Here is a 72,089-nt window from a genome sequence, read left to right as displayed (position 1 = left end):
AGGGATCAATACTGATGTCGTCTTGGATTTGTCTATGAACTTCGAGACAAATTAGAGCTGTAGTGATGTGGTAATATAAACTGTTAAAAAATGATTCTTGCATGAGTATGATTAACCCTCTCCTTGTTTCTCTATCTTTGTTTATTCACATCGAAATCATCATTAGTAATTTACATTATTTTACATTACCGTTAATTTAATTAAACCAACTAAAAAACCTAAAATCCTACTCACTAAAAGTTGTAATTCCACTTGTGAACCTTGACGAGCCTTAAGGTTTGGACGATCTCTTACTCGACCTATCCTACCAAACCCACGTGAGTAAGGTAACTTGACTAAATGAATGACTATACGGACTTTGGACTTTGGACTTCGGACTGTGGACTACGGACTTAAGTAACTAAAACCAATAAACGTACATTTAGTGTTTTATCATTTAGCAATGCCTCTAATCATATCCATGAATTTTTGTCTAATTATTATTATGCGCTTGATAATGATTGAATTATGTGAGAATGTTGCTAAATTGGTGTTGCTAGAATTAGCAAGTGTTGTTTGGTGCAACCTCAATGAGTCATAATTAGATGATTGCTATTTTAATTCCAGCTAAAAAGCTATTGGTTTGGTTTTGGAGCATGCCTCTTATTTAGTTATATTTTGGATTTAGAAATGTCTTTTTCCATCATATTGCCTTAACTAGTTGGGAAACTTGTGGAAATTAGAAACTAGTTCTTTATAAATCCTTGGTGCACTCTCAACTTCATATCACACCTCTCACTTTGCATCTCTCACTTTGCCTTTGATTTTCACTTTGTAGTACTCGTCATACTCAGAGCGCGCACGCCCTCTACTCTGCCTAAAGTCAGAGCACGCCTGCCCCCAAATCACTGGACATTGAGTTAGGCACGAGCGCGCCCGCGCCCTCCCATATGCAAAGTTGAGCGTGCCCGCGTCCTTCACCTCTAAAGCCACTTCCAGTTCTGATTTTTTGTAGGTTCTTCCGAGGTTGTTTCCAGCAGTTCTAGAGTGTGTTGTGTGATATGAAGTCTCCTCAGATCATACCAGAGATGCCATTCAAAGATTTGTTCGTGAGTGACAAATATGGATCTTGGTTCCATGACGTGATTATACAGGCAGGATGGAAGCCTCTAATGGTAAGCCCTGATGAACTATATTCTCTTGCACTTACAACTTATTTTTATGAGCATTGTACGTTCTTTGAAAGACCGGATGGAGAGTATGTGTTCTCTGATAATAGTAAAATGATAGTTTTACTACTAAATAAAGAGATGAAACTTTAAATGTAAGTAAAACTAAAAACTAAACTTGTACTAGACTTATCAAAGATTTCTACTCTCGATACTATTGAAGTAGAGTTGGAATAGAAGATTCGTTCCACTCCTAGTTCTTTAGCATTCAAGTTTCCTACGACTATCAATCCTACCAAAGCCAATGAGAAAATTACAAATTATACTACGAAATGTTACGAAATACGAAGGTTAAATCTAGAATAAGAATTAGAGGGGAATTGAATCTACCTTGAATCCAATTTAAGAAACTAGCATAGATTGTTGTAATCCAATTCTTACATTCTTACGGTAAGAATTGGTTGTTCTAATCCCTAATTATACATGGTATCTCTACCAATTCATAACTAGCATGTGAGAAACGTTCACCCATTCTCATGGCGAATCAATGACCTTCTAGAGTGGAATAGACTCTTACAACGATTCTAAGATAACAAAATCAAGTTTTTCATCGAGGCTTCATCAAACCTACCTCTAATGGAGGTTTAGCCTGGATTCCTCAAACTATTATTTCCAAATAAAATTGAATAAGACATAATATAAAAATTCTAACTTTATTAAATTTAACTAAACAATAATTGAAATCTAAATTAACAACTAAGAAATCATTAAATAACAATAATCAAAATTAATCTAAACAATCATTAAATAACAAGATCGAATTTAACAAGAACTAACTATTTTATTTATCTAATGAATGATATTCAATGATTCAAATAACTAATCTAAAACAAGGAATGAAACTAATTAATTAAATCCAAAAAGCTAGATCTAGAACTAAGCTTTTTAATGGCTACTCTAATGGCTACCTTCTAACCTAAACTAATTGATTCTTAAGAGCTAAGTCTTGTGTGTGGAAATGGAGGAGACCAGATCCACATTTTCGTGCATGGGATGAGGGTCTATGTATTGGGCGGAAAATCGAGCCCAAAGCCCAATTTCTTCAAGTCCACTTTGGGGCCCTTTTTTCAGTTGGCTTTGACTTCAATAGGCTTTTTGTCCACTTCTCCTCCTCTGATTAGGTCAAGGTTTGGACCATTGGAAATCTCTTTCCGAGCTGGTCGTTTTGACATAACGTACGCCCAATTACGAGGCTTGAGTCCAAAGATACGAACTTCGGAAGTTCTTCCGATTTTTTGTGCTATTTTTGCCCTGTCTTGGCCTTTAATCTTTAACTTCTTAGCAACCAACCCTTTGCTCCTTTCTATCGCCAAAGTGGCATATTTCTGCACATAATTGACTTCAATGCCTAAAATACATAAAAACACGTAATGAGCATTAACTCTTATTTATTACTTGCATAATTAGTCTAAAAGTATTATTGTTAAGGGGTTAAAACTACAGTTTTGAGCTCTTATCAAACCACCCCCAAACAACATTTTGCTTGTCCTCAAGCAAATATGAGAAATTAGCATAAGTGACCAAAAATGGAGTTCTAACTAATCTCGTTTCGCCGAGTGCGATTGCATTGACCATATACAACAAGGCCTTAAACCACTAGGAATTTTCTAGTGGACGAGTTATAGCCTCGTGAGAGTTTTGCAATAAAGGTACTCACAAACTTCATCTATACTACAACGACTCAAAAGATAAATTTTTGTTTCCTTATCTATGTCTCAATTATCTATACATCTCACTAGCAATGAATCTGAGAATAATAATCAAGTCGAAACCTAAGCTAATATATGCATAATAATCAATCATCTACGAATAAACATATATACAATGAGTAATACTATGAGATGAACTAGCAGGTCCATTTCTAAAAACTCAGAATAGCGTCCTTAAGTAGGTCCTCACATAAATGTCAAGACAAAAACCACTCTAATTTTTCCTCAAGTTTCAGCTACTCCATTAATGCGATTGGGCACACTTTACCTTACCATCTCAATGACACACAATGAAGCAGAGTCGATCAAACACATCTGCCACTTTACTATCACACTAACTTATTCCTAATTGAGCTAGAGGTCTTTATTAGGTGTTGCGGGGATTAGGAGATGGTTTAAGAAGGAAGGAAATATATATTCAAAGAAGACAAGTCTGAGATAATAGAGTTTTCATATTATGTAACTAGAGAAAACCTTATTCTTTACTTTTGCTTCTACATTTTGTTTCCATCCTTAGCCATATTTTTTTTTCTTTGACTTTTGACTCATTGATTCTATTTTTGGAGTTCTAACTCTTTATTTCCTTTTATTTTTTTTATTCTTTTTTTTTTTTTTTATTTGGATGGAAACTACTTTTTTTCTTTCTTGCGACTAACGAATTCTTGATTTCAAAGGTTCTTCTCTTTTCTATTCTTCATCTCTAGTCTCAGACTTATTCAAAGAATTGGGTAGGTTGATTTTTTATTTTGTTTTATTTTGTAACAGGGTAAAGGATTTGTGGTTTGTGAAAGGCTCAAGAACGGCTTAGAGGGGCGACTAGCGGAAAATAATTCATAGGGTTGAATTTTTGGCTATATCGATCCAAATAGGGCCTAAATTCTCGCTTAGGATATGGTATAGTAATCAAGCAAGTGGATGTGTGATTTCTCTATCCGGATTTTACTTCTCCCTTATGTCATTTCTCCAATGTTCACTCATATAAGGCTTTAGGCTATATTCTCACAGGATTTGTAGAATAAGTACTCGTAGCCTAGATTACAAAAACTTACTACCAACAATCATAGATACTCATGTAACATATTTATAGATAGATGCAAGGATTATTACCTACATATTAGCCTAAGTTTCTAAAAACTATTCTAATGCAAAAGCTACATGAAACTTCTAGATTTTTGAGAGCATAGAGAAAGAAAAGAATACCAATATTCCTAAGTGTATAATGATAAGAGCCCAAAACTGTAGTTTTAACCCCTTAATAATCATACTGTTAGACCAATTATGTGAATAATAAGTAAGAGTTAATACTGATTACGTGTTTTTATGCATTTTAGGTTTCAAAGTCCATTATGTGCAAAAATGTGCCACTTTAGCGAAATAAAGGAGCAAAAGTCAGCGGAACTTCCGAATGCCATATCTTTGGACTCAGACCTCGGAATGAGGCCTACCTTATGTCAAAACGACCGGCGCGGAAAGAGCTTTGCAATGGTCCAAGCCTTGACCCAATCAGAGGAGCAGAAGTGGACGAAAAGTCTGTGGAAGTCAACTGCAGCTGAAGAGGCCTTTTTGGACTGAAAGAATTGGGTTTTGGGCCTGATTCTCTGGCCCAAAACATGGCTCCAAGCCCATGCACGTTTTTTGGATCTGAATGTATAAAACAAAAGCTTAGCTCTTCATTAATGGTAGCCAGTAGTTAGAAAATAATAGTTAGCTTAGAATAGAAAGTAGCCATTAAAATAGCTTCTAGATCTAGTTTTATTTAATTGTTTTTGATTAAGTATAGTTTCAATATCTAATTCATTTCATTAGATTAAACCTTGAATCTTGTTCTTCATTTGATTAGATCAATAAAGTAGTATTCTTTATCCATTTCGATTTTGTCAATTCCAATTCTAGATCTAATTTCAATTCATGTCCTTAGTTCAATTTAGTCATTAAATTAGATTTCATTATTGTTTAATTAAATAAATTTCAATGCTTTATATTATGTTTAGTTTTAATATAAATGGAAATGATTTGGAATGATTCAAGGCTAAACCTCCATTAGAGGGGTTGTGAAGCCTTGATGAAAGCTTGATTCGATTATCGTAGAGTCGTATTATTTTCTATTCCACTCTAGAAATGATTAGTTCACCATGAGAATGGGTTTAATTGTTCACATGCTAGTTATGAATTGGTAGAAATGCCATGTATAATTAGGGATTAGGAATAACCAAATTGTTCTCCGGCGATTCAATTCGATTTCTGACGATTCGTCGTTAGTGGATTAAGTTGAGTTATGGTGGAATCAATCCCCTCTAACTCCTTATCATAGAATCAACGTAGCATTCCCTTAGTATTCGATAACCCGACTAGTTGCATCTTGTGGGTAGTTGCATCGTAGTATAATTCCCTTCGTAAAACTCTCATAGACTTAAAAACGACTAGTTAGATTAGAAAACATCCATGCTAGAGCACTAGGAGTGGAACGAACTTATCTACTCCACTATATCTCATAGGATTGAGAGTAGAATTCTTTGATAAACAAGATAGCATCAAAATAGTTATAGTTTACTTACGTTGAGAATTCATCGTTCATTTCGTAGGTAAATTATTCATTTTACATTTATCATATAACATACTTTTTATTTATATTTTTTAAAGTTTTTGAATTTTTTAACTAGAAAACAATTGCATATTATACATATCTATATCCTCACAGATGCCTTAATTAAATGTGTTTCTATCCCCCCCCCAAACAAGAAGCATGCTTTGTCCTCAAAGTATTTAAATAACTAGGGTAGAGAAATACCATTGAAACGCGTGAAATTCTGGAGCATCTGCAAAATAAGGTTAAACATACTAATATAGAAAAGAAAAACTGACGCAACTCTATGAGAAATAGATTGCTTGGGACATAAGCAAACACTAACTGAAATAAAAACTAACCTTAACTCCCGTTTAAGCATTTTCCTTGTTTCACTCTCTAAAGAGAGGAGGTTCCTTCGCATCCTACCATGCCATGATAACTTGCTAAGCCCGCCGCCGTGTGTCGTCAACTTGTGCTAACCTGTCTAGTGTTACTATGTCTGTTGGGGTGTAAGGAGCAACCAAATGAGGTTGCACCTGCCATCCCGGCCAAGTCATTACTCGAAATGAGCGAACCACCCAATTGGTGGGTCTCATAACTTCAACCCTTTTCCTATCCGTGAACTGGGTACAGAATTCAGGTAGACAACTAAGCATGTTGTAGCAAACTAAAACAAGCATAAGAAGATACTTATGTCACATGCTTTGGGATCTCTTAAGACTAGCCACTAATACTCGGGGAATGTCATATCGACGACGTCCCTCAGCTAAAGCAAGGAAAACGTCACTAGCGGTACTATTTGCAGAGCAAAATTGCCAATCCCCTAAAATATTCATCAGGATGAATAACATAGTGGTGCCTACATTTAGGGACAGGCTACCAAGGGCTATGTTGTAAAGCCCTTGGTCCATTATACAAAATACCCCTCCCCCATAATACTAATGAAAATATGTATAATCATAGAGGTATGCATTGTCAGTCATATGTCCCCACGTGTGAATAGGATCAGGTATTGGTATTCCCAAAACTAATGCTACTATATACTTATTGAATTCTAGTGGTGTGTCATTGACCGTGACAGAGAATTCTTGTTCTCCATCTTGGTTACAATAGAACTTAACATTATTGTAAAAAAATTCAGTAAGCTTAGGTGAATACGAGTCGTCTTCACTTACCAGAAGATGCCTCTATCCGAACTGCATGATCCTTTTGCGGAACTAATGTCCATAAGTCTCGCTCCCTAACAAGTGTTCGAAAGACTGCTCCGGTATTACTATAGGAGAAGTCATCACAAAACTACTGTTTAGAACAACTGTAACAATCCTGGAACAACCCACAGAATATTGGAATTTTTCTTGCCCACCGGGTTCTGGGCGCGGGGTGTGCTCCACCTATGCCTGGATAGGGCACGAGGTGCGCCTTGGTGATTTTTGAGTTCCAGGCACTTGGGCGTAGGGCGCGCTCACTTTGTGCCTAGGATGGGCGCGGGGCACGCTCTGGATGAAAACTGGAATTACAGTGTTGTAGGCGCAGGTCGCGCTCAGCTCAGGGCTTGGTAGGGCGCGGATCGCGCTCTGATGAAATTATGTCTGAGAGTGTTTAGGGCGCAGGTCGCGCTCCACTGGAGCGCAAGCATTCTCCGAGCTCCTGATAGTGCTAAAATGGATAAGAAGATGGGAATCGTGGGAGTGAAAGGTGAGAGATGAAAGTGAGGTGTAGTGTGGGTTGTGAGTATAGAATGAATGAAGTTTTTATAGGTTTTAAGTTGCTAAACTGAATCGGGAAGTTACCAAAAAGTTTTAAGGCAATTGCCAAAAACAAAAAATTTCCAAACCCGAAAATGGAAACAACCCATATTCTCTATTCCAAAACAAACCTAATATCTTTTAGGTTGAATTTGGGATAGATACTGCCTAATTCATCGAGATTTCATCCTATCACAATATCTATTCATAGTGATGCCCATATCGACAATATTCTCAACCCTCACTCCAACACAAATTCTAAACCGGAGGATCATATTAAAAATCATGCTAGAATACATAATACCACCCTCAAACAATTCGGGAAGGTGGGATTAATGATGAAAACAATGAACAATTTAAAAAGAACCGGATTATATTAAAATGGAATTCAAATACAATTAACTACCAAATTTAAATTTAACTACTAAATTTAAATAACTTAATATCTGAACTAAGGAAAACAATATAAACAACTAAATAACCTTGAAACCACATATTTTTAGAAAACCTAGCCACGTGATGAAGATGGACCCTGAGATGGAGATTGGGCCTAGGATGAAGAAGGGCCTGAGCCATCCGTCCTTTGATGACGACGCTCATGCCTCTCAGATTCATCTGAAACAGAAACCTCTAGGGGTGGCATGCGTCGTAGAATCTCTACTCGGAACAGGTGCTGTGCTTCCATTTCTACCTTCATCTCTGTATAATGCTAACCCAGGTGTAGAATTTATCTCCATGTTATAATGGAGATCCGACTGGCTCTTGTCGAGCATTTCAAAATTCGTCTGAAGGGTATTTTGTTTCGTTCGAATTTTAATCTGCCTATCTCGTATATCTTCACAAATAGCATAAATGCAACGCACGCCAGTATGCAACACTAACATGTGTTCTGAATCATACGTACACCTCTCCAAGGAATCTTCATCCAAACATGTCATGTCTTCCCTTTCCTCATCCGAATCAACCATCCTGTCCTCCGGCAATATCCAAGTCTTTTGGATACACTCCGTATAAATAATTTCGTTTGAATGCAATTTCAACATAGTCCTTTCAGTTTTGGTTTCCCCCCCCCGCCCCCCAAGACAACATTATCTTCGTAATTAAAGCAGCGAATGGTGTAATACTCTTCCCAACTCCTCTAATCATATCTATCAAGAACTCGAGGATACAAAATTCATACCTCTTCTCTTGCAATTCCAGATAACGTGCAGACATGTCAAACCGATGTCGCTCACTTTCTCTTTCCCAATGACGTTCTTACCAATCCACTAAGCTACAACCAGTTGGTTGGTTCGCAGAGATGACTGTCGAGCACAATGAGAATTCGTATTGTATTGACCTTCTATGAGAGTGTCGTTCATTAATGCAGGAACTCCAGTATACTGGGATTCTTGCACGGTGGCATCGAGGTGGCATTCAGGCGTAATGCCTAGAATCTCAGCCAACTTCTCTCTCGATAATTCTCTCCTAACCCCAGTCATCTTCAAGAAAACTTTCCGACCATCCAACTCTCTCTTCTTATCGAATTGTTCGACCAAATTGGAGTGGTAGAAATTATTTGTCAAGTACCACAACCTATTCCAATTCCTCCTAATCATCTCGTCATGAGAAAACGGCGCAAAGCGGTCGGCCGTAAAAGCTTGTTCCGGCAGGATTCTTCATCTTAGTGCCATTAAAAGTTTTGAACTGATTTGGGGGTTTGTATGTGGTGTAGGAAACGATATGAAACAACCCTACTTAAAAAAAAAAAATGATGGTGGAAGGACAGCTGTGGCGCGACAGTTCAAATATTTTTCGGTTTTTCTGTAATTGCCGGTGTTGGGGATGGTGGTGGGAGTGTTTTGGTTAATGTTTTGAATTTGGGCGTGGTTGTATTTAGGTTTCTCTTTTTTATTTTTTTTTGTTTTTTTAATTTTAGGTTATGGTTTTGAATTTGGTAATGGCGGTTTTGGAAGAGGAACGTGACTGTTGTGTTGAGGATGGCGACGCACGTGTGCACGAGATTGGGCCCAAGCCCAATTTGATTTTTTAAATTTTTTATTTTTTCGTGCAAGTTCAAACTAAATTTGCCGCTTCGTTACTAGTCCGATTTTTGCGAATGATATATAAAAATGATCAGGAGAGAAATTCTAATCCAATGATCCATAAAACACTCTATTCCGACCATGGATGGCATATTAGAAAATGGAAAATACCTAGAAGTGCGTGCGTGACGTAAGTTATACGAACGAATGAACTCTAATTTCATAGATAAAGTCTACCCGAATTGAAATACAATTAACCAGCCTAAGCAACACAAATGGAAAGTTGAACAATCCAGTACAGAAACGAACACCCACCCCCAAACAAATTTTGGGCAACTAAGTTTCGAAAATTTGTTTTAAAAGCGGGTCTTTTAAAGTCAGATTCCCGAGACTTCCAAAATTACTATTTTTATGATTTTAACAATTTTTATTTTTATGAATAAGGTTTAATATAAGAAAAACAATAAAGCAATAAATGAATAATTCACACCATAGAAGAACATGACTCAAAATCCGAGAAAACATGCAATAGTGGAAAATGTGAATTATGTTTAACGTGGACTTATGATTCGGCACTTACAGCCACACACTCCATAAGGAGGGCCCAGTTACCTGAATGGTGCACTTACCAATATATGGAAATGAAAGGAAGTACACCAAACAACAAAATGAGCCGTTTATAGTCAGATACTCGAGACTTGAACAAATAACTGGATATATATATATACCCTTCAGTTTTTCATATATCAATAGTCTAAAGAGTTGGGGGTCTTTCCATAAATAAATAACATGGAATGCACCCCCAAACAGAATCAAGCCCCAAGATTCTCTACAACGTAACTTATTGAAATGAAAACGAAGTATGATGGATCTAGAATGTAATCGCGCATGCACCTTCTTTTTTCGCCTTTGAATGAGAGGGTGTCCAAGTGAATGATCATGAGAAAATGGATGTTTGTGGAAGATATGGTGGATATGGATGAATTTTAGACGTAAGGAATGGAAGAAATGAGAATGTAGGTTTGGCACAAAATTCATTTATGGTGTAGGTGGGAATTGTTTCAATTCTGAAAATGAAGGTGTCAAGTGACTTTCCCTTGGGAATTATTTCTGTATGAAGAGGATTTAGAAAATCATTAAGTACAGAAGAAACAAAAGAGTCAAGTGCAAACTACATGTTCCTTTGAAAGGGTGGAAGGTGGGGAATATTGGTGAGGGAAGATGAATGAGTGTCAGCTAGAGCTCTCAGGTCTAGATCATTAGAAGCCTTGAGATATGCCAGACATTCCTCAATAGGTAGGTCAAAAGAATCACTGGGATAGAGGGTGAGTATCCCCTAGGGTGCATTGTATAGTAGGATGACCAGGGTCCTTGTACTTAACGATTCCATTGTGTTCCGTTAAAGTTGAAAATTGTTCTGTTAAAAAGGCGTCTTTAGGAATCTTTGTCTTACGCCTAGTAGTGCACAACTCTTTAAGAAACTTAGCATGGTGAGGTAACTTTTTAATTGCTTTAAGGAAAGATAAGTTTATCGTTAGATTTTTAAAAACTTCTTTAATCTCATCAAAATTTGTATCCTTGTTTAACATAGCTAATTTATGAGGAAACGATGGTTTCTCTCTATATTTAGCGTATGAATCAACTGGATGTCTAACCTTTGCTTTCTGTTTCTTAGGTTGTGGTTTAACTGGTACCTCTATAGGGGTAGGATCTTCAGTTTCTGTTTTGGTATTTAGTATAATATCTAGTGTAGGGACTACTAGTGGGGTAACTATAGACATAGTTACTTTGTTATCCACCACTCTGCCTGAACGGAGAGTGGTGATGGAATTTATCTCCCCTACGTTTGCATTTTTGTTAATAGTATTACCGTTTACCTCAGAGGCTGTGTTTGGTGTTTTAGGATTACGTATCGTTTGTCCTGGAAACACACCTTTGGGTTGCACTTTTTTTTTAGCTAACTGCTGTAAGGAAAGTTGGATGGCTTGTAAAATCTGTTGTTGAGATTGTATAAAGGAATCAAAATGATCCGATTGTGGAGTAGTATTTGCTACTGGTTGTGTGACAGGAACTATGTCACGTTGATTATTAATGGGTGGATTTTGGTAGTTATTATTTATCGGAACGATACCTCTATTAGTATTATAATTATTATTGTTATAATTATTATAATTACCCTGACCTTGTCCTTGTCGTGTTTGAGCTTGGTTGTTATAATTATAATTACCCTAACCTTGTCCTTGCCTTGGTGGACCTTGGTTGATATTGTTTGTTGGCCTAACATTTGGGTTAAACAACCTTGGAGTTTATTGATTATTTCGCCAACCGAAGTTGGGATTTTGTCACCAAGCTGAGTTAGGTTCGCAATTAATGGAACAAATATTATCTTGTTGTGATTGTTGTTGTTTATATGTGAAAGGACAATAAGAGTCGGGATGCTCTGGACTCAAACAAAAATTATATGGATTGGAGTTGACATTCATGACGGGGATATGCATTTGTTGAACATAAATAGTATCTACCTTTTTAGTTAGATATTCGATGAAAATTTTAAGTTCCGGATCGGGTTTCATCTCAAACATACCGGAGGCCCTTACTGTTGTAGAAGAACTAGCGTTGCGGGAGACGTCGTCACTACCCCCCAGTTATTATTACGCTTAGTTTGATCTTCTAAAAATTTATAAGCCTCTGAGGCTCCCTTACTTAGGAAACTACCCCCATTCATTATGTCAAGCACCTCCTTGTGGTGGTGTAACAGTCCCTTGAAAAAGGCACGAACTAGCGTGTCTTTTGCGAGGTTATGGTGTGGACATTCTATAAGTAGGTCGGTGAAACGATTCCAAGCCTCTGAAAATGATTCATGAGGATTCTGTCGAAAGAAATGAATCTTGGAAAGTATTTCATCGGTCTTCAGTGGTGGATAAAAATGTTCCATAAATAGTTGAACAAGTTTAGCCCACGAGTCCATAGAATTTGGCGCTTGGGCAGTTAACCAAGACGCCGCCTTATCGGCTAAAGTGAAGGGAAATACCCTTAGTTTAATTTGTTCAGCACCAACAGTAGGATGGTGGAATGTAGTAAAGACTTGGTCAATCCTACGCATGTGCTGATAAGGCTTTTCATGGTCTAACCTATGAAAAATGGGTAACAAATTAAATATATTTGGGGGGATTCGGAAATCCCCCACTGGGTTTGATAGAACGATGCAAGATTTAGGGCTATCGTTCAAGGCTTTGTAAAAGTCAGAGAGAGGAGACTCTCTTTCTTCAGCCATTACTTCAGGTGGTGTGTGTGGTATATTAGTTAGAGGTGTAGTGAGTGGTATACTAGAAAGGCGTGTTTGTTGACGTTGCTGGTTGATTACGTTAGGCATTTTTCTTCGGCCTGACCTTAATCTCATGCAAGGCTAAGCCAATCTTAATGAACACAACAACACTCCAAACAATCCTGATATGCTAGTATAAACCTCTAACAGGAGATGCGAGGTGTGGAAGAAAAGAGTACCTGAATGCCTCCTTGCTTCACTTTTAAATAGCGTCTTGTTTACGCGTGCTCAGTGTGTATAACAAGTTAAAACACTGAAAACTATGAAGAAATGGAAATTTGAAACAAACCTGTGGAAATCGGGCAGTTTCACTAGAAGGCGCAGGTAGCGCTCAGAATAGGCCTAAGTAGGGCGCAGGTAGCGCTCAGGTTCAAGCTGGAGTTCCAAGCTCTTGGACGCAGGTAGCTTTCCAATTTAGCCTTGATGGGGCGCAGGTAGTGCTTAGGGAAAACCTCGAGGTCCAGGCGCTTCAGCGCTGGGGGCGCTCGTGTTTTGCCTTGGCAAGGCGCGGGTCGCGCTCAGCTAAAGAGTGGAGTTCCAAGCGCTTGGGCGTGGGGTGCGCTCCAATTATGCCTACCCAGGGCATGGGTTGCGCTCCGTGTAATTTTTTGAGGAAAATTTTTAGTGCTGAAATGGACAACCACAGTGAGAATCAAACAAGGGTGGGTGGGTTTTAGGACTTTGGAAAATTAACAATTCTAAAGAAAACAATGCTGAAGGCAACTAAGATGGCAGCGGCGCCATTTGATAATAGTAAAATGATAGTTTTATTACTGAATAAAAAGATGAAACTCTAAACGCAAGTAAAACTAAAAATTGAACTTGTACTAGACTTATCAAAGATTTCTACTCTCGATACTATTAAAGTAGAGTTAGAATAGAAGATTCGTTCCACTCCTAGTTCTTTAGCATTCAAGTTTCCTACGACTATCAATCCTACCAAGGTCAATGAGAGAATTGCGAATTATACTACGAAATGCTACGGAATACGAAGGTTGAATCTAAAATAAGAATTAGGGGGGAAATGAATCCACCTTGAATCCAACTTAAGAAACTAGCATAGATTGTTGTAATCCAATTCTTACGTTCTTACAGTAAGAATTGGTCGTTCTAATCCCTAATTATACATAGTATCTCTACCAATTCATAACTAGCATGTGATGACGTCCACCCATTCTCATGGCGAATCAACGACCTTCTAGAGTGGAATAGACTCTTACAACGATTCTAAGCTAACAAAATTAAGTTTTCATCAATGCTTCATCAAACCCCTCTAATGGAGGTTTAGCCTCGATTCATCAAACTATCATTTCCAAATGAAATTGAATAAGACATAATATAAAAATTCTAACTTTATTAAATTTAACTAAACAATAATTGAAATCTAAATTAACAACTAAGAAATCATTAAATAACAATAATCGAAATTAATCTAAACAATCATTAAATAACAAGATCGAATTTAACAAGAACTGGCTATTTTATTTATCTAATGAATGATATTCAATGATTCAAATAACTAATCTAAAACAAGGAATGAAACTAATTAATGGAATGGAAACTAATTAATTAAATTCAAAAACTAGATCTAGAACTAAGCTTTTTAATGGCTACTCTAATGGCTACCTTCTAACCTAAACTAATTGATTCTTAAGAGCTAAGTCTTGTGTGTGGAAATGGAGGAGACCAGATCCACATTTTCATGCATGGGCTGAGGGTCCATGTTTTAGGCCGGAAAATCGAGCCCAAATCCCAATTTCTTCAATCCACATGGCCCTTTTCAGCTGGCTTTGACTTCAATAGGCTCTTTGTCCACTTTTTCTCCTCTGATTGGGTCAAGATTTAGACCATTGGAAAGCTCTTTCCGATCTGGTCATTTTGACATAAGGTACGTCCAATTCTGAGGCTTTAGTCTAAAGATACGATCTTCGGAAGTTCTTCTGACTTTTGTGTGTTGTTTCTGCCCGTCTTGGCCTTTGCTTCTTTCTATCGCCAAAGTGGCACATTTCTTAGCAACCAACCCTTTGCTTCTTAGCAACCAACCCTTTGCTTCTTTCTATCGCCAAAGTGGCACATTTCTGCACATAATTGACTTCAATGCCTGAAATACATAAAATCACATAATTAGCATTAACTCTTATTTATTACTCGCATAATTGGTCTAAAAGTATTATTGTTAAGTGGTTAAAACTATAGTTTTGGGCTCTTATCATTCTCGGTCACCATTGAGGATGAAACAATGGGTATAACCAAGTTCTCATTGGCGTTTGCTATTGGGCTTTCTATGCCTGCTGAAATTCAAGACCCATGGGGTTACTGGGTAGATAATATGTATGTCTACACTTATGAGTTTTTGCATGAGGCTTATGGGGTAGGAATTTTCCGTGTAGAAGACCAAGGGCAATATATCGTAGCCCTTGGTATCTTGTCCCTTAATGTGGGCATGGTGATGTTTTTTATCATGCTAAACATATTAGGAGAATGCCATTTTTCTTCTGTGAATGACGCCACTTGCAACGTCTTCATTGCTTTAGCTACAGGACGTATGCTCTATGACCTTCCCTGGACCTTAGTTTCTAGTTTAGCACGAGCCCACAGTATGAGGCATAAGTATCTTCTTATGCCTGTCTTAATTTGTTGAATAGTGCTATGTTTCTTTCCGGATTTTTGTGCCCGTTTCACAGATTGGGTTGGGGTTGACATTGTGCGACCCACCAACTGAATTATACGCTCATTTCGTTCAATGACTTGGCCGGGGTGGAGGCTACAACCTAATTGGGTTGCCCCTTACAGCCCATCCGATCAAGTGGCGCTTAACCGGTTAGCAATTATAGATGATAAATGGCGTGAGGCCTGGCAAATTATCATGGCGTGGCAGGATGCCAAGGAACCTCAATTCTTTATTGTGGAGGAGGAAAACGAGTAAATATGGGATATGAGGTAAGTTTTTATTTTTGTTCGTGTCTGTTTATTTCCCAAGCAATTTACTTCTTGTTAACCCCATAACGGGTGGAACTCATATAGAGTTGCTTCAATTTTTATTTATCTGTATTAGTATATTTTAAAATTGTTTTGCAGGTGTTCTTCAATTTTCTCGCGTTTCCATGGTATTTCATACCCTTCTTATTTTAATACTTTGAGGACAAAGCATGTTCTTGTTTGGGGGTGGCATAGAAACATGCATAAATTAAGGCACCTATTAGGATAATGTATGTATAATATGTACTTGTTTTATAGTAAAAAATTTTAAAAAAAAATCATAAATATAAATAAAAAGTTTATGCTATACACTTAGGAATATTGGTATTGTTTATTTCTCCATGATGATATTAGTCTAGATATTCACATTAGCTCTTATATTAGAATAGTTTTTAGAAACTTAGTTTAATATGTTGGTAATAATCATTGCATCTTTCTATAAATATATTGCATGAGTATCTATGATTGTTTGGCAGTAAGTTTCTGAAATCTAGGCTAGAGTACTTATTCTACAAATATAGTGAGAATATAGCATAAAGCTTTATATGAGTGAAATATTTGAGAAATGACACAAGGGAGAAGTAAATTCATAATAGAGAAATCACACGTCCACTTGCTTGATCACTATACCATATCCTAAGCGAGAATTTAGGCCCTCTTTGGATCGATATAGCCAGAAATTCAAACCTTATGAAATAATTTTCCGCTAGTCTCCCCTTTGAGCCTTTCTTTAGCCTTTTATAAACCGCAAATCCTTTACCCTTTTATACAAAACAAAATAAAAATAAAAATTAGCCTACCCATCTTTGAATGAGTCTGAGAATAGAGATGAAAAGAAGAATAGGAAAGAGGAAGATCTGTGAAACCAAGAATTTGTTATTTGCTTCAAATAAGAAAAGAAAGTTCCATCCAAAGAAAAGAAAAATAAAAGAAAATAAAAAGTTAGAACTCCAAAAATATAATCAAATGAGTCAAAAGCCAAAAGAAAAAGGGGGGAAATGGCTAAAGATGGAAACAAAGTGTAGAAGCAAAGTAAAGAACAATGCTTTCTCTAGTTACATAATATGAAGACTCTATCATCTCAGACTTGTCCTTTTTGAATATCCATTTTCTTCTTTCTTAAACCATCACCTAATCCTCGCAACACCTAATAAAGACCTCTAGTTCAATCAGGAATAGGTTAGCGTGATAGTAAGTGGTAGATGTGTTTGATCGACTTCGACTTCCTTGTGTGTCATTGAGATTGTAAGGTAAAGTGTGCCTACTGCACACTAGAGTGAGCGAAACTTGAGTGGAAAAATCAAAGTGGTTTTTGTCTTGACATATATGTGAGGACCTACTTAAGGACGCTATTCCAAAGTTTCAGAAACGAACCTATTATTGCATTTCATAGCATAGTTCATTATATATATGCTTATTCATAGATGATTGATTATTATACACGTATTAGCTTAGATTTCGACTTGATTATTTTTTATTCATTGCTAATGAGATGTATAGATATTTGAGAATAAAGTAGGAAACAATAATTTTATTTCTTAGTCATTGTAGTATAGATGAAGTTTGTGAGTACCTCCTCTGGAAAACTCTCACGAGGCTATAACTCATCCACTAGGGAATTCTTAGTGGTTTAAGGCCTTATTGCATATGGTCAATGCAATCGCACTCGGCGAAAAGAGATTAGTTAGAACTCCATTTTTGGCCACTTATATTAATTTGTCATATTTACTTAAGGACAAGCAAAATGCTGTTTGGGGGTGGTCAAATCATTACATTTAGATAAATTATGTGTATAATAAATATGAGTTAGTACTGTTTACGTGCGTTTATGTATTTCAGGCATTGGAGTCAAATATGTGAAGAAACATGTCACTTTTACGAGATAAAGGAGCAAAGGTTGGTTGCTAAGAAGTTCTATGATTAAAGGCCAAGATTCAAGGAGAAAAAGCCTTTTTAAAGGTCGGTTAAAGCTGAAAAGTCAAAGTCAACGCGGGCAGAAATAGAGTAGAAAAGTCAATAGAACTTCCGCAGGCCGTATCTTTGGATTCAGACTTCAGAATTAGGCCTATTATATGTCAAAATGACCGGATCGGAAAGGGCTTTCTAACGGTCCAGAACTTGGCCCAAGCAGAGGAGCAAAAGTAGACAAAATGATTATTGTAGTAATTTCCAACAGAGAAACCCTTTTTGGACATATGTAATTAGGTTTTGGGCTTGATTTAAGTGGCCAAAACATGGCTCCAAAGCCCATGCACGAAATTGTAAACCTAGCTCTCTCTTATATAAAGAGGACTAAGACATAACTCTCATATACTTAGACTTAGATAGAATACTTAATTAGAGATAAATAGTTAGAACTTAGTTATTAGTTTAAACTTAAGTTTTAATTCATTAGATTCTTCATTACTGTTGAGTTAGTTATTTTTTCTTCATTATTCGATTAGATTAATAAAATCCAAGTTTGTTCTTCATTATGTCTTCTTCTTATTTATATAGTAATGATAGTCTAATGACTTCTAGCTAAACCTCCATTAGAGGGGTTTGATGAAGCTTGATGAAGACTTGATGTGTTAGTTAGGATTATTACATTTTAGAGTTTCCTCTAGTAGGTTAGTTGATTCGCCATGAGAATGGGTTGGACTTCCTCACATGCTAATTATTAGTTGGTAGAGATTGCCATGAGTAATTAGGGATCAAACACTTAATTTTATTTGATTAGGATTGCAATAATCTACACTAGCATATTTTGAGTACATCAAGTGGATTCAAATCCCCCTAATCCCTTCTCTATATTCACATTTTAATATTCAATTATCATAGTATAAGTTAAACATCTTATTTAAGTTCAATCGCCATATTAGTATAATTTCAATTCATTACTCTCATTCGTTTTGTTAGAATCGATTAAACTAGTGGAAACTTACGTTTAAACAACTAGGAGTGGAACTAATTCTCTACTCCACATATTTCTCGATAATCGAGAGTAGATAACTTTGATATATAGCAAACCATAAGCATTTAGTTTTACTTATTCACACCATAAATAGTTAAGAGTAGGTAAAACTAGTGTTTTACGATTATCAATCAGCGATACTTGCAAAGAAACCAATTATCTGTGATCCAATGGCTAGCTCATAATGTGCTCGGCACATCTAAGACTTCCAAAATAACAAAACCCCTCCTCCATCTACTCTTGGTACTGTAGACTAAATGCAATGATTTTTGCATAATTCAATTTCTCTGGACCGCAATCGCACATGCTAGGAAAAAGTCAGCTCCTTTACCAACCATTGTGACACTTATCATGGTGCGTTGGGGTTTTCCTATTACTTCTCCTACTACGTACCTCAGAATAGCTAATATTCTCACCATTCACTCTGTCTGCATGAACGGTTTTTGGACTCCCAACGTTGCAAAGAAACATGCCGGTGCAGAAACTGGGGAAGCTTGTTCCGCTGTCAACATATTCACTGAAAATGCAATACACAACATATTTAATCCTATGGAAGGCCTTTGTTTAATTCACCAAGGACTAATGACATTATACACACGTCAGAACATCATCATCACGAGTCTTCTTGAATTTCATAACCTGGGGACAACACAAGACGAGGAACAAGCACAATTCTTGCACAACCACAACCAGTTCTTGGCAAATCACACTCTCATAATGGAGAACCAAGCCGAGATTTACTAGACACGGAGCGCCCTGTTGCAACGGGCTATTACACAAATTGACTTTATCGAGAATCTTATAAATGGATTTCTCTCACCTAAGGATCCTCGCCGTTACCCGGGCCATGACCCAAATTAAATTTTGCAAATTTATGTTCTTTGTCATTTTCTTTTTAGTTTTTAGTATAGTGCAATTTTCCGATGGTAATAAATGTCATTTGTTTTTACTTAGTCATTTCCATCGTATTCTAATTTTTGGTTTATCTTTGTCTACAGGTGGTATCTTTCATCACACGTCTTCTACAATGACATCTCCAAAGATTATTCCTGAACAATCTTTCCATGCTTTGCTGAATTCTCCTACATATGGACATCTGTTCAGAGACTTCATCACCCAAATTGGTTGGACCTCCTTCATTCTGCACCCTGAGTAGACATACTCTCCAGGTTTGGCAACTTACTTTTATGATCATATGGAGGATACACCTGCTGCACGTGGTTTCGTTTTGAACGGATTTGCAATCCGTATAGGTAACGGCGATGGCCTCGCCCAAGTCATTGAACGTGAGGAACCTGGCCGATGGCCAGACTACACAATTACCCTAGCCAGTATGACAATGAATGTTGGGACTGCCATGTTGTTTATCCTTTAGAACATCATGGGGGATTGACACTTTTCCACTACCTCTGAATCAGCTTGCAAGACTTTCCATGCTCTGGCTCAACAACATACCTCCTTCGACATCACGAACCTAGTAATTGAGAACTTGAAAAGGGCTCGTCTTTTTCGACAACATTATATCACTTTGCAAGTTATCGCATGCCAAATAATGAGGACATTCTTCCTATAGTTTGCGACTGCTTTTCATGACTGGGTACAAGTAGATTCTATGTGTCTGACGAACAGGATAATTCGTTCTTTGAGATTTTGGATTAGGCGTCGGCACTCTTCAAGGTACCTGAGGAACGTTCGTTGCTTCCCTAATGACGTAGACATGATAGCTCATCTGGACACTTCTAGAAAGAGGAAATGGAGCGAAGTCTGGCAGACTATGATAAACTGTCGTGACGCAAAGGAATGTCATTTCGATAAAGATGAAGCTAGAATGGACATACCCCTAATTCATGATTAGGGCAGTGTAAGTTAATGTGAAAAATATTTGTTGTTTTATTTTTTGATGTGAAAAATAAATAACCTAACAGTGTCCTTTCCTTTTTGTGTTGTATACTATATGTGGTGTTAACATAATTTTCTGTTAAAGATATCAGCTTTATTTTTGCTCAAGCCTCTCAAGTATATGCTTTCTTCCTCTTGACACTTTGAGGACACAGCGTCCTACTATTTGGGGGTGGTGAGAACCTTTCGCAAAAATTAAACATTCATAGTTGTATATAGTTTTATTTTATGTCTAAATAAGTGTATTTAGTGACAAAGTTTCGTTTCCTTTTCTGTGATGAAAGATATTTAGAAATCTCACCCTAGCATTATAATTAGGACTTGTTCTTAGAAACTTAAGCTAATACGTATGCAATAGTTTTTACATATTTTCATGAGCATTCTTGCACTGACTATCATTAAATGTACATAGTAGTAAGTTTCTGGGACCCACGGTTAGACAACTTAATTTCCATATCTTGTGAGAATCTAACTAAATAGTCTCAAAATGTGTGATATGTGAGTAATGCCTCAGAGGAGTAGTTTTTCCGAATAGAGAAGTTCACACATCTACTTACTTGATCACTACCCGAATCCTAGGTGAGAATTTAGGCATTCTTTGGATCGATATAGCCAAAAATTCACATCTGTAAAAAAAATTTACCGTTAGTTGCCCAACTGAACCTTTCATTAACCCTTTCTATTTCACCAAAAATTCATTACCCATCTATTAACCACAAATAAATAAGCCCACCTAGATGATGAGTATGAGAAATAGGATGAAGTGCAGAAAAATGAAGAGAAAAACTTGCCACAAATCAAAATCAATTACCTGCTTCAGAAGAAAAGAAAAAGAAAAATAGAAATATGTTTCCAAAAAATTCAAAAGAAAATTCAAAGTTAGAAATTCCCTCAAAATCAAATCAAAAGGGAATACAAAAGCTTAAAAAAGCCAAGTATGGAAACTCATGTTAGAAGCAGGAAAGAAAATAAGGATTTCTCTAGTATAAATATCTCAAATATCTTATTCTCTCCTACTTATCATTTTTGAATTTTCCATTCCATTTTCTTCTACACTACCACCTAAGCCCCATAATATCTAATAAAGACTTCTAGCTCAATTAAATGTAGGGTGGTGTGATAATAAGTAGTAGATGTGAATTCTCAATCTCGGCTCCTCTGACTGTCATTGAGTATGTGAGGAAAATGTGTGCCTACTGCACACTGGAGTTAGGAATACTTGAGTGGAAAAATAAGAGAGAAATTGTGTTTCGACACATACCAGTGAGAACCTACTTAAGGAAGCTATCTAGAGGATCCAGAAACAGCCCTGCTCGTACATTTCATTATAAAGAACACTGCATGCATGATCATATGTAGATGTTTTGATTATTGTATGTATATTAACTTGAATTTCGAAAGAATTAATCCTTGTTTCCCCCACTAGTGAGATGTATAGATATCTGAGATTAATTCAGGGAATAAAACCTTTGTTACTGAGTCGTTGTAGTATAGATGAAGTTTGTGAGTATCTTCTTTGGAAAACTCTCACGAGGCTATAACTCGTCCACTAGGGAATTGCTAGTGGTTTAAGGCCTTGTTGTATACGGTCAATACAACCTCACTCTGCGAAATGAGACTTAGTTTAGGACATCACATTTTTGACCACTTATCATTTTAATGTCGCTTCTTTACTTGAGGACAAACAAACTGCTGTTCGGGGGTGGTGTGACAAACACCCAAAACTGTAATACTAAACCCCGAGAGACATAGCATTTTGGTTAATTATATGTTTAATAATCATGAAATAATTATATTTTCGTACTTTTGCAGGTTTTCGCAGTTAACGTGAATATGATAATAAAATATGTATCAAAGTAAGGGAATACTATGTATACTTGAAATCTTCCCACTCAGCCCCAGTGAAGCCCAACAGAGCCTAACTAGAGCCGAAGTTTCCAAAGGGACGAAACCAGTGCAAAACAGCTCCACGTGTAAAGAAGCAACAAACTTCCGAAGCTCACATCTTTCAAACCTAGACGCCGATTTCGGCAATTGAACTACCAGAGCAACCATGGCGACGAGCTCTATGCAAAGACATAAAGTTGTAAAAACGCCAAAATTTGAGCCGCCACTCGACGCAGCACGTAGACCCAATCTGTAGGTCCACAAGACATGATGAGTCATTATGCATCGATAAGTGGCAAGACACTTGTGTGCCACCTTGCAAATTGGAAAAAGACAAAACAAAAATCAATGCATGATTTGATGTTGCAAAGGAAGAAAAAAACAAAACAAATTAAAACAAGAAAAGACAAACTTTGTAATACAAAGTTTAGATTGTTGCAAATTGGATAAAAGACAAAACAAATAAAGAAGGGGCTTCACGTGGGAGGGGATATATATTTGAGATATGAGAAAGGGACTTTAGTTTTTAGATTTTAGTTTTAGCTTTACATTCCTGCTTTCATTTCCAATACGTGTTTTTGTATTTCCCTTCCAGTAGCTTTTCATTCCAGCATCTAGTACTGTAAGTCTTTTACTTTAATAAAATTCATTTCTTTTCAAGTTAAATTCCTATTCTTCTTTTAATTATTTATTGTATACAGCAATATCAATTAATCATCCAATGACCATGAGCTAAAATCCTCCCAAGGGGGAGGGTTAATGATGCTCATGTGAGGATTCAGATTGACACTTTGATGTTCCAGAATCACTACTTAGGAATTAGGTGTAGATTATGCATCTAGTCCCAAAATGATTGAGATTGTCCAAGTTTGGAGTGCTGATACTCCAGAATAGTCTCGCGAGAGACCCAAAATGTCTCGCGTGATACCCTATGGTAGCCGTTAGCTCTCTGGTTTGTCCAGTTGATGTCGAATCGAACCAGGAGCTGAAATGATATTCTAGAGATGGAATATTAGTTCAACTCCTTATGCTAGTGAGATTAGCTCAGAGATGCGTGCATCTCACTAGGGATCGATACTTAATGCCGTCTCGGGTTTGTCTATGAACTCGAGACGGATTAGAGCTGTAGTGATATGGTACTCTAACAATTGAAACTGATTCTTGCATGAGTATGGTTAACCCTTTTTCATGTATCTCTATCCTTGTTTATTTTACGTAGAAGTCAATCGTTATTATTTTACATTACTTGCATTACTATTAATTTATCTAAACTTGAGAAATAACCTAAAATCCTACTCACTAAAAGCTGTAAATCCAATTGTGAACCTTGCCGAGCCCTAAGGTATGGAGGATCCCTTACTCGACCTATCCTATTAACCCACGTGAGTAAGGTAACTTGACTAATTGGATGTTTACGGACTTTGGACTTTGGACTTAAAATAATCAAACCCTGAAAATACCGTTTATTAGAAATCCACGAGGGAGAATGCGGAAACCACACAGGAGGTCACTCTCTGGCCCACAAAGCGATCTCACAAGGATACTTCTGGCCACGAATGTAGATCGATGCCAAGAAATATGTACTCAAATGCATTAAGTGCCAAACATTTGGCCACAACATCATTCAGCTAGCTCGTGAACTGGTAAACATTGCCAGCCCTTGGCCATTTCACATGTGGGGCTTGGACATCATGGGTCCATTCATTCCACATAAAAGCACAGGTTTTCGGTTCGTCCCAGCTACAACAGACTACTTCACCAAATGGATAGAAGCGATTCCCTTGGCTCATGTCAAAGAGTCTAATGTCAGAAACTTCAGTTGGACTAACATCATTACCATATTTGGCCTTCCCCACACATTGGTGATGGACAATTACTCTCAGTTAAAGGGAAAAATAGTCAATGAATTTTTGGCCAAGATTAAGATTGTTCACGCATTCTAACGGTCAAGCAGAAGCTAGTAACAAAGCAATTTTGGAAAACTTGAAAAAGAAGATCGAAAAGAACAAAAGCTAGTGACCAATGTAGCTAGAAAACATCCTATGGGATTAGAGAACGACAGCTCGTTCTAGTACAGGTGAGTCACCATTCTCACTACTCTACGGTATTGAGGCCATCATCCCTACCGAGATGACAATTACAATGACTCGATCTGAGATCATCGAATATGGACAGAACGACTCCATTCTTGCTCGTGTGGTCGACTTACTTGAAGAACGACACGACCTAGCAGCCATTCGAGTGGCATCCTACCAACAAACTCTGAGGAAGACATACAATAAGCAAGTTAACCCTCACAGTTTCCAACCAGGTGACCTAGTCTTGAAAAAGAATAAGGATGACTCGGAACTGGCACCAACATGGGAAGGCCTTTACATAGTGGAACGAGTCGTTGGCAATGGAGCATATTGGATCAAAACCTAAGATAGACAGCCACTTCCATGTCCTTGGAATACTTTCTTGTTAAAAATATATTATCAATAAAAATTCCATTTGTATGAGTCTTACTCTTAGCATTTATACACATTATTGTCATTTTGCATCAAGCACTACCATCTCTTAATGTTACCAAGTCAACATAGAACTCGCTCTCTAAGAAAAGAACGCTCACTCGAACTAAAACGCTCTACAAGGCTTAAACGTTCTCCACATTAAAACGTTCACTCGAGCTCAGGGCTACATAGCTCACAGGCTACTTAGCCTTAACACTTCTCGCTAGTTGGAGACCTATACTTTTAGGGTCAACTAAGTGCAGAATGCTCTCTAAGAGCAAAACATTCAAACGAACTTAAACGCTCCCCAGAGCTCAAATGTTATGGACGATCAAACGCTCACTCGAGCCAAGGGCTACATAGCTCATACATCTCTCACTAGTTCAAAACCTACATTTTTAGGGTTAACTAAGTGTAGAATGCTCTCTAAGAGCAACACGCTTACTTAAGCTACAACGCTCGCTCGAGCTCAAAGGCTTCACAGCTCCAACACTTCTCACTAATTGAATATATTATACCTCTAGGGTCAACTAAGTGTAGATAGTTCTCTAGAATAGTCAAAAAGCTCTCCGGGGCAGTACGCTCAATCAAACTCAAGCGCTACAGAACATCATACATTTTCCTAGACAATGGGATATCTTTCTAGGTCAAATTCCTACAAAAATGTCAAAACAATATGCAACAAGCATTCAGACAAAAGTAGGCTATTACTTTAAAGCAAACATGCATTCCATAGTGCAAATATGAACTGCCTGAACATACTCAGGAAACCAGTTCTTCAAAATAGCCGAACGGCCACTTATGTGTACACCTGTTCGCTATGTTATCAATAACACGAACTGCCTAGGTTTCCCTAGGGTATCATCTCTTAACGTATATGGGCCACGCCCCAACCATTTTAAAAGCAAACTGCCCAGGCAAGCCCAGGAAACCAGTTATATTGTTTTACAACCACTTACAAATCTTAAATTAGAGAGAAGTATTCAAAACCTCACAACTTATACAAAGGAAGAAGAAATCCATAAGCAATGGTCAGGCACCAGGAGTATCATGCTTATCATCAGCAGGCACGTCAGCTCGCTCAGTAGGAATAGTACTAGCATCTCCAAGTACGACAGCTCGCTCAGTTACTGCACCCAGTCTTTCCTGCAAGTCACGCATCAAACTATCCATCGATGACCTCCCAGATACAGCGTCCTGATGCATTTTCCTCAAATCCCCCAATTCCTTCTTGTCAGCCTCTCCAGCGAGTTGCAAGCTCAACAGTTCATTCTTTATCTTGCCCACATTGCTTTCCTTAAATTCCATAAACTGGGCCGTTTTCTTCAATTTCTGATACCCAGCAAGGAACTACAAAAGAAACATCAATGTTACTCTTGCCAATAAGACATAAACGAACCAGAGAAGATTAAAAGCTTACCAAACCGCAAGCCATATCCATGGTCTCCAAAGTCTTGTCCAAATCTTGGCCTTCCAACTCTTCTTTATCACCATCCAAGACAATCCCTTCCAAAAGACAATTATCTATGGGTGCGGACCCGAAGTTGTAGTCAGATTGTTTCTTTGCACGTTTCTTCCCCGTCTTCCCAATACAGATGAAGTCGCTTCCCAGGTCGCCACCCCGCCTCCCCAAGGTACCAATTTTAGAACTTTCTCCAGTAGCAGCTTTTCCCTTGCTCGCCACACCACGGTTGTGAGCGCTCAGGTCGACCCCACTCTTAGAACTCAGGCACTTGAACACCACACCTCCAGTTCGCTTGCGCAAACCAGAACTAGAGCGACCCACAGTTTTTTTCCGCTTAGTGGTCTTCGAGTCAGAAGCGATAGCCTTCTACTTACCCAGATCAGCCCTACGACGCGACAAAAAATTAATCTCATCCAAAACAAGAGGAGTGCACTCCCTCACCCGATCCATTGGAGAAACCAAAATTCCATCGTCATCACCAGTTAGCCTAGCCATCCTACACTCCACTGACAACGCAACTTTCAACAAAAGAAGTTAAAAGGAAAAGAAGTTGAAAACTAACCTGAAGCGCTCTAGAACTTTGGCAAGAAATTGGGAAAATAGCTTTAGGGAGATAACGAACCAGTACCCCTAAACCTCTCACGAAAAGTTTTTAGGGTAAACCATTTCACTTCCCAAGACATACCATTAATACAACAAAACCTTAACCAACGTGCTGCATGACCCGCCATCTTTTCAAATTCCACAACACAAGGCAGTTACTATTTTCTGCTACCAAACATTTCACCTCCTAACACGTGCAAAACATGTGCTAATATCCTCTCTCAGTAGAACGCTCTAACATGGAAAACGCTCTGTATGAGCCAGACGCTCACTCGAGCTCACATGCTACATAGCCTTAACACTACTCACTAGTTGAAACCTACAACGCTAGGACGCGACTCAGTGAAGAACGCTCTACAAGAGCAAGACACTCACTCGAGTTCAAATGCAACATAGCCTGGACACTTCTTACCAGTGGGAACCTACAACGCTAGACAAGTGCAACAATATTAGGCAAATTGCATTCAAGACATCAAGAAAAATAGCAAGGAGAATAAACATGTAGTTCATAAATGTAAAAGTACGAACTGCCTGAACATGTTCAGGAAACCAGTTCGTCTACTAACCGAGCGGCTGGGACATCCCAAAAAACCAACTCGGTTAGTAAGCATTCGTCATATAACGAACTGCCCAGAACAATCTGGGAAACCAGTTCGTCCTATTCTTACACAATACCCATTATAGAAGCGAACTGCCCAGATTTACCCAGGTAACCAGCTCTAATGTTTCAGGCTCAAGGCCAATCACAGGAAGGTTACTCATACAAAGTTTTTAAAGAATATGCTGAAAAGATTCAACCTGAAGAGGATCCAGCTCAATAGCGGAAAAAGGTTCGGTTTAGGTCGCCGCAGGCGTGACTACAAAATTTGTTCCCAAGACGTCATCAACAGGAAGGTCAGCAACAGAAGGAGCGATAACAACAGGCACCATGTCAAGAGCAGCACTGACATCTATAGGCGAGGGAGCCTCCTTCCCACTGGCAACCAGATGAGCATGCTCCTCTTCGAGCCGCTCATACTTCTGCTCCAACTCCTCCAGTTTGCTACACATCAAAACATACGCCTCCTTGGCATGTAAGGTCATAGCTTTGCACTTCTCAGCGAAGCATTAACTGTGGCCATCTACCCCTTCAGATCACTCAGCTCGTTAACCGCGGCTGTTCTCTCCAAGGTCATAGAAACGAGCTGAGCTTTCAGATCAGCCAACTCCTTCTGCTCGGACAGCTACACCACCCAAACAGTTTCCAACTCGTCTTTCAGTCTTGCGAGCTTGCCTTTCTCCATCTCTATGATTTGAGCCGTAGTCTTCAATTTTTGGTAGCCAGCTATAAGCTGCATCCAATCACACAAGGTTACAAACCCAACACACAGCACGTACAGGTAACAAAATCATTCAAGCAGCGGAAAAACTTGGTACTTACCAAATAGTAGGCCAGGTCCATCATCCTCAGATTCTCCTCCAGGTCCTTTGAGTCTAGGTCCCTCCTATCCCCATCCAGAGTCATCCATTCCAGCAGGCAGGCAGCTATGGGTGCAGACTTGTAACTACAGTCCGAACTCTTAACAAGTCGCTCCTTCCCTGTGCCCTCATCTACGTACACCAAGTTGTTTTCTAGGTCGTCTTTCCCCTTAACATAATGACCCTTACCAGCAGTCAATTTCTCCTTCCTCTTACCACCAGCAGAACCTCCCACTGCGGCAGATAGCCCAGTCTCAGTGCCACCATAACCCAGGACAAATTGACCTGGGCCCTTGACCTCGGGACACGAGCTACCTTCCCTCCAGTCTACTCAACACTACCAGCACCCGAGCTGCTCCCAACAGCGTGCCCAACCCCTTTAGCAACTTTCACAGCTCGCCCGTCAGACTCCTCAGCCTTCCTCTTCAGAGTATTTTTCTGCTCAAGAAGACTGGCGGCAATGTCATCTAGGTCGAAAGGGGTGTCCTCCTGCCTTCTCCCCCTTGCAGCGACCCCAGACCTTTCACTATCAGGTTGCCTCAACGACCTATGACCACCATCCCCACCGCCAGGTCGCTCCTGAGTAGCCCGACTCTTCTTCCTAGCCTCCCGACTCACAATCCCACTATTTTCACGCTCCATACTCGAACCACTAGATGACCTGATAACATCCTGACCTCTAGACCTATTTTTCTATTGCTTCCTCTTTGCCCTAATCATGCGCCCTCTTCTTTCAACAAAGTAGTTGGCCACTTCAGGCAATTTCTCTCGCTTCTCAGCACGAGTCAGACGAGCAAACTTCTCTATCATATTACGCCTATTCTTTCTAGCAATATCGACCTCTGCAACATAAGAAAGTCAAAGGTCAGTTCGTTATAGCATATACTTATCAACATACAAAACAGAGGTATGGTTCAACCAAACAACCTAGTACGTACCAGTAAAATTACAAACCCGAGTCTCCACACTAAAACCAGAGGTGCAATAATTCCCAACTATCAAAGATGGCCTCTTCTCCCAGGGTTTGTTACTAACCCCATCCAGAATGCTAGACTTTCCAGTCAAAGTCTGTAAGCTAAAATTGTTAGCTCTAGATTGTTTCACAACAAAATGCTCAACAATATCTGCAACACCAATGTTGTATTCTCCACTCTTCTTCAAAAGATCGAACACCCTAAGCAAACGCCATGTGTTCCCAATGAACTGGCAGGGCGCTTTCTCACAAAAATTTAAAAACTCACATGTTAGCCTTGACAATGGTAACCTCAACCTCGCTCTCAGTTGCCCCTCGCAGATAACCACACTATAGTCATAGGGGACGAATGTGTTACTAAAAATGTCAGCGTCCTCACTTAGTTCGTGAATCTCCAGATCACTTACACGAATATGATATGCACGCCTCAATTCACCAAAGCTTTTCAGAGCTCGCTTGTCTACTACCCTAGGAGGCAACCCACTAAAGGATGATGCACCAGAACGGCTCGCCACCGTGACCACAAATTCAGAACCAACCTCCTCTATCTCCTCACTCAGTGAAACCTCTCGAATCTCATCAAATTGAGTATCATCTGAATCAGACATAATCCCTCTTCTATAACAAGTTACCAACAACAATCAAACAACTACAAACGACCTCACAACCTAACAAAAAAAGCAAATGGCAGAAGAAAATCGCGAAACAAAAATGGCTGAGAAAAATAAACTAACATTACGCTCTCGTTCTCAATAGGATGCAAAGTGACAAACCCTTCAGGTCTCTAGGCGTATATCACAAGCCATCATTTCGTTTCCCAAAGAAGTGCAATCGTTCTCCCCATAAAACGAGGCAGTTCAGTAGCAACCTTTCAATTCAGTCGTCCCACGTGCCTTCCACATGCCAACTTAAATCTCTCACCAGATCGCTACACAATAATAAACGACCTGCTGAGAGGGGGCTATGTGGGGGAGTAATATACACTTATAGTAAATATTAAGCACGTGTCCAGCACAACAAGACGACCACACTTATCCAAACATCCAAGTCGCTTATGATTAGCTCATACAAGTCAAGCGACCTCATCAACACCAAAACTCTTTGCTCCCAGAATGCCCATGTCCAGAACGATAGGAGTCCAGGACGCTCACATCAGCCAGCACCACAACGGCTAGTAACGTATGGCCTGACTATCACCTTAAAGACCAGAGCTTCAGATGCGCACACCATTACTCCACCGCAGGATGCCTTCATGGCTCATTAAATGTCATCAAGTACAGAACTTGACCTGACGTGGGAGAGAAGGAGGTGCTGGCATCTTCGCCTATATAAAGAAGAGGAGGAACTAACCTTATTCAAGTTTGAGAGAGAATTTGATGCGTAGATAGTTCGTCCATACGAACTCGGTCAAACCCAATCAACTAATCCATCTCCCCCAAATTACCTACTCCAGTAAGGCTAGACGAAACATAATCTTTACACCCTTTATCCGAACTAGAGTCACCCCTAGTGAAACATTATACAGTGGATCAATACTAAACAAAACAACAATGCATTGGACATTCCAAGTAATCAGAATGAGAAATAAACTTAGAAATGTAGTTCATGTATAAAATATGTCCGCAAGTTCGGAGCGGCCCTGATGACAGTCGACACAGGCGAGTGGCTGGCCCCTCTCAAAAGTTGGTTCAAAATTAGGACCCATCCTCCAAAACAATGTAATGTATATTAGCTTAGTAAACAATAGACTTAAACTTGAACTAACTCAGTTGGCAGTTAGACTAAAATTTGATCAACTTGTTTACTCCTGAGTTCAAGCCTGCTCTAGCGTACCTCTTGGTATAATAGTCTTTGTAGCAAAATTTACAAGATTTTGTTTATGTATTGTTCGATATTTCAACATTTTATGTGCAAGATTTGATTATTACTAATTAAAATTTTGCAAAATTGAAGAAGACAATAAAAGGCTAGTCATCATACAAATCAAGAGACCAATAGGTTGAATAGGAGTTGATAGCCAAAAAAACATATCATGCATGGATACCTGAACCGGTCAAAACGATCTAGTCATGCAATAATATAATAACTAGTCTTAAAGCAAATGCTGAGTGCAAATAACTACGTACGTACGTAATATAATGTATGCTATAAAGAAAGGTCCATGACATATTGACATGAGAGAAGAGAAAGGTAATAACAAATGTCCATGCCTTTTGACCGTTAAACATTTGTCATCTTGATGGGTTTCTTTCGCTTCAATATAACGACTATTCCCTATCAACAATACATTGGTGAGGTCTTAATTCCTGTGCTTCTCTCATCCTTCTTATCTTGTATATTTTTATTGTGGGACCAATAGATACAATCGCACTCGCAAGATAAAAGTCACAAAACTAGTTAGCCTTGCTTCTCAGTTCCTGTAAGCTGTCGATCTGCGATGACTTATAAATTATCAGAATATTAATTTGTTGAAGTATGTAGTAGAGTCTCACACATTCTATAAGTGTGAGACCATATCTTATTTAGTAGCTTCTATTTCGGTGAAACCTATCACCCAATATAAATATATGAATCATAGGTTAGAGTAAACAAACTCTAAACCCTACCTTCTTCTTGTGCCTTCATCTTTCTTCTTCTCCACTTCATCTCTTTAACCTAACCAGCTAACCACTATATGAATCTCCTAGCATAATTTAACATGGTATCAGGAGCCGACTCTATTTAGAGAATGCTAGGAGAAAGATCCACAGTTTCAAGGTTCCAGTTTTAGCATTAATTGTCGTCTTAATATTATTTCGCTTCCGCAATCTCTCAGTATTGATAAAGAAGAGTATGTCAGGTTTTCAGAGGGGGAAGGCGTGGTATCGCCATCTCTCTATATCTCTCAATTTATAAGTGCAGGTGCGCACATGCTCATTTTCTCCTTTGCGAAGGCGCGCATGTGCTGTATCTCGCAGTTTCTTGTTACAGGCGTGCTCGCGTTCAGTTTCTTCTTTGCCAAGGTGCGCACGCGCTCTGGGCCTGTATCTCCTAGTCTATCTTCCTTTCCATAAAGTGAGTTTTCCTTCTCTTTACAATGACTGAAGTTGTTTCGAAATCCGATGAATTTGGTAATACGTTTGTGTTCTCTGTTGGTATGACCTCTGTTAAATTAGAGGGTGTTGCCAATTACCTTCAATGGGTAGAAGAAGTTACTGTTTATCTTACTAGAAAAGGTAAGGAAAGTCATCTGACAGATTCCCCAAATGATAAAGTAAAGACAACCTGGATGAAAGATGATGCCTTGGTTAAGAATTTTCTGTGGAATACTATGGAGAAGGATGTTTGGAATACTATGCGGTTTTTCAAAACCTCTAAGGAGATTTGGGAGTATCTACATGAATCATACTCTCAATCTCATAATACTTCACGTATTTTTCAGTTATATGAGAACATCTTTGATCTAACTCAAGGCGATATGTCTATCTCTGAGTATTATAATTATCTTCATAGCAAGTGGGAATAACTGAATATTTATCACCCACTTACTATAGACATAAATCAGTTGAAGAAACAACGAGAGGAATTTCGAGTCTCAAAATTCCTATCTGGGCTACGTCCCGAGTTTGCTAATGTGAAAGCCCAAGTTCAAGCTGAATCTAAGCTCCCTACTCTATCTGAAACATATTCTCGTCTTTCTTATATCACTGCACCTCCTACAAAGCACAATGACAATGTGACTTTATTGATCCCTCCAAGCAACAATAATTATAACAAAGCCTCCTCTGGTCATGGTAATAGAGGTAGAGGGGGTAGAGCCAGTCATGGACGTGGAGGTGGTCGCAACCAAGGGAGCGGTCGTGGTCGTGGTATGGGTGGTTTTGATCCTTGTGAGCATTGTGGGCAGACAAATCATAGTTATGATTTTTGTTAGGATATAACAGGTCGCCCACCTTTGCACAAAGCCAACAATGCCACAGTAGTTGATCAGAAAGTGACCGACTTTTAACAAGTTCAAGAAGACCTTATAGCCCTGATGAAGCGGATACAAGCTATTCCAGTGAATTCATCGAGTCCATTCAACCAACCCACTGAAACCCTAGCCGACTCAGGTAAAACATGTCTTCATACGAGTGGTAACAACTCTTGGGTCATTGACTTAGGAGCTTCTGATCATATGACAGGTAATCCCCAATTGTTTTCTAATCTTGAGTATACTTATACACCATCATCTGTCATATTAACAAATAGGGCTAAGGCTAGTATTCTTGGTCAGGGTACTATTCAGTTAACTTGTTATGTGTCACTTGTCTCTGTCTTGCTTATTCAAAATTTCCCCTTTAATTTATTGTCTGTTCATTGTCTCACCCAATCTTTTCACTGTAATGTCATATTTTCTTCCACTCATGTTGTGTTTCAGGATTTACAGACAAAGACACTAGTTGGTGGGGGGGTATGAGCACGACGACATCTATTACTTTCAAGATGGTTATGGGCACTCTCACCAGAAGCAGGCTCTCATAGTCTTGGTCTCTCTTGTTCAGTGGCATAGACATCTTGGTCATCTTTCTCTGGCTAGTTTGTGAAGTTTAGTTCCTAGTATTTCTTCTAGTATTCAGTCTTTAAGTTGTGAGGTTTGTGAGTTAGCTAAACATCGTTGTGCTACTTACAAAAATAGGTTAAATAAGTGTTATAATACTCCTTTTCAGTTAATTCATTCAGATGTCTGGGGTCCTTGTAAAACCACTGGCCTTTTTGGAGCCAAGTACTTTATTACTTTTATCGATGATTTCTCTCGTGTTTGTTGGGTATATATTATGGAAAATCGTTCTCAAGTATTCTCTGTCTTTCAAAAATTCTATGCTGAGATTACTAATCGGTATTCGGCACACATGCATGTTTTTCGAATTGATAATGCCAAAGACTATACCTTTGCCATATTCAAGTGTTTTTTAGATGACCATGGCATTACACATCAAACCTCATGTGTGGATATACCTCAACAAAATGGGGTTGCTAGAGAGAAAGAACAAACCCATTCTTGAAGTTGCCTGATGCTTAATGTTCCAAACAAATCTCCCAAATTTTTATTAGGCAGAGGCAGTCCTTACTGCCACATACTTGATTAATCGTATTCCCTCTTCAGTGTTAGGTGGAAAAACACCACACTCTGTTCTTTTTCATGGTCAACCTTCTTTCCATATTCCCCATCGTATTTTTGGTTGTGTCTGCTTTGTTCATAATCTTCAACCGAGTCATGATTAATTGGACTCTCGTGCTATTAAGTGTGTTTTCCTTGGGTATTCACTTACACAGAAAGGGTACAAGTGTTATAGTCCTCATCTGCGCAAATCCTTTGTTTGTGCTGATGTTACTTTTTTGTGAAGATGTCCCGTTTTACTCTTCAGTAGGGAAGGTGTCCTCTGAACCATTTGAGGATTGTGTTCTGCCATCTGGTGTTGTTAATCTTCCTGCGACTATTGGTGTTCATGGGGGATCTAATGATCAGGTTATCGTTACTGATGTTGGAGAGCCAGCAGACGGAGCGCGTGTGCACGCCCTACAGATGCCCTTATAGGAGTAGATGCGCGCCCCTTGCCTGCAGCTGAAAAAGACGGAGCGCGTGCGCACCCTACATATATCCTTATAGGAGTGCGTGCGTGCCCCTTGCCTACAGCTGATGTTCGCGAGTTTGAGGTTGAAAGTTCAACTGCTCAACTACCCTCACCTCTTCCCACTATGTCTGTGGATCCTATTGTCGTTCCGTCTGACCTCGATGTTCCTATTGCCTTATGGAAACTTGAACGTCCACCTGCCAGTATACGTCTTCCTAGTAAGTATGCCCAGTATTCTATTTCTCAGTATATTTCCACTAATCATTTACCACCATCTGTCAAGTCTTTTGCTACGTCCTTGTTGTCTATCTCTGTCCCTTCTGACTACAGGGAAGCTCTATCCCATCCTGGCTGGAAGGAAGCAATGGACGAGGAGTTGAGTGTCTTGTATTCTAATGACACTTGGGTCCTTACAGATCTTCCTTCTGGGAAGAAAGTGGTTGCTTGTAAGTAGGTTTTCACTATTAAGCATAATCCGGATGGTACTATTTCTCACTTAAAGGTTCACCTGGTTGTAAAAGGCTTTACCTAGACTTATGGTATTGATTACTTTGAGACGTTTTCTCCTGTTGCAACGTTAGCCTCTGTGCGTATTGTTATTTCTATTACAGTTCATCATCACTGGCCTCTGTTTCAGTTGGATGTGAAGAATGCCTTTTTACATGGAGATCTCCTGGAGGAAATCTATATGGTACAACCTCCTGGTTTTGTTGCTCAAGGGGGGAAAGTCTGTTGATTAAAGAAGTCTCTTTATGGGCTCAAGCAGTCTCCTAGAGCTTGGTCTACAAAGTTTAGCCAGGTTTTGATGGCTAATGGAATGACTAGGTGTGAATATGATCATTTCGTGTTTTACCGAAAGACCCAGCAAGGAATTATTGTCTTAGTTGTGTATGTTGATGATATCATTGTCACAGGGTCTGACAAACAGGGAATTGCTTGACTTAAAGTAAATCTCTCAAGACAGTTCCAGATCAAAGATCTAGGAGAACTGAAGTATTTCTTAGGCATTGAAGTTACAAGGTTCCCTGGTGAAATTCATCTATCACAGAGAAAGTATGTATTAGACTTGCTCAGTGAGACAGGTAATTTAAGAGCTCTCCCAGTAGAGACACTTATGGATTCGAATGACAAACTCCAGTCAGATGTTGGAGAGTTGTATGCCGATATTGAAGGATACCATAGACTGGTGGGAAAGCTGATCTATGCTACTATTACTCACCCAAATATCTCGTTTATAGTCAGTGTAGTATCTCAGTATATGCATGCACCACGGATTCCTCACTACCAGGCAGTTATTCGTATTTTACGGTATTTGAAAGGTTCTCCTGGTCGTGGATTGGTATATCGTTCTAATGGAAATTTTGATGTTGTTGGATATGCAGATACTGGTTATGCAGGATCAGGTTCAGATAGACGATCCACCACTGGGTATTGTACCTTCCTTTGTGGAAATTTGGTGACATGGAAGAGTAAAAAGTAAATAGTTGTGTCAAAATCTAGTGCAGAGGCTGAGTATAGAGCTATGGCTCAGGGGATTGGTGAGTTAATGTGGATTCATAATCTGCTACATGAGTTAGGTTTCGAGGTACAACTACCGATCCCTCTTCATTGTGACAATCAGGCAGCCATTCATATCGCTTCTAATCCAGTATTTCATGAGTGAACTAAGCACATAGAGGTAGACTATCATTATGTCAGACAAAAGGTTGAAACAAAGGAGATAAGTACTCCTTATGTGGCGTCTTGAGATCAGTTAGCTGATATCTTCACCAAACTAGTGATTCGTCCAATTTTGAATTATATTGGTAACAAGTTGGGCATGAATGATATCTATGCTCTAGCTTGAAGGGGGGTATTGAAGTATGTAGAGTCTCACACATTCTATAAGTGTGAGACCATATCTTATTTAGTAGTTTCTATTTTGGTGAAACCTATCACCCAGTATAAATATATGAATTGTATGTTAAAGTAAACAAACTCTAAACCCTACCTTTTTCTTGTGCCTCCATCCTTCTTCTTCTCCACTTCATCTATTTAACCTAACCAGCTAACCACTATATGAATCTCCTAGCATAATTTTCCTCTAGTCGTACCGAATTAATTAATTGCCTCATCATGCATATGGGTGAAAGGACTTGAAAACTTGAAAGTACTATTAATACCCAAACAAACCTTAGTTTCAATAATCAAAACAATTGAAATCTAGAATCTTCAATTCATACTTCTTCTTCTGTGGTAAATAAGGTAAGTTAGTGTTACCCCCCACTAGATGAGCCAATTAGGATTTCCCCCCCACTAGATGGGCAATTAGGGTTTCCTCCCCAATACACAAAAAAAAATACGGTTAACCCAAATTAACTTTTTTTTTTGTGTACTTGGGGGGAGACCCTAATTTCCCCATCTAGTAGGAGGGAAATCCTAATTGGCTCATCTAATGGGGGGTAATACTAGTTAACCCTAGTAAATATTGTCGTTGTATCCACGAAACCGACAATTACAACGACTGTCAATAAATATCCACTTAACCTAGCTATCTAAATCCATGCTACTATACAAGTCATAGACATTGTATTCGTAACTAACTAATTAATAAAAATCCTACGAGAACTACTAGAAAGGTGCCAATACCACTCAAATCCCATCAACTCTTCTATTGCCCGATAATTAGGGAAATATCTCTTCTAGAACCAATGATTCTTCACACCGACATTTCATCAATAAGAATACCTTTTGTCTCGGGCTAAAAGAAGAAGATAAAGAGCGTCATGGTGATCACAAAGACTGCAAATACAAATAACAATCCAAACCTTGCTTGACACAATGCCCGGAGGAAAACTTGACCAATGATGAAAGTAATCAACATATTCATAGCAACGGTAACACATTGCAGAGTTGAACGAACTTAAATGGGGAATATTTAACTAAGCACCAACCATCCAAAAGAGCCCTTTAAAAAGCAAAGCCCGAGACGTAGATGTAGATCAAGATTAGCAAAAGGATGGAAAATAGGTCCGAAAATTTTCAAGTCCATTCCAGCCAAACTTTAACGCAATTATAGATCTGATCACAATTTGCATAATGCAAATGCACAGAAGTAGTTAGGAAACACAAATTTCAATCAATTGATGGTGATACACTGATCTAATATCAATCTAATTAACTTTGGATATAAAAAATAAATAACCATAGACTAAAAAAAGGAGAATAAAGAAACAAGACAATGGTTAGAATAGTTACATCACAAACGACTATTAGGACTCCACCTACGTTAAATAGAACATTTCTTCCAAACTTATCAACTGTGAAAATTGAAATGAATGTGGCAGGAACATTGACAACTCCAGTTGTCAGAGCATACAAGAGAGAAACGTTCTTTCCAAGACCGATTGTCTTGAAAAGGATTGGGGAGTAAAACATAATAACATTGATCCATGTAAATTGCTGGAAAAATGGGATGGCCAAAGCCATCACAAGTTGTGGCATGTACTTCCTAGAAAAGATTGTTTTCCAAGACTGCTCATTGTCCATAGACTCTGATTCTGCCACCATATCCTTGTACTCTTCATCAACATTGAGAGTACCACGAATGCGTATAAGAGTTTCTTTGGCCTCATCATTCTTACTGTCGTGGGAAAATATCGCCAGCTCAATATTTCAACCCAAATATCATGATTAATTATAAATATCGACATAGCGGTCGATATTTCGCGCATAATTTGTATATTGCAGGTTTAAAGCGGAAAAGGAGGAAGAGGAGGAGAAAGGACACGTGGTAGGAAATGATTGGGCAAGACTATAATTGGAGCACTATATAAAGACCGGAAAGGGAAGAAATGATTCATTCCTAATTCATTACACAAAAAACTGTAACACGAGAGCAAAGAGAGAGAGAAAAAGAGAAACTTGTAACCGCCATTGTTACTCAATAACAAAACCTTACTTTTATTCTGTCGCATTCTTCAGCTTCAATTCTTCAGTTTTGTTAATCTTAGTTTAGTTTCACCGAACACTACATTGGCGCCGTCTGTGATTCAAAGACAAGAAAAGATTGTCTTTCTTTTCTTCTTTCTTTGATGATCGAGTTCTTTTATTAGAAGTTTGTGTTCAAGAAATGTTGGTAAGATCACTGTAGAGTTGAAAAAGATAATCAAGATGCCTCCAAAGCGAGCTACAGCAAGCAAAGCGATGATGGTAAATGAAGAAAGTACTTCTCAAGCTGCTTCTAAGAATGAGGAACGAAGAACAAGACGATCAACAAGTAGAGTAATAGAAGAGGTAGAGGAGATACAGGAAGCGGATGTGTCTTTGTTTTGTTGAGAAGGTTGGAGGATTTGGAAAAGCAAAACAAGATCCTAATGGCTGAAAATAAAGCTGCAATGGAAGAGAATGAGAGGCGTGCTAAAGATGCTTTGTATGAGAAAGAGGGTGAGGCGTCGAGTTTAGGCACTCCATTGGTTAAGAAGAGTCATGTTGAGGAAAAGGGGAAAAGCTACCAAGAAGAGGTGCAATCGGTGGCAAAATCGACGCTAAAGATAATACAAGAGGAAAAGGTAAAAGCGCGAATCACGAAGGAAATGGTGCCGGAGATGATACAGAGGCAATTTGGGGACCAGTTGTTGGAAAAGGTATCAGCCTCAATACGGAAGCTAGCAGACGATGTGAGTCGAAACCCATTGAAAAAGGATATATAGAGGGTGCCATTACCTCCAAAGTTTAAGAGTCCAAAGTTCAATCAGTATGACGGGATGTTTGATCCCATGGACTATCTGTTTAGCTATCAACACCAGTTCTTGATATATCAAGGTACCGAGTATTGGGATTCTGTACTATGTCGATCATTTTCCTCGAGCCTTAAAGGCAAAGCACTAAAATAATTCTGTACAATTCCTGAGGGAACCATTTTATGTTTTCGTGAAATTGAAGAAAGATTCCTCACCAACTACGGTCACCAAAGGGTGAAGCCAAAGCAGGTGTCGGTCTTATTTCAACTGAAACAAGGAAAGAAAGAGTCATTTAAGGATTTCTTGGCTAGGTTCAAAGCCGAAACTCAATCAGTGGAAAGGCTAGACGAGTCTGAGATGACAGCTGTCATGGCTTTCCAAACTGGTGTGATACCGGGGTCATTTATGCACAAATATCTTTTGGGAAAAGAAGTTAAAAGTCTACAAGAGTTGTATGACAAGGCTGATAGAGATATTTGAGTAGAAGAGGGATTGAAAGCAGCCACGGTGCAAGCATTATTGCAAGTTTTCGACACTAGGAAGAGAGACAAAAATAGTAGTGATCGACATGAGAGTAGAGACACTCAAGGTCAGATAACAAAAACCTCAAGAGCAGTATACAAACTGAGATAATCATCCACAACAACGAAGGAAGTATGAGAGAACATTGAAAGAAGAGTTAGTGCCCAGTAACTTCATCGCCATCAATACTACATTAGAAGATATACTGAGGAGGATATCGAAAGAAGATTTCCTAACCTGGCCAAAGTACCCTCTCAGGGAGGTGAAGGGTCGGCCTTTCTGTCAATTCCACAAGGTTGAAATTCACGAGACTAATAGGTGCTTGCAGCTATTAAAGGAGATTGATAGGCTGATGAAGGATGGGAAATTGTGAGAGTTTAGAGCTGATGGCAGACCCGCAGAAGCAGCAATAATACACGATAAACCCCTTGGAGTCATAAATATGATCTACAAAGGGGAGATTCCACAGAAGAAAATCCTTCGAGATAAAATAAGAAATATTTCAACAGTAAAGGATGTGCTTGAGGTCAATGTTGAACTTGTTCTAGTAAGTCAGAGTCTGGTATCGGCAAGTATCCCAGGAGCAATTATGTTCGTCCCAGACGACCTCTAAAAGGTGATGTTTTCGCATGATAATGCATTATTAATCAATTTGCGTATTTCTGGATATGATGTGCAAAAGATACTTGTGGATTGTGGTAGTTCTGTGAATATCCTATTCTGGAAAGCATTCATAGGCATGGGTCTCGATGAGTCTCATCTAAAGCCACCACAATTCAGCTTGTTCGGTTTTAATGGAAGCTCTACCAAGCCAGTGGGGAAGATAAAGTTGTCGGTTCGAGCAGGACCCCAGACAATCATGCCGAAGTTTGTGGTCATAAAGCATCACTCTGACCACAATGCAATACTCGGTAGAAAATGGATACACGATATGCGTGTTGTTCTAAGTACATTTTATAAGGTACTTAGATTTCCCACAGTATATGGCTTGCATGAAATTAGGGGGGATCAATCAGAGTTAGAAAAGTGTAATTTCATCACGGTGAAGGGAATGATGAAGGGAAAAGGCCAAGACATTGGGGGTGTCTTGGATAACCCTAACTAGCAGTTACAGCAAGTTTTACCTGTTGATACCGATATGCAGATACATGAGCAGGTAAAGTTCACACAAGAGCTAAAGCAAAATGAAGAAAATCCTTGGGAAAGAAAAATAATAGAGGTGGTGGAGAAAGTTAATATTGGTACAAAAGAAACTGAACGTCATACATTCATCGGTACAGAAATGCATGCCACAATAAGAAATGAGTTGATGGTCTTTTTGAAAGAGAATCAAGATGTTTTTGCATGGTCAATGTCAGACCTAACCTGTATCAATCTAGCTATCTGTTCACACAAGCTTAATATGGAAGAAAATGCAGTTCTAGTCCATCAAAAGCATCAAAGGTCAGGCCGATATATGAAGAAGCGGTGCAAGTAGAGATACAGAAGATGTTAAATAATGGCATAATCAGAGAAGTGGAGCATTCTGAATGGGTGGCAAACATAGTAGTAGTGCCTAAGAAAGATGGTAGAGTTCGGATTTGTGTCAACTTTACCAATGTGAATAGGAAGTGTCCTAAAGATCATTATCCCATGTCAAGAATTAATGAGTTGGTGGATCGAACAGCGGGTTTTAAATTGATCAGTTTTTGCGATGGTTATTCTAGGTATTTTCAGATTCTAATGGCTATTATAGACCAACTAAAAATGGCGTTCTTCGTTAATGGAGGTATATACTGTTTCATCAGAATGTCGTTTGGATTGAAAAATGCTGGAGCCATTTATCAATGGTTAGTAGAAAAGATGTTTAAAAAGCTCATCAAACGAATTTTCAAGGTCTATATAGACGATATGGTCATAAAGTCTACGAAAGCTGAAGATCATATGAAGGACCTCGACATTGTATTCCGAATATTGCGCGAGTTTAATATGAAGCTTAACCCAAAAAAATGTACCTTCAGGGTCAGCTGTGGCAAATTTTTGGGGTACATTGTTATAAAGCGAGGCATCGATGCTAATCCTGATAAGATACGAGCGCTTCAGCAAATGCCATCACTAATGACTAGAAAGTAGATACAAAGATTGACTGGAAGAATAGCTGCGCTCAACAGATTCATCTCTAGAACTTCAGATCGATGTAAACCACTTTTTAAGTTGCTTAAAATGAATATTTCATTTTATTAGAATGAAGAATGTGAAGAAGCATTTTCTGAATTAAAGAAATATCTACAAGAAATGCCGACGCTTACTAAACCAGATGAAGGAGAATGTTTGCTTCTCTATCTGGCTGTATCAGAATTTGCTATAAGTTCAGTGTTGGTAAAAGTGGATAATGGTGTTGAAAGACCGGTGTATTTTCAAAGTAAAATAATGCTCGAGGCAGAAACACGGTATTTGACACTGGAGAAATACGCTTTGGCACTTTTATTCTCATCTCAAAGGCTGAAGCCATATTTCCAATCACATTTTGTGATTGTGATGACGAATCTCCCATTAAAGCAAACTTTGGCAAAAATTGCCAAATTAGGAAGAATGTCGAATTGGTTAGTACTAATAAACGAATTTAGTGTCGAGTATCGAAACCGAGTATCGGGGAAAAGTCAGGTTCTGGCTGATTTTCCATGTGAGGATGCTAGTTGTGGCATGAAAGAGGAGGAGTTCTCAATGCTGCAAGAGCCTGAGGATATTATCGATTCAAATGATCCATGGGCTGGAACAAATGGTTGGAAATTATTTGTAGACGGATCATCTGGGGGTAAGGGATGTGGTATCGGGGTTGTATTGGTTACACCCGAAAATCAAAGGCTCGAGACAGCAGTAACATTAGGCTTCCATGCATCAAACAATGAGGCTGAGTACGAAGCTCTAATCGTCGGACTGGAAATGGCCAAATCACTTAAGGTGAAAGAATTATCAATTTTTAGTAACTCGATGCTCGTGGTCAGTCAGCTTAATGGAGAATATTCAGCAAGATGTGATAACATGGTGGATTCCTTGAGTTTTATAAAGACTAAGTTGAAGGACTTCGGAAAAATAAGGCTTTAGCACCTCAATAGAAATGAAAACAGTCATGCAGACACCCTAGCTTATGTGGCAGCGATGCTAGAAAATACCAAGGGTCGCACTTTGCACATCGGTGTCCAGGAAAGGCCAAGCATTGATGTCGACAAACCAGAGGTTATGAAAATTGATACACTAGGGGCGTCATGGATGGAAGCATGTCTATCATACTTATCTGAGGGAAAAGTGCCTGAAGACAAGAATGAGTCCAGAAGAATCAAATCTGGAGCACAAAGATATGTATTGATTGATAATGAGCTATATCGAAAAAATCTAGGAGGTCCACATCTCAAATGTATATCACCTGAAGAGGCACCTTTAATCATTGCAGAATTACATGCAGGAGAGTGTGGGAACCATTCAGCTAGAAGGTCATTGACAAATAAAATCAAGAGGCAAGGATATTTCTAGCCTCAAATGTGAAGGGATTATCTTCGTTATGCTAAAAAATGTATGCAGTGCCAGATACATGGAAAGTATATACACGTTCCAGCTGAAGAGTTGCACTGTGTATCAAACCCTTGGCCTTTTGCACTATAGGGAATGGACATTGTTGGACCTCTAGCACCTGGAAAAGGCGATTCATGCTCGCGGTCACAGACTATTTCACCAAATGGATAGAGGTCATAGCCTTACAACACATAAAGGAGCAAGATGTGATAAACTTTCTTTTCGAAAGAGTAATATGTCGATATGGGTTGCCATATGCCATTATATCGGATAACGGGCCACAATTCGAAGGAGGAAAGGTAAAAGTTTTCTTGGAATCATACAAGGTGAAGCACTTCACATCTGCGCCATATTATGCTCAGGGTAACGGGCAAACAGAAGCAACAAATAAAACCATGATGGATAATATCAAGAAAAAGCTGGAAGATAAGAAGGGTCTCTGGGTGGATGAGTTAAATAGTGATCTATGGGCTTATAGAACAACACCTCGAACTGCCACGGGTGAATCTCCTTTTACATTAGCTTATGGAATGGAAGCAGTCACCCCATCAGATATAGTGGTATCGACATCCAGAACCAAAGTCTTAACGATTGGCTGAAATAATGAAGTAATGGTAGCAGAAGTCTTCAATCTCAAGGAAACAAGAGACCAAGCAAGATTAAGGCTTGACAATACCATTGGCAACTCAGAAAAGCTTTCAACTAAAAAGTGAAAGAAAGCCATTTTCAAGAAGGTGATTTGGTCTTGAAAGTGGTTACACAAGCAACTAAAGAGAAAAGGGCTGGCAAACTAGCAGCAAGCTGGGATGGGCCTTATATCATTCACAAAGTAGGAATCAATGGAGCTTACTACTTAAAACGGTTGAAGGTGTAATATTACCAAAGCCTCAAAATATAACCAATTTGAAAGCATTTTATCAATAAAGAATATTCTACGTATCATCATGTATTTTTTCTCACAATTTACACATTCAATAAAGAGTTTGTTATTTCCAAAAGCAATATCTATGCAAATACCACAGATACTTGTATATCTAGAATTATATATTCATAGCAGGAAAATCAAAAACCCTGGTGATCTGTAGATCCTCATCTCGATACCAGGTCAAACCTAAACCCTGGAGATCTGTAGATCCTCATCTCGATATCAGGTCAAGCCTAAACCCTGGTGATCTGTAGATCCTTATCTCGATACCAGGTAAAACTTAAACCCTGGTGATCTGTAAATCCTTATCTCGATACCAGGTAAAACTTAAACCCTGGTGATCTGTAAATCCTTATCTCGATACCAGGTCAAACCTAAACCTTGGTGATCTGTAGATCCTCATCTCGATATCATGTCAAACCTAAACCCTGGTGATATGTAGATCCTCATCTCGATACCAAGTCAAAATTAAATCCTGGTGATATGTAGATCCTCATCTCGATACCAGGTAAAAAAAATCTAGTTCTTGGCAGAAATGCGAGTTCGGGTAAAAAAATCCAGTTCTTGGCAGAAATGCGAGTTCGGATAAAAAAAATCTAGTTCTTGACAGCAATGTTGAGTTCGGGTAAAAAAATCCAGTTCTTGGCAGCAATGTCGAGTTCCGGTAAAAAAATCCAGTTCTTGGCAGCAATGTAGAGTTCGGATAAAAAAAATCCTGTATTAACAGGAGGATCGATATCAAGTCAAGATTATGATAAAAATCTTGGTAGTGGCAACGATGTCGATATCAGGTCAATATCGTTATGGAAATTATTGCATATGTGGTATCGTATGCTCGATACCAAATCAAAATAAAATGAGGCAGACGCCGAAGGTATGTCACAATAAGGAATACTTTTCTTTTGTATTTTCCAATTTCAACTATATCAGGGGAATAGTATCGAAATTCAATTTTGTTTCTTTTTATTATAATGAAAGCTTGAGGGTGAAGTAATAGTAGGCGGATAATCATTCATTAAAATAAGAAAAACATAGGCCAAACAAGGCTATTACACGGTAAAGGAAACACTAAAATAACATAAAGGAAAACGTTAATCTTCATTTTCTTTGTCGTCATCCTTGTCCTCATCTTCATCCTCCTCATCACCATCGTCACCATCATCTTCATTGTCACCATCATCTTCGTTGTTATCTTTTTCGTAACAGTACGGATTGTGAAGCCATTCATCATCGTATTCTTCTTCTTTTTCTCCTTCTTTTTCTTCTTCCTCTACTTGTTCTTCTTCATCATTGGTGTAATCGTTGGTAGGACAGTCTGACCAATGAGGCTAGTCGGGAAGAACCATATAAATGGCAAAAATAATAAGGAAGAGGGAAGTGAGAGACATTGTTTTTTTTAAGAGGATGATAAAAGATGTTTTAGAATCATGCAAATAATGGTCTTTTTATAGTAGTAAAAATTATAAAAATGAGGTAATTTAATGTTTATTAGCAAGAAAATGTGGGAATTTAATGATACTTATTAGGAAAACAAGGAAACTTAATGAAAAAGTAATTCTTGGGCGCGGGAAAATTTAAGGTTTAAATATTAGTAAAGTTTAAATGCTTGTTGGTTTTCATAGCCAGTTGGTTGAAATTATTTATTGCCAATTTGAAGGTTTACATTGAATAAATGTTACATGGGTCTTTACCAAAGAGGATTCAAGCAAAGGTTACAAGGTTCGAATCCTGGTATCGATATCAGGCCAAAACAGAAAATCCTAGTGATCTGTAGATCCTCATCTCGATACCAGGTCAAAAATATTACTAAGTAACAATGGATACTGCTTCTAAGTGGGGTGGTATTTAAAGTCAAATTTTCATTTTCAAAATATTATTAAGTACCAATTGATACTGCTTCTAAGTGGGATTGTATCGAAAGTTGAATTTTCATTTTCAAAATATTATTAAGTACCAATTGATACTGCTTCTAAGTGGGGTGGTATCGCAAGTCGAATTTTCGTTTTCAAAATATTACTAAGTATCAATTGATACTGCTTCTAAGTGGGGTGGTATCAAAAGTCGAATTTTCATTTTCAAATGGTTCCAAAGTATCAATTGATACTGCTTTTAAGTGGGGTGGTATCTAAAGTCGAATTTTCATTTTCAAAATATTATTAAGTACCAATTGGTACTGCTTCTAAGTGGGGTGGTATCAAAAGTCGAATTTTCATTTTCAAAATATTATTCAGTACCAATTGATACTGCTTCTAAGTGGGGTGGTATCGAAAGTCGAATTTTCATTTTCAAAATATTACTAAGTATCAATTGATACTGCTTCTAAGTTGGGTGATATCGAAAGTCAAATTTTCATTTTCAAAATATTCCTAAGTATTAATTGATACTGCTTTTAAGTGGGGTGGTATCGAAAGTCGAATTTTCATTTTCAAAATATTACTAAGTATCAATTGATATTGCTTTTAGTTGACTGGTATCGAAAGTCGATTTTTTTTAATGCAAAAGATAAATGTTACTAACAGATATATTATGAATATAAACAAACTGAAAGGGGCCAAAGAGATCTACTTCATCTGTAAATAGACAAAGTCATGGTATCAATATTACAATCTAGAACAATCAGAGAAAAATGACTAGAGCTGGGATAAAATTTTTTTTTCTGGGTTACATCACTGCATTTGGCTTCAAGAATCATATTGAGATCGGCGCGCATATCGCTTCCCTCCAAACAACTGGGTGTAACGATAAAGGAGTCAGGATTGAAAGGTGGGGTAGTCGTGGCATCGGCGAGATTTGTCTCAGTTTCAATCGCCTCAGTGACAGGGGTAGCAGATTCGACAACTCCTTTATCGACATCAAGGTCAGCAGTGTCAGACGACATATCACTCTCATTATCAGATTCAAGATTATACTGACTAATAACAGCCTTCAGAAGATAGGATCTGAAACTCTTCATGGTGGAGACACAATGGTCATATTGTCCTCAGCAGCAACTAGCTCGAGATTAGCTTTTTGAAGTTCTGTCTCAAGATCAGTTTTCTGGGCCCCCAGTTTTGTTTTTTCATTGGCAAAATTTGTTTTTTCTTGTTCGAGTTTTGCCTCCATATCGGCATAAGACCCTTACAGTTTCTTAATCAGCTAAAGATTCTCATCAATAAACTTCTTCATATCGGAGCGGGTGAGAGCATGCTATTTCTTTTCTTCTTCAAGGGATTTCGAAGTTTTTCTTGCTCCCTTTTCAATTTTTCATTATCTTCCCTAAGAAGGTGAAAGGAAGTCATATCATGCTCAGACTAACTGACAGCAACAACTTTAGCCTGAAACCAAGGGTATAGAAGATGAATAGAGTATGAATAATGGGCAAACCATTATAAGAATAGAGCAAAGGATATATACTTACTTTTTCGAGGGAAAAGCACAAGATGTCAAATCGTTCAACAATGGAAATTTCAGTCTTTGCTGATCGATCTCAAAGAAGAGTTATGTTCATAACAAGAACTTCTCCGAGTCCAAGTGTTGGAGTTTCACAAAATAGAGAATAAGATTTCAGAACTCTTGTCTGATTACGAAGGACAAAGTCAGCAACAAAAACTTCAAATGAAGAAGAAGATCCAGAAGTAGTGGATGGAGCAGTGGGTCGAGTTGTAGTTGGAATAGCTGAAGATTTTGAAGGCACTAGGACAGGTGTAGTGGTGGTGGCAGTTTTTGCAATCTTAGATACCTTCATAGCTGGTGGTGCTTCAGTGGTACAAGGTTTTTTTCTTTTCTTGAGATGAGCGCCAGTATCGACATGTTTTTCTTTGGAAGAGGTAGGAGCTTAAGAGGAACTACCACCTGTTGTGTTTTTCGAGTTCAGGAACTTGTGCACAGATTTGGTTGATTTTGCTTGACCACGAGGAATGTGAGATGCCATATCTGTGTGCAATAAGCAGTGGTGATCAAACACATCTTGCAAAAGTGGATAATTATAGAAGTCTGGAATTTCTTGTTTGATTCAGGGAAAAATATCTTCAGTCATTTTAAAACCATTTATCATATAATCAAAATAACATTGAGGAGTATTAACAGGCAATTCTGAAGAAATAAATTTTTTTATAAATCTTTTTTCAGAAGAACAAGGCTGTAAAGAACATGGAATAGTTTTGAAAGGGATAACAAGTTGGGGAGGTGAAGGATCTTGACCTCGAAGAACATTACTTTTTAAGAAATATAAAGGAGCAACATAATTATCGACATCTGGAAGATTGACATTCGAGATTGGATTTCCATATTTATCAGCACTAGTTCGAGCAGTTATTTCTTCATCAGTGCCTCTCAGAAGATCTAGTACTCTAGAAGACTCTCCACGACTGGGCGTTATTGCAGGTTTTAGTACTGAAACAAGGTCACAATTGTAGACCAATTCGATAAAAGGACTGAGATGAAAGATTGGTTCAAGAGAGGGGGTCGTGAATAATGTACCTCTAAGATTAAAAACATGTTGTACCAGGGTGGGAACAGCGGTTGAAGTGGATGACTCCCATTGACCAAATACCATGATAGGATAGAGTGGCCATCTAAAGTCACTATCTCGATTTACTCTAATGATACCTGGTCGATGGTTTCATTTCTTGGGATAGAAATATCCACTGGGCTTCGGTTGACCATTTTTGTTTTTCTCGGTGCGTTCGACAAAGGTATAATGGTTTTGAATGTCGATAAGCCGGATTTTTTGGGATCTCCGCACATCGGGTTCAAGATGAGAATTATAATAGTTGCAAATATGTAGCAGTCTCCAGAAATTGGTAGTGCCTTTGACCAGGAGAGATGGTCAGGTGGTTCAATACCTCTCGATCGAGGTCAGTTAAGGGGAGTAGCAAACCAGTAGCTAGTTGCCCAACAGTGATAATGATTGTCTGGGCATTGCCACTTTGGCATTTGGTCCCTCTCGCTCCTACATCCAGCATAGTGTCGAAGAGTGACAATATCTGGTATCTGATATGCAGCTCTAATTATATCTAGGTTGGGTCTTTTTGGAAAGTGAGGATCCAAACCACCACTCCATATGTTGTTATCGTCCATAATGTCGCGCTTTGATCCCGGGGCAACAGTCTTGAAAGGATGGCATGCTAGGCCATCAGAAAGATACGATGGGCCAGACGGGTTCATCAGTCTCAGTACGTTGTGACGTTGAGGCTAAGGAAGACGAGCTGATTCGAGTTGCAGACTCGATATCGTCATTGGACATATTGGTATCACTCGAAACAATAAATTTTTTATTAGAATTATATCCTTCATCGGTACTACTATCGCTATACTCAGTATAATTGTATAATATTTTATTTGTTATACTCATATTGAGGTTTCGTGCTAACAATGTCGGGTTTCGAGGTGAGGATGTGTCTCAAAAGCAAACGTTCTTGATGTCGAAGCCAGGATTGTTTCGAGAGTATTTGCCTAAAATTAACACAAATTTTCCTCCTAGCCATACAGAAACAGATCAAAGATTATAATTAAAAATCTAGTTAGTATAGGGGTTTGTACAGATAAAATATTTAAGTTCAAACCCTAATCCTAACCTTAAACCTCAAAATTTTAAAAATGAACAGATATGGTTTCACAATAAATAGATGGAAAGATATGTGTGTTTATGATAATAAGAAGTATATTTAAGGTTGATTTTAGCTGACCTAACAAGTGTGCAGAGAAATTTGGTGAAGAAGACAGCGAATAAAGCCAAGATGAAGCTTTTCAGGTATCGTTAATGGTGGTGGGGTTTGAATGTCTCAAGCTTTTTTGCGAATAACTAAAGAGAGAGAAAGAGAATTTTTTTTTATGGTTGATTTTTTTATCTGACTTTTCAAGAGTAACCGTTTGGAATTTTGAATTTTGAATTATTTCAGTTTGAATTTTCCCAGTTTTTTCTCGAAACATTCAAATTTTCGAGATAGAAATTTAAAAGTTTCGAGAGGGGGCGATGTCGTGGGCAAATATCATCAGCTCAATATTTCAGCCCAAATATCATGATTAATTATAAATATCGACATAGCGGTCGATATTTCGCGCATAGTTTGTATATTATAGGTTTAAAGCAGGAAAAGGAGGAAGAGGAGGAGAAAGGACACGTGGCAGAAAATGATTGGGCAAGACTATAATTGGAGCACTATATAAAGACCAGAAAGGGAAGAAATAATTCATTCCAAATTCATTACACAAAAAGCTGTAAAACGAGAGCAAAGAGAGAGAGAAAAAGAGAAACTTGTAACCGCCATTGTTACTCAATAACAAAACCTTACTTTTATTCTGTCGCATTCTTCATCTTCAATTCTTCAGTTTTGTTAATCTTAGTTTAGTTTCACTAAACACTACACTTACCACAATTGATCATCGATCATCGATCATGGATCTCGGTGTGTCAGGAACGAAAAAGGATCCAATGATGATAACAACAACAAGACCCAAGCTCAAACGCCATCCCCAACCTCATTTAATCGTATTAGTTTTGTAATTTACTAAATTAGCCAAACAAATCCCAATTTTGATCATCAGTTGAAAGATATTGTCAAGTTTACCGCGGTGTTGGCAAAGAGCCATCTCCGAAAGAAATAGAGGTACCGCCTGTAAATTTGACCAAAGAGTGTGATTGTGATTAACACTATATGTAAAACATAATGAATTGAGAGGAAAATACAACAAATAATAAACAATAGGCTCAGTTTTTTGTTTGAAATTATAATCGTTAATAATATATGGGGCATCAATTATAATAAAAGAGATGGTACTTCAATTATAGTACATTTGCTCAACGGATAGTTCAAACCTAAAACGCTGCATATTTTTCGTAAGATTTTAGTTTAAGTCATTTTACATCCCGTAATTATGAATAATAAATTGAACTAGAAAATAGGATTACAGAACATGCAAAATAAATAAACTACATCAAAGACCAGTCAATACAACATACGATGTTGTTTCATAATATTTCTTCTCATCTATTTTGTCTATGTGTGTTTTCTAGGTATTTTATCTAATACAACATTATATAAGTCAATATATTAGTTAATACATATACAAGTACATTAGTTTAACTAGGTTATAAAACATTCAGTTGTAACATGAGGCACATAAGCAAGCCCAAGGTTAGCACCAGATAATATGAAATTAAATTATCTGGCTTCTTAATAATGCTCCACATATATATATATATATATACCAACATGGCACTACATACTTATGTGGTGACAAAGTTAGGTGAAGCGTAGGAGTTAGTTTGTGGATAGTAACCAACAGGGTTGCAATCTCAACAATACTATTCTTGGGCAATTAGGCAAGAGGTAGTCGTGCTAGCGGTGAAGGTTTTTCTAACCACAATTTGAAAATTTGAAAGTTAGCATCCAAGCTTAAGAATGAATGTTCAGATCTAACGATATATCAGTCGATCTGCTTGTAACAAAAGATTTAAGATTCTAACAATCAGTCGGTTTGGTCCAATTCGGTTCAAAACCGGTTACGAAAACCATGCTCAAACCCATCCCCTTTACTATTTTATTATTCCTCGTTCTCTAACCACAAAATATCGGGACGATATTCTCAATATATCAGCAAGTTCCAATATATAGACAGAACAAAGATCACACCCTTTCTAAACAAAAGAAAAAACATCACACTGTTCCTAAGTTGAGAACTGAAAAATACTTATTTTTTCCTTTTCATTTTGCTTTTGGTACCATTTTTTGGTGAGTTTTGACAACTGATACTTAAACAGAAGAGATAAATACTTTAAAATAAAATTAATATATCTTATGTAGGAAAGGAAAACAAAATGTTAGTATTTTGGCCACCACATCCCCCTTTCGAAATTTTCAAATTTTATAAGTGAAAATTTTAAAGATTTCGAGAATATATATATATATTTTTTTCCAATCGATTGTATATTGATACTGTTCATCGATATACTGTTCACCGATACTGTTCATTCAATAATATTCCTTTATCCGATACTACGTATTGACACTGTAGACATAACACTGTTCATTGATATTATTCATCCAAGATGTGAACTTTTTGTGAGTAATTTTTGGAAATTCGAGATGGCATTTTTGTAAATAATTTTTCAAACTCTGAGATGACAATTTTCAAAATCCGAGATGGCATTTTTTTCAATTAATTTTTTAAAATTCGAGATGACATTTTTTGTAAGCAATTTTTTGAAATCTGAGATGGGCAATTTTTCGAAATTCGAGATGACATTTTTATTTTTCAATATTGACCTGGTATCGATATAATTCTACAGACATCAGGATTTTTTGATATTGACCTGGTATTGAGACAATATGCTACAAATACCAGGATTTTTTGATATTGACCTGAATATGGATATAATTCTACAGATACTAGGATTTGAATTAAAATTGAAAATTTTGAATTTGAAGTAGAATTTTGATATAAGGAATTTTTAAATCCGAAAAAGGATTTTAACAATATAAATTTTTGAATTTGGAATAAAATTTGATATAAGCAAATTTTTTAATTCGAAATAAATTTTTTGAATTCGAAATAGGATTTGATTTTGATAAAAGGAATTTTTAAATCCAAAATAGAATTTTGAAAGTTAAAATTTTTGAATTCGAAATAAGATTTGATAAATAAAAAAAAATTTATAAAAGAAAAATTTCGAGCTCTTCATCCAATCTCCACTGATCGATCCATATTGTCATTAATACAATATCAGAAAATATTGGCCTTGAGGTGAATAGCCTTTCATCCGCAATAAAAGTTTTTTTGTCCTTAAGTGAATTGTTTACCTCAGTCTCGATTGGTATACATCTGTTTTGGCTCAAAGTGATTTTTCTGTATCGGCCCAGTTCCAAGAAATTAGTTGATATCGGGCTCCAAATAGTTTTTCTATATCGGATATCGACATATCAACCCCAAGTGCCAAGTGGTTCTCTCTAAACCGGCAGTGAAATGTTAGCCCAAATGGTTTATTGTACCTCTAAGACTCTAAGTCATCATTTTTGATACCATGTATCAACATATTCAAGCGTCAAAATATTTAGACCAGTATCGGTATCGAATTTCATTCTTTCGCATGAGTATATCTCTTCTTCTCCAAAAGCTTATATATTATTCCCATCTCTATATTTTTCCAATTCTTCATTGATTTAATAACCAAGAAATGAGGCTCAACCCCTTGGTTCTAACTCGGTTGAGTATAAACTCTCTCCCATCGACCCATATCACAAAACCTTCCTATTATTTAGGTCTCGTTAAATAACCTCCCTGTTTTCCAAAAAAGAGATAAAATCTGGTATGTTTTTATTTTCCATTTTATCTTATTTTCTTTTTTACCCTTTTGGGATTGAAAATTTCCTGACTATATGTAAATGTATTTTTACATAGTCATATATATATATGTAAAATTATATGTGTATAGTTATTGGAGCTATAAAAACTTAAATTTACATAGTAACTTTTGGGATTGAAAATTTCCCGACACCTAACAGAATATATGTAAATGTATTTTTACATAGTCATATATATGTAAAACTATATTTATATAGTCATTAGAGCTATGAGAACTTAAATTTACATAGTAACTTTTGGGATTGAAAATTTTCTGACGACACCGGACAGAATATAAATTTAAATTTTCCAATGCAAAAAAAATTCATATGAAAATTTAAATTTAAATAGGTTATGGAGACTGTGTAATTTTATATTGTCATATGTAAATACAAATTTACATAGGATGATGTCAGTCCGGTTTGTCCTTAAGCCGAAATTATAAGTAAAGATTGATGACGTTAGTCCAATTTTCTTTAAATTTGAAATAGAAATTTAGAGTTCACAGGGGTATTTTGGTCTGTTTTGGCTTTGATGTTATGTTTTAAATAATAGGGAGGTTTTATGTATTTGTTCGCTTCCAAGGGTTTTTGGTGCAACCATTTAAGTACCAGGGAGATTAAACCCATTGTCTGATTTAATAACTTGGTTATTACTCCTGATTCATGACTAACCCGAACAGACAAACAAAAATCGAGAGAATCTCATCAATATAACCAAGCTTTATCAGTAAATACCCCAACATTTACCGCCAAATCAGTTTCTATTCACCAAATTTGCCTTTAATTCATTATTTTCGACCCGATATTGGCACTTAAAGTTCGAATCCAAAATTGGTATCGGTTATCCTTTTTGGTCGTATTGGTGGAGTGTTTGATGTTGATGCCAGGCTAAACATTGGTGATTGGTCTTGAAAAGATAATCAAAATCTGTGTTTTTTGAAGCTGATGTCGATATCGGTTATCTTGAGCTGCTTTCTCCTCTTCACTTCATGCTGATATTGGCTCTTAAACTGTCTCCCCCTCCTAGTATCGGTACCCAACTTTGGTATCGATCTTGGTTGTGTTTTTTGTTTGGTATGGATTTTCGGTATCGAACTTGGGTTATGGTTTTGGAGTTTGACATTAAGATCATGGAGGAAGTCGGTAATCAAAGTTGCAATGTTGGGTTGGGTATCGAAATTGGGTTGTTGTTGTGTGGTTCGGTATCGTAATTTGGTTATGATTTTGGTGTTTGAGATTAAGATCAGGGAGGAATCGAAGTCGCCCTAGTATCAGTATCGGCGATTTTATTCTCTGCACCCCTGTCTTGAGGTCGCCTCAGTATTGGTATCGATCTCGGTTTGTGTTTGATTCGGTTTCGAGATTGGGTATTGGTACTGGATTTGGTTGTTTGTATTTGACTGGGTATCGGGTATGGGTATCGGCAGTGAGGAAAAATTTAACTGATGTTCTCACCTGAAGGCTTGATGGCGACCACGTCGGTATTGAGTTGATTGTATATGGAATATCGGTATCGAAATTGGGTTGGTAACTTTGTATTGACCTCGACCTCGGTATCAAAAACGGTCAGTATCGAAGTCGTCCCCAGTATCGGTTATGAAATTGTATATCACCAAATTTACAAAATTTATATCGATACCTTATTTCATCAAAAACAGCAAAACCAATCAATAAAACAACCCATAATTTATCATCACCATAGCAGAAAAACGAACTTGAAATCATACAATTCTCAAAAACGTGTTAAACCCCATGAATCTCATGTACCAAGAAATCATTATAAAATAATTTATAGAATGGAATTGAAATTTATATAACTCAAATTTATACATGAAACTCTATGTTGCACGGACATGATGCAGACACAGCAACTCGGCTATATTTAAAAAAAATGCGACTTGGCTATATTTTTAAAAAATAGGACGCGGACGCAATTCGGATGTGGGAATTAAATAATATATATATATATATATAATTTTATCCATATATCTATTTCTGAAAAATATACTAAGCATACAATACTTAAATCAACAAATAGCAAAAAAATCATCAAATTAGGCGATCGGGATTAACACATAAAAGATTGAAGGCTATATTCCTTGGATGAAAGTTAGAAATTTTTTCCCAAAACATATAACCAAAAAAATGCACTCTCTTTCCAACATGAATGCATGTGACATATGTTGATTAGCGATAGAAGGCATGTGGCATATATCCTCATTAAAAGTTGTAAGTTTAGGGAGTAGTGAGCTACTACTATTAAAAAGATGGTTCATATACTGTTCAAATAGAAATAAAGGAGTCAAACAGAAACTGGTCTAGTAGAAGCATTATTAGACGAGCATGGCTGCTTCACATGCTCTTGTTTCTTATCTCCAACATATTCAAGTTTCTTATGTAGTTATGCGACGGCTGTTAAGGCTCATAAACATCCAAACACAAAATTTAATAAAACTTCAAAAGTATTTAATTGTTCAACCCATTTGTCCCTCTTCAAACCATAACCTTTAATTTTTCGCCCCTTCCCTTGACCAATGTTGTTTCGAGGAATTTTCTCATTTCTGTAAAAGAAAGAGAGGGAGGAGAGGTGTGGGGATTGAAAATGAGTGGTGGATAAGTGAGAGAGGTTAGATGGTGACAGAGAAGAATTCCAGGTTTAGTTCGTGGGATTTTTCTTTTTTTTTTACCTGCGTTTTGACTTTGTTTGACCCGCGTCCTAAATGCCTCGTGACCTGCGTCCATATCAACTGACTGCGTCTTGACCATGTTGACCGCGTCGGACACGCGTCCGACGCGGACACAACCCTTTACTAAGTTCGTCCGTGCAATAGAGATGAAACTAAATTTAAATAATTCAAGAAACTTATCTCGATATTTCGATCTCTTGGTTGTTCGACGCTTTCTTGACTTGTTCATCACTTCTTCTACTAATTTCCCTCTTTGATCTCCATGTTTGAAAGTTTTTCATGAAGCTTTAATGGTGGAAAGTAAGAAAAACTCAATTGACCAATCAATCTCTTCTTCATCAGAATGTAGATTCGAAATCGAAGAAGAAGAAAAGAAAAGTTTTCTTGTCTTCGATGTACAGACGGCGCCAATATAAGATGCAAGAAGAGAATGATAATCAACAAAGCTTCTTCATTATTCATTAATGGTGAAAATGATGTTACAAGGCTCTGACTCTTTCTCTCTCTCTCTCTCTCTCTCTCTCTCTCTCTTTGCTACAAATAAGCAAAAGCAAAGCTTCTCTCTCCTAAGTGTTGTGTGGGATGATTCTTGTGATATGAATGAAGTGATTGTGATATGTCCTTTTCTCACTTGTCCCTTTCTTCTTTTTATAGCTGCTCCCACATGTGCTCCATCCAATAGTTTGGTGACGTGTTTTTTCCTTCCTCACTCTTTTGTACCTATCATAATCATTGAAATAAGGGAAAATATCGTTAGTGTACGATATTTGGCACCACAATTAATGCCTCAGTTAAAATATGGACAAAGAAATCCGAACCGAACCATTTTAGCTCGACTTGAGCACCCTAAAGCTCAAGTCGCTCAATGACCAGCCCTGATTCTGGTGCACAATAATCTCCTCAGCCAACTTCATTATTCTTTCTTCAAACTCTCAATTCTTCTAGAGCCAGCTTCCTTGCATGTTAAGCGGCTAGTAATCTTATATGGTTGGGCACTTACTATGCACAACACTGAGATACAAGTTGTGCATGCATGTTTTCTAATGTCAACATGAAGAGTTTTAGTACTTTTCACTACTAAATGTCCATGAAGATTTTTAGAGGGTATTTTCAGAGTCGGTATTCAACAACTGCCATTTAATTTCGTCTGCTTAAGAAGTTACTTGGTGATGATCATAGTGTAAGGATTTCTTCATAGCCCAAAATCAAACGTAAAGAAAAATGAATTGAAATAGGACATACCTAAAGCAATAGCAAGTGACCAAACAAATCCTATACGCAGTGGAGCGTTGTCCAAAACCCTTTTTGTATTATCTCACAATGGATGGAAAACTATGAGACTAAGAATAGGGTTTGGGGTGGGGACCTCAACTTATATATTATGGGTCTATTTCTATTATGAGCCCATCATAATAATAGAAATATGCTTAAGACCAAAAAGTATATGCACATATAGTTAAGCCATACTCACTTTATACACGTGTCATGACCTGACACATGTGATTTGAGACATGTAAATGACTTGGTCATGTTATTTTAAGATCACGGTTTAGTGAGGCTTCCCAATGTCACTCGGACGTAGTTTGATAATTAACAATTGTGTAATGTGTATGATCTATGTAGGTACACCTTAAAGAGAAAAGTTCTAACAATCTCCCACTTGTACTACATACGTCATAACTTGATATTAAACAATGTTGACCTTAAGAGCTCAAAGATCATAACTTGATTTTATTGTTGAAATAATGAGTGACGTCTTAAAAACACAATCTGGTCCATTGAAAATAAAAATATAGGATCCCAGCGGCCTTTGCCACATTTAGCATGACTAGACCCATCTGTGGTCACAATACTAATATCTCTAACGACATAAATTAAGTATGGATGTGTAGCATGAAAATAACATGTAATGTAATCCCTGAACATGTTCATTTTCAAGTGGTCCAACCTTATGACTTATAGTGATTTTCTTTATTCTACTTAATCAAACTTTATATGCGCAACCATAAATGAATAAGTAGATAACTTTATTTCAAAATAATCATCAATTACTGAAGTGACAAGCAAGAGTTACTTAGTAATACATACTCCCACTGAAATGTAATATCAGAAGGACTAACCGCTCATTTACAAGCTATAAGATCTTTTAAATGCCTTAAGTGGTAAGTCTTTAGTAAGTGAATCCATGTTTTGGAGATTAGTAATTTTAAACCCTTTCTTCATGTCAAGAAACTTTATATCAGTGTCATACGAGATGCTAATGAACTCTTGTCATTTTCAAAGAAAAAAATATAACAACTTTAGTATCACAATAAATCTTTAACAGTTTCTTAATGAAACTAACAACACAATACCAGAATCTGAATATCCAATTGGTTACCAAATGATTGGTTCTTCGACATGTGAGTGTGAAAACTTTTGTTCTTTGCAAATACCGCATAAAATCTTTTAGCTGCTTTCATATCCATTCCTGGATTTAGTATTTCCCAAGCATTCCAACTACGTACGCAGTAACTGGAGGCGTACAAACTTGAGCATATATGAGACTCCCTACTGCTAATGCATATGGGTTATCTTTCAATTGTTCTTTGGATAATTAAGCAAATTTAACTTATCACCATTACCAAAATGTGCATTACCTAGTAAATTGTTGTGCATGCCGAAACTACTTAGCACCTTATTGACGTAAGCATTTTGTGAAAGCCAAAAAATATCACGTGATATATCACATTGATCTTTATGCGTATAAAAAAATTGCTACACAGTATGTCACTTCTTGCTTGTAGGATATCATCAACATATATTCCCAGAATAAATTTGCTCCCATTGATCTTATGATATAGACAGTGATCCATGATAATTTAACTTAAAACCAGAAGAGGCAATAACGTGATCAAACTTTAAGTACCATTGATGGGATGTTTGTTTTAAGCCATAGATGGATTTTTTAACTTGCAAACCAATGTTCCAAGTCTTTGGACTCAAAACCCTGAGGTTGTCATGTATGAAACGATCTTGAATGTTGCCATTTAGAAAACCAATCTTAATATCCATATGGTGTAACTCTAAATCATAATGAGCTACAAGTGCCATAATAAGTATTCTCTTTATAATAAATGCCTTCCTTGTGAGTAAAGTCTTTTGAGACAAGACATGCTTTATATCTTTCGATGTTGCCTTTTTGAGTAATGATTGGTTTTGCAATCCCACTAGCAAACCAATTGGTTTGACTCCTTTATGCAATTCGATAAGATCCCAAACGACATTGTCTTTTACAGATACTTTAACTTATTTAACATGGCATTCATCCAATCTAAGGAGTGAGCACTTTGTTTGGCTTGAACGAAAATAATGGGATTATTTTCAATTCCTATATCAAATTCATGCTCTTGGAGATACACTATATAATATCCTGAAATAGTTAGTCTCCTCTCCTTATGTGACATTCTTTAATGTCACTTTTACTTGAGTTTGTTGAGGTTATTATGTAAAAGTAGAAGACAACTCAGGAATATTAGGTTGATTTGTAGCCGTATACTGTCCAATAATAGGTATGATCAATCCATTAAAGGAACATTAACGTGTTCATCCTCAAAAGAAATATTCCTTTGTTGTGTACTCCCACTGTCCTCGACATCCTGAATAAATATGTCATTATCCTTCACAAATAAATAGGGTATTTGAACAGGGGAAATAAAACTTGAAACCCCTGTACCTTTCCAAATAGCTAATAAAGTAGTAACTAATAGTTCTTGAGTCCAGTTTCCTTTTATTAGACCAGTAAGGCCTAACTTTAGCTGGACAACCTCAAATATGTAAATCCCTTATATTGGGTTTCATTCTAATCCATAGTTCAGCATATGGGGTTTTAGTTACTACTTTGCTAGGTACTCGACTAAGGCTGTCTATTGTAGTCTTTATGGTTTCACCTGTAGAGACTCTAGTTAGAAGTATGAGTTGTCATTCTAATAACAATGTCTTTTAAGATCTAATTTCATCCCAAATACACCATCTTGACACGGCGTCCCTGGCATGGTGTACTAAAGAATGATGTCACATTCCATCAAGTATCTCACAATTAGCTAGTCTTGGATGTTGGCTTGATTCATCATACCTACCATAGTATTTAATTACCACTTTGGTTGGTTTGATGGTTTAACTTTATAGGCCTTAAACACATCCAATTATTGTGATTTTTCACGAATTAAGCATGGATACCCATAGAAAAATTCATTTATAAAAGTGATACAATATCATTGACCATTCCATGAAACCGTAGGGAATGAACCACAAATAGCGGTATATACTTACAAAACAAATCTAAGATGCCTGAAATTCTCCTGTTGGCACCAAACTTTCGTATGTTTGTTTCTTTTCCCCTTTTATTCATTCAATACAAACTTTAAAAGTCTGAAAAATCAAGGGGACCAAGAACTCCATTTTGACACATGCTATTCAATTCTCAACTTAGAGATATGACCCAAATGCTCGTGTCATAATGTAAAAGAGTTCTTATTAATTAATCTACACTTAGTACCATAGTTAATAACATGCAAAGTTTCTTTTGACCTTAAGTGGGAGGCATCCAAGCCTAACTTACATAGATTATCCGTAGAGCATGTACTAGAAAAAGTTTGAATTTTTCCTGAGACTAAAGATTTTTTTTTTTCAAAAGAACAAGTATAACTGGATTTGTTTTAAGAGGAAATTGAAGTTACTTAATAGTCTCATTAAAATCCAAACAAAAGCCATACTTTTTAATCTAAAGACCATGATGTCCTTAACACAATCTTTATTGCCAATTCCCATGAAAATGAAACCTTTGGGTATCACTGGGCTTTTGGCTCCTTAAGCAACTTTGCATGAAAACACTAATGTGAATAGTTGCAACTGTATCTATCCGCTATGACTTAGATGGTACTTCAACTAGATTAAATTTAGAACAAACAAAACTTAAATTCATTACCTTTCTTTGCGAGTCACTTATGATATTTTGGACAATCTTTATAAAATGTGACTTGCATGTTTCTTGCAAAAGTAACAGAAGATAACCTTATCATATTTAACTTGGACGTACATTTGCCTTAGAAGTCAAATTATCTGCAATATTTTTACCCTTATTATTCCATTTTCTTTTCTCAGTGCCCGAATTGCCATTCCAGAAAGTTGTCAAGTGTGCTCTTAGTCTTATCTTGTTTCAACATTTCTCTTATTGCACATATTGAGCATGAACTCACTAAATTCCTTTGAGTATTACACTTCATCTCAATGGGACCAAATTGTGCTAAAAGAGAAACTAGAATGAGGTGCACATGGAGATTATTAGAAACTCCAACTTTAGTGTCCTCAATTTTAGCAACAAGATTAGACATTTCCATAATGTGCTCTCTAAAAATTCATATTCTAGTATATCGCAAGGTGACAAGTTTACTAAGAAGCGTACTCGCCCTCCACCTTTTCTGATGCAACATCGGTATGCAACTTGGCTTAAGAATTTCTTGGCATTTTCTATCTTATTAGGCATTGCACAAAGAATTCAGAAACAAAGTACTTTATTATCATAAGACTAAGACTATTAGAGCGCTCCCACTTTTCCTAAGTAGCATTTCATCGGCAGAACTACTACCAGTAAAAGCTTAGTAGGCACATCAACACGCATGACATAATCCCAAAACCATACATCCAAGAACGATTATAAGATGTTATTGCTATTAGCAAAGTTGGCTCAACTAACAACTAAATTGTTATTCAAATTGGCAAATATAGAATATGCATTCGTTGAAGCATAACACAAAAGATTGATATCTCACATTAATACATATGCCATCTACTTTAATGCATATACAGTAATAAACTAGAATAGTATCATGCAATCATCAGTCTAATAAATGAAAAATTATCATTGAATAGACAAAAGATAAGATGGAAAGTAATTATAATTTTAGATTTTTTAGTATTACCCCCTACTAGATGAGCCAATTAGGATTTCCCCCAACTAGATGGGGAAATTAGGGTCTCCCCCCTAAGTACACAAAAAAAAAAGTCAACTCAAGTTGACTTTTTTTTTAGTTGACTTTTTTTTGTGTACTTGGGGAGACCCTAATTTCCCCATCTAGTTTGGGGAAATCCTAATTGGCTCATCTAATAGGGGGGTAATACTAGTTAACCCTATAATTTTTTAGGTAATGGGCCTTAATGAAAAACCTAACACACCATTATAATTCAAGTTTTTGGACAAACATTTAATGTGTAAGTGGTTCTCTCTAAACACATAAGGCTAATCAACATATGTAAAACAAAGTTAGGCTTGGCAAAGCAATATAATAAGCCTTCCTTAGGGTCGACTATTGAATGCATAAGTAACTCCTAAAATTATTTTACGTATATTAATTACCTTATACCGTCACTAATCTGGCCAAAATAATAAACTTCCTTTGGGCCGATTACTACTTGCATGGATTAAGACACAACCATATACAATCTAATAAACTTTGCCATCAAACCCAAATAAAGTTTCCATGGAAGAGGCCACTTAGGCAGCGTATCACTTTGAACTTACCCAAGTTTCATGGTTTAGATTGCTAATTTTTCAAATGTTTGGACCTTGCTGTCATGCAATTCTACTATACAACATGATAATAATAGAAAAGAAACAAATTCCAATAGCAAACTTAAGAAATCCAAACATAATGAAACTGAAATTTAAGTCCATCTACTTTATTGGGCTTGAAAAACTCTTCGATTTGACTATTCATGCGCCTAAAACAGACTTAACAACGAGTTATATACAACTAAAATAAGGTAATTGGGCCCACAAAAAACCAAACATGCCTAAAAAATGGGTCAAACTAGGTCTAGTCAGCTTGAGTCAAACCCAGTCAGCTTAGTCAGACCCTATTAGTAGAAGTCAGACTAGCACACATGGATCAGATGCAAGCCCAAGCTAGTTTATAGGTCTAGTTTGGTTTATTGGGCTTTTTACCAGGCAGGCCTTTAGAAAACAAAATTAGGCCTAAATTGGTTTTAAACTCACATGAGTTGATTAGGTGAGCTGACCCAAGGACAACTCATCGTCACCAACACACAAGTTTCAATAATGGGCAACTTACCGAATCAGACCCCGAGTCAAGTTTCATACCAAAATCGGACCTCAGTATGGTAATTCATTCCAAAATAAGACATGGAACCCACTTTTGGGGCCATGCAAATTGGCATATTTGCCCTTATAGCTAAGAATTGAAAGTCTAATTGTACCCCTCCTAAATGACACCTCATTGCATGCATTAAATGCATGGGAGAGAAAAAATATCTCGCAGGAATATCTTGGCTTTGTTCGGACTGAACACTGGTTCCATTTGTTCTTCTTCTTCATCATTTATTCTGAAATTGATTGCATGCATCCTAAGTGCACAATGTTTTTCCACCAACATATTCTTAGAAGGTTCAGTCGAGGTGTCTTTCGAAGCTTCACAGTACGCTTTAAATTCTAGCATTAATAATGTCTGCTTTAAATTCTTTACTTTATGGCTCCCAATTCTTTAATGTTTGTGATAAATACGCTCATTAATAATGTATTTCATCATAAATGTGTTTAATTTATGTGCAACATTAATATCCCAAGTTAAAAGTTAGTTTTTGGAGTAAAGTTTAACTAAAGTTTCCACAATAGAGTATTTTGATTTATGACTGTTTTAACTTGTAAAGTAGAAAATTTGTAAAGTAATTGGTTCATCTTTTTGTCGCTGAAAAAATAATTAGAGTACAGTACCATCGAATACATTCTGAAAAATCTAGTTTAGTAGCCTGGAACGTTAGTATAGTGCCATTGACTTCATGCAAAAGTTGTTTACATACTCGGGACTATTCACAACTTTAGGCTTTCTTTTCAATGGACAGTAATTGGTTCATCTTTTTGTCTCTGGGTGTCATTTTTAGAATGTTAAAGAGATTTCTAAATGGAAGTAGAAAATAAGACAACCATACTAATTGGCAATAACAGGCACTACAATGGGCTGCGACGATAGTAAAGTGGGTGCAAACGATAGTACAATAGCAGACCAGAAGGGACATTTTATTTGTAAATGGGGGGCGGGGATAATGTTAGAACTCTTGGCAGTGGAGTTGTGACATATGTAGGTGGATTAACCAAGCTTAGGTCTTACAGTATGAACATATGTTTTAGTGACTTCAAAGTTTTTTTGGAACAAGTAATGAAGATCAAACCTCTTTGATTTAGCTACCTAGTTTCCGGACACGCTTGCACAATTGAAGATGGGAACGATTTCATTGAGATGATGGACGTGCATAAGAAGAAAAGCATTAGAGAAGGTAGTTTGTTGATATTAAGACAAGAAAATGAAGATATGATGGAGGAGGATGTCCCACAATCATGCTCATCACCTGTTTATGAGAATAGAATAAGAGAATGTATGTTTGTGATCCTCATTGTTCTTTATTTAATGGATTCACTTGAAACTAATATTCTGATTGACCAAATCATTTTGCAGATATTTATGAGCCACCTCAATTGCATGAAATCGAATTGGGCGAACCATCCGTTGTGCCCGATACTGGGTTAGTTGGAGGTGTTTGTAAGTTTTGAACTTTAGTTCGAAAGCAAGTAAAACAAGATATATACATCTGTCAACTGTTAACTGTTAAATAGACATGTTTTCTCTTAAACGGACAAGTTCGTTGGGAAGCTAATATAGTGATTGTAAGAGCTTATAGAGTGTGTTAACCAACTTCTGAATTTACACGTATTAAGTTGTTCGTGGGGAGCTTATATATAACTCTATATAGGTTGTCCATACATAACATGTCCATAAATGCCCAATCTATTTTAGAGAAAGCCTCATGATATGGTGTTTTCCTTACAAAGTAGTACTTGAAACATATATGTTTATGCATATTGGCTTGGACGATCTGAAGTTGTGGACAACGATTATACTGAATCATCCTAATTGCCTATTACGAAAGAAGTTGATGGTAAGTGCGCTTTTGGTTGTTACTGGCAGTATGAGCAAATTTTAAGTAACATATGTGGGTGTTTTGGAATCTAACATATGGTTGACGAAAAGTTTGTGTAGATGTTATAGTACCCTACCATGTCGCTGAAATGGTCCTTGCTGAAGCATCATTTTTGCCTGAAATAAAATATGGAGAAGTTGGTGGTAAGTGTTTTACAGAACTGTGAAATAGCATGACAATGACCGTTGATAAGCACAGGAAGACACTCTTGCAATAACTAAATTGTTTTGCAGTTAGTATTATTGGAAGTGATTGGCCTTGAACTCAGATAGGTGAAACATCCCGTGTACCTGACATTTATGGTGGTAAGTGTGTTATTGTGGTTTTCTGACTTATCATAACTGTAGGACGGGGTAAAAACGATCTATGACATTATATAAGGACTATCAGATAGTATATATAATTTAAGGAATCACTATATAAGGTCTTTCCAAAAACAATGTTTATGTGGTTTGTCAGTTGCGATGGTAAAATACTGACATGTTTAGTAAACGAATCTGTGCAATTGACTAAATTCTTGTACAGTTAGCATTGTTGGAGGTGAGACACTTTAAACTCAGTTTTTGGAAGCATCCCATGTACCTGACACTTATGGAGGTAAGTGTGTTATTGTGGTTTTCTAAATTATCGTTACTATAGGACGGGTAAAGAAGATCGAGGAAACTATCTAAGAATTTTCATACAATATATTTGATTTATGGAATCACTATAAGGTTTTTCAAAAACAATGTGTCTGTGGTTTTTCGGTTGCAATGGTAAAATACTAACATGTTTAGTAAACAGACATGTACAATTGACTAAATTCTTGTGCAGATAGCATTGTTGGAGGTGAGACACTCGAAACTCAATTTTTTGAAGCATCCCGTGTACCTGACACTTATGGTGGTAAATGTGTTATTATGGTGTTCTAAATTATTGTGGCTGAATGAGAGGTAAATAAGAGGACACTTTCTAAGGTGTCACTTGCCGTGTATTAGATTTATGAAATCACTTGGAGGATGTGATATTATATAATATTGACATGTATATCAAACTGACTTCTTCAATTGACTAAATTCTTCTACAGTTAGCATTGTTGTAGGCGAGACGCTCCAAAATCAGTTTGTTGAAGCATCCCTAGTACCTGGCACTTGTGGCGGTAAGTGTGCTATTGTGGACTCCTGTATTGTTTTGCATTAAAAGAAGTGACTAAAACGGTACTAAAGTAGAGCATTTTGTTGTTCGCAGCTGGAGTAGATGTTCTGTCTTCTCAACACGTGCGGGAACACCAAAAATCTTGTCTTCCCAGACCCGATCAAGTTGGAAGCGCTTCTACGCTTATTATTCCTGATATACCAACTGACAGAGTTATTGTAAATGGTTTGGGTAGCGAATGTACTCCTGGAAAAGAGCCGAGTGAGTCTGAAGGGAAAGGTCATGTGTCGGTAGGCCTAGGAGAAAGTAGCCTCACACCAGGGGCCTTTACTTCCCTTATTCAGAAAGTGGTGAGTTGGAGGAATACTGATGTGGGTCGAAGTAGATCGAATTGGGAAGGGACAAATTGAGATGAACTTATGGACAGTTCTAGTTGGTGCGAAGACATTGGCCTTTTGCCCAGGGATGATGGTCCAAGTGATTATGAATCTAATGATAGTGATGACCCAAGTGATGATGAATTAAGTGATAGTGATGAGCCTATTGATGAGTCAGGTACTATATGACATGTCCCTCAAGAGAGAACTTGATATGTTTGTGGGAAGCTTATATAGTGTCTTTATTGGCTTATACAGTGCCTGTCTCAGCGTGTTAATTAAGTTACACTGATTAAATAGTTAAAAGGCCGAGACTATATAAGCTGTGAAGGGCAGTATGTTTAGGAAGTTGCCCCAGTATATAAGCTGATCAAGATACTATATGACATGTCCCTCAAGAGATGCAATATACCAATGAGTAAATTGTTGTGCATTAACTAGTTGATTGTCATGTTCGTAGGTAGTCTGGATATTTCGGGAGTGGCAGAAACGGTTCTTGTCCAAAGTAGTTGTATTGGAACCGATTTAATCTGAATCGCTTCAATGGGAAGGCAACCACGTTCAATGTTGAGCAACTTCCAAGCACTTTGAGGCTTATTATTTCGGACATACCAACAGACAGAGTTATTATAACTGGGTTGGGTAGCAAACGGACTCCGCTCGAATTGCACAATGACTCAGAAGGGGAAGGTCATGTGTCTATGGATGTGGCAGGTACGTCTAGGATGGATAGAGATATGAACCCAATGGGTCCTATAGGTATGGACTCTATGATTGCGAAGGATACAGATAGGGATGATGTTATGGACAGTGATTGTATGCTTGAAGATGATGGTCTAGTTTATAGAGAATTTAGTGGTAGTGATAGCCCAAGTTGTGTTACAGTATGCTTCGGAATGGCTGGAGTCGTATCTGGTGTGGAAAGTGGTTGTCATGCTGAAGAAGTTAATGAAGTTGATGGTGTGTGCATGGCAGGGGTAGAAAAAAGTCATGGTCATGCAGAAAAGGTTAGTGGTGTTGCTGGTGTTGCGGCGGGGGAAGAAAGCAGTGGTGGTCAGGTGATATGTGTAGGACGTTACGGTGGAGTATTATACCAGCACGTCCTTGGAACTCCGCACACCGCTCCTGGAGTGTGCCCATTTGGTCCAATAATGCTTCCTTTTGAGTATATCCGCCCCCAAGTAATGGATAACGGTGTGTGTACGCAGGACAATGGTGGCGGCGACAATCCAAATATCAGTGGTGGTACTAATAATGACATATTTGACAAACCACTAGTCGTTTTACCGGCATTTGGAAGGGGTATGGGTGATGGAGAAGGAGCGCAGATGACAGAAGAGAATCGGTGCAGTAGTGAACGAGTTGACCGTTTGGAGGAAAGAAGAGAGAAATCCTAACGCTACAAGGAGGTTGTGGTTGACGAAGGTCGCATAGAAGATGCACTTCTAGCTGAGTAGGTAGCTCCAGATCCAAATTTACTGACTGTGGGTTTGGAGTTCCCTGAAAGGAGTTTGTTTATTTTTCACATGAAGACTTTTGCAATTAAACATAACTTTGAACTATTAGGATTGAAAATGGACTGGAGAAGGGTGCAGTTTGGATATAAAGGAGTTGAGATGAATAGTTTGAGTTCCACATGCCCGTTTAACGTGTACTGTAGCATGAAAGGTTCATATATATGGGGTGTGAGAATCGTATATAACTTTCACACATGTGGTTGCCAAAAGGTTGGTGAGTTTAACCATGAGGTGTCAAGCAGTTATGTTGCCATGTCATGTAAAGACCTTTTGCAGAATGACAGAACATATAAGGCAATGCACATGAGAGCAATGGTTAAAACGCGTGGACTTCGAGAGATATCGATTCTAACTGCGTGGCGGGGAAGGGAAAAGGCTCTCGAAGAGGTGCGTGCGTTGCAAGACGGCCAACTTATGTTCCTATTTGAAATGCCTGTCATATAGGCAGCTTAGATATGTAACTGATCAAGTTGTTCGAGACACTGTATACACTGTAAACAACACTATATACGCTGTATACGACACTATACAGGTTGTGTAAGACACAATGTATGCCCCTAAAGACATGATATAAGATATACACATTTTAGACCTAATAGACTGTGATTCAGTTCAACACTGTAGTCAGATATGTTATTGTATTCCCATAGGAAGAAGTTGTATTAACTATAATTATAATGTTAACAGATTCAAGGTAGTTTCGGCCAGTCCTATCAACTACTCAACACCTACAGTAAAGAATTGAGGAAGGTTGATCGCTTCAGCTTTATAGAGCTACAAAGAGTGGGAAACACATATCGCTTCAAGTGTTACTTCTAGAGCTATGGGATTACTGTGAGGAGCTTCCGTCACACATGTAGGCCACACATAGAAATAAACGGCACACATTTGAGGGGGAGAGCAAGAGGATGTCTGATTTCAGCCATTGCTATTGATGGTGATAATCATTTTTTCCCTGTTGCTTTTGGTCTGGTTAGCGATGAAGATAACGAGAACTATGATTGGTTTTTGCGTTGCCTAGGAGACCAAGTGATTGGGTATGAGACTCTGTTAGTTATCATATCTGACCGACATCCCAGTCTGGTAGTCAAAGTCCCTGAGGTGTTTCCTCGGGCGAAACATGTCTTTTGCATGAACCACATTTGTAAGAACATGTCGGGTTTGACTCTGTCACTTCCGCTTATGAGGAAAATTAAGACAACAGCTAAGACAACTCAAGAGTGGTTTTTCTGTGTTGTGATGAGAGAGATTAAGAAAATGAACTCAGGTGTCTACCATAAGCTTATGGAGATTCCGCTGGATAAGTGGGCATGTCACGCCTCCATAGTAAAGAGATATGACATTGCCTAAACTAACCATGTTGAGTCCTGGAACAACATGATTAAGGATGACAGAGCCCTTCAAGTTGTTTGTTTAGTGGAAGCAATTAGGGAGAATCTCAGTGCGCACTACTGCAAGTATAGAAAAATGGCGGATGACAGGGCTGCTCGTGGTGAGAGGTTCACACCCAGGGCTACTAGTTTGGTGCGAGCCAACATCACCAAGGCATTGGAATTCACACATTCAAGAGCTGGGACTGGGGAGTATCTAATAAAGACCGACCGTTGTCGAATATTTCATGTCAATCTTGAAAATAGGGTATCCTTATATGGGTATTTCCAACATATGGGAATCCCATGTGCGCATGCATTCAAAGCCATAAGTGTGAGCTGCCAAGCTTTTCATATGACATATGTCGATTCGTACTATAGTACTGCAAACTGGCAATGGTGTTATTGTGAGGTGTGGGTTGGCATTCCGAGTAAGGAGCAGTGGGATATTGATGAGGAGGAATAACACATCCTGCCCTCTCCCTTGAAGCACAAACCTGGTCGGATTTCTATGAAGAGAATGAAGATAAGAGAAGAGTATAAGGGTCCAAAGTGTAAAACATGTTGCACTTTGTGCAACATGGAAGGGCACAACAGACCTACATGCAAAAACTTCGTCGATGAGAAGGGGGCTGAACACCGTCCTGCGAACCCCGAAGCGGTTGACAAACGTCTCAGGCTATGATAGTAACAGTTCTGATTTTGTCGCCATTTAGGACACAAGATAAAGCAGTTAACATTTTTTGCCCTTCTTCCCTTTTGGAATTGCAACTATTTGTTATTGATATTTTGGTTGTTCCAAGAATGGGATTTTGTGGGTACTTTTGAACTTGTAATTGGTTATGGCTTCAACTATTTTATCTTTAATTTTGCAATTATATGATGTGGCTTCAACTGTTTATAGTTTCTCTTGAAGATACTACGTAGTATATAAGTGTATATAGCACGATATAAGCTATTGACAATATTAAATAGTCTTCCGAGTATTCTATATTAGGTCCATGCAAAAGGTATCTTGGCAAACAATTTGGGAGATACTATTGCGATTTTAATGATTTTAACTTGTGCAGTTGCTCAATTGTTGTGTAGTTAGTATTGTTGAGACATTTCTTATTGAGGTTGTAAATGAGGTGACTAAAACGGTGAAATTATCGTCCTCTTACTGTACATGATGATCTTGAATTCAAAGTATCATTTATCGCAATTTTTTATGTGAATTTCGTGCAAGTAACAGATGGAATTTGTGGGAATAACCGGTGCCCCGTTTTTATCTCTTATATATTTGGGCCAATATTTATTTTGGTAGTTGCAAGAGTTGGATTTTGGTACTTGTAAACGGTTCGGGGCCGTAAATGGTTACACTGACTTGTCCTTGGTAGAACTAATTTATGTATTAAACGGACATGTTTGCGCAGCTTATAATGCAAACTGACATCATATATATCATTCCTTCTCTTAAACGGATTATCCGTGAATAGACATGGAGTCTTAAAGATCTTATTGACTGGCTTGAACAATGTATATAGTGCCTTGAACCACGTTCATATACGCTTATTAACATGGTCATATTATTGACACTAATTAGGTTATTCATGACACTAAATAGGTTGTGGACATGCACTATATAACATGGTCGTGGGAATTCCTGCATATATAGTGCCTTGCGCAGCTTACAATATACCTTGAACGCTTATATAGTGTTGATAAACCATTTCGATAGTACTATTGCTATTTTCTAGAATCTAACTTGTGAATTTTAAATAAGCGGACCATAAATAAGGCAATAATCCCATACATAATTGTTGGGTTCAGTTGGGTATAGGATTACCATCGTTTAGAACCTTCCCAGAGAGTGTCTGTTAATTGACTGTCGTCCAAGGAAGGTTTTAATAGCTATTGCTCTATTACTTGATCAACGGTTGAGATTAAGATCTTGAGGTTGGACGACCTAAGATAGCCTTGTGAAATAGCTTTCTTATACGATATGGTTTGTGACTTACTTCCCCAATACCGATATCCTTAACTATAAAATAATAGTTCTCTTTCTCGATGTC

The 72,089-nt window shown here is 37.6% G+C and overlaps 1 protein-coding gene across 1 annotated transcript; it reads left to right on the top strand.

Annotated features, from left to right (window-relative positions):
* Positions 1-40,862: 40,862 nt before the first annotated feature.
* LOC147493788 (uncharacterized) lies at positions 40,863-43,207 on the top strand. The gene is made up of 5 exons (XM_086567940.1): positions 40,863-41,084; positions 41,268-41,476; positions 41,542-41,829; positions 41,911-41,998; positions 42,347-43,207. Exons 1-5 carry the CDS (start codon positions 40,863-40,865, stop codon positions 43,205-43,207), a joined length of 1,668 nt encoding a protein of 555 aa, XP_086424066.1.
* The last annotated feature ends 28,882 nt before the right edge of the window (positions 43,208-72,089 follow it).

The sequence above is a fragment of the Coptis chinensis genome, chromosome 6 (assembly GCF_015680905.1).
Source record: "Coptis chinensis isolate HL-2020 chromosome 6, ASM1568090v1, whole genome shotgun sequence".
In the NCBI taxonomy this organism is placed as follows: domain Eukaryota; kingdom Viridiplantae; phylum Streptophyta; class Magnoliopsida; order Ranunculales; family Ranunculaceae; genus Coptis; species Coptis chinensis.
Note: the sequence above shows the minus strand (reverse complement) of the source record. Positions and strands in the feature narration are given on the sequence as shown.

Coding starts and splice junctions, on each gene's coding strand:
- LOC147493788 (XM_086567940.1), top strand. CDS start 40,863: ATGGGTCTCGATGAGTCTCATCTAAAGCCACCACAATTCAGCTTGTTC. Junction 41,477..41,541: donor GATGTTTTTGCATGGTCAAT/GTCAGACCTAAC, acceptor AAGAAAATGCAG/TTCTAGTCCATCAAAAGCAT. Junction 41,830..41,910: donor TTTTGCGATGGTTATTCTAG/GTATTTTCAGAT, acceptor CTGTTTCATCAG/AATGTCGTTTGGATTGAAAA.